Here is a 71,797-nt window from a genome sequence, read left to right as displayed (position 1 = left end):
CTTGGACGAACATGTTAACAACAGATTTAACGTGAGACATCTGCGAATAAACGAGTTTTGTCAGTTTCCAAGCAGAAAGAAGAATATTCGTTACTGGCGTCGAGCTTCTCATTTTTTTCTATTATCCATCAAACAGATTCCTTTTTCTATAGTAATATCGTAGCACTTATTATTTTGAGATAGAAATAAAAGTTCGACGCCGGTTTAAAAATGCGTGTCATGTTGATAGTGCGAAGCTCACAAAATGCGTATCACCGGAAACCACATGTTGAAAGAAGATTGCCACAATGCTCGTTCTTCTTCGTACATTTTTCTCATGGTGTATGTGTGTGTGTGAATAAGTAATACTATTAATTCTCCGTGAAAGGGAAAAACCAGAGTCCGTTTTTGAGGAACAAATAACTCGTTTTAAACTCCTGTAAGGTCTTCTTCCTTTAACTTACTTGCGTACGAAAACGACGTAGTTTTCTTTGCGAGTTCGTTCTAGTCGACAGTCTTTCTCTCTTTCTCTTTCTCTTTCTCTTTCTTTCTTTCTTTGGGTGTTGGTGGGTACAGTTAGACAAAGCAAATACTCGGAGCGAACGAGAAATGCTTTACGTAATAATCTCTACGTCCCCTTATTCGTCCGTGTAACGTAAGAATCTCAAGCGACAAGTCAAATTCTTTCCCTAAGAACTTAATTATTTTTTCCTCTTTAAATAAATTCTTTTTTCTCTTCTTGTCTCGTTTATTTTTCTTTTCTTTTGCGAATTTAAATATAACTTTATTTTCAATTATTTTCCTTTTCCTTTTCCTTTTCCTTTCTCCGTTCTTATAAATTATTATTATCTTTTTCATTATACTTCATTCTTATCGCTTAATCTTCTTTTTTTTTTTGATAAATTTAAATTGAATTATTTTTTTCTTTTCAATTATTATTCTTTTCCTTTTCCTTTCTTGTTCTTAGAGAATTTGTTATTATATTTTTCTTTATATTCCATTCATCGTTCGTCAAGTCCAGTTTCATTTTATTATATTCCTTACTATCCCATTTCTCGGGTTCTTGTGGATTAAAGATCAAACGGAACGATGAGAATATTTTACGTCCGGTTCCTCTTTCTCATTTCCGGTTGCACCGGAATTTCTCGATCGGAAACAAGGGAGTACGAGAAGACTAGGAGTTTTCTAAGAGAGAAGAGGCATCTCCTCTTTCCCGATCCGAAGGACAGCGAAACTAAAGTACAGGTTCGTCATCATTTTCAATCACTAGAAATATATTTTTTTTCTTTCTTCTTTTTTCTCTCTCCGTTACTTTAATTAACTTGCATTCGAATTATTTCGTAGAATTTTTACTTTATCAAAAAAAAAAAAAAAAAAAAACGTAGAGAAGGTTGAACGAGTTGAGAAAAAAAACTTCAAAAAAACAAATGTGGACATATTATCGGGTAATTTATTCGAACGATTTTATTTTCCTCGTACAAATAATTGTTGTTTTTTTTTTTTTACAATACGCGTCGGAGTTTTAATCGTTTCTTCTTTTTCCTTTCCTTTTTGGAAGGTGGGAGAGGGGGTATTTCGTAGTATACGTGCACGTGAACAGAAATTAAAGAACCTTTTTACTTGTCTTTCTTTATTTGCCTTGTGATTTGCAAGTCCGCTTGTTTGACTTCGGTCGTCGCCGAATTTATAATCGCTAAAGTAAAGAACGAGTATATATGGTGGCGGTAGCAGATGTGGAGACAAAAGTAATTAAAACTCGTACGAAAGCTGAGCGATTCTCTCTCTATCTCTTTTTATTTCACTGTTACCCTTTTCTTCGAACATTTAAAAGTGAAATTTAATATGAAAGTTAATGGATCGCATCGAGAATATTATTCGATTATTTGTCCGATTTTTTTCTGTTTTTCTTTTTTCTTTTTCTTTTAATAAATATTACCCGAAGACGATAATTAAATCAAGTTTTCGATCTAATTTCAATAAACTTTATAATAATAATAATAATAATAGTAATTAGTATATATATTATTATTATTATTATATTATTATTATAATAAATATCTTCGATACACAGAGTTACGTGAGCTTTAATAAGTTATTAGTAAAATATAAAAGAAAATAACATAAAGGAAATAAAAAAGAAGAGAGGAGAAAAATCCGAAACAACCAATGAACAAAAGAATTAAGTTCGATCGTTCGCTAATGGATTTCTGATTTTGGAAAAAGGTGCTTTTTGGTCTTGGTCTACCAATGGAGGAGGATATATCTATGACTCTTGGTTACGTGTTGAAGTGTAATTACGATCTACCATACAATTCGTCGGATTTCACAAGAGCTCACGCACGATTTAAAAAGTTCACCGACAACGTTCTACCGCAGGGTGAAAAACCGGAGCACCGAGGTAAAAAAAAAAGGGAGAGAGAGAGAAAGAAAGGGATGGGGGTGGGTGGGAGGTGTGGGGAACGAAAAAAAGTAACCACGAGCTCGAGCACTCATATATAAATCAGGCCACTTCGGTGAGATTATTCACCTTTTTAATTTTCCTTTCTTGTATTCTCCAAATATGGTATATGCATGTGGATGCACGTGTGAGGGCTTAAGGTATATATTCACATTTTGCAATTGATTTGTTTTTCTTAAATAAACAAAGAGAAGATATATAAATTTCAAATGAAAACAATTTCCCCTCCGCGTACATTCTCTCCCTCTCTCACACTTGTTGGCCAAGCTGTTTAGCTGCTTATTTGTATTTTTACATGTACATGTACGTTTCTTTTTCTCCCCCTTGTGGCAATATAGGTTTGAGTCGTTGGACCCTATACAGAATGTTGGAATCAGCTATGGAAAGGTTCGGATCCGGTAAGGCTTGTTTACTCCGGGCCGTTTGCGAATCAGCGTCGAATCCCTTCGAAAGAGGACACGGACTCCTCGGGGAACTTTTGCACGTCCTTCTTACACCTTCAACAACATTTGAAGAATACGAAATTTACTCGGATCGCGAATACTTCGCGGCAGAAGCTATCGGCCGAAATTCCAATGGGAAATGTGGATACTTTTATACCGAGTGCCAATACAATCCGTTAGATTATTTTACAACCATTGGCGAAATGTTCTTCGTACGTGAACGTCCCTGAATGCTAGAGTACAAACTTTTTGCATTCAACTGTCTCGACCCCAGCCTTTTTTTCTTTTTTTCCCCTATATTTTCTTACACTTTTACATCTGCTCTCTATGCGAATAATTCATATAACCTCGTTAGAACGTACATAATTTATATTTGTATGAGCCATTCGATACAATTTTCCTAATATTTGTCCATTGCAATTGGATTGTTTTAAATGATTATTGTCGAGAAAAATGAATATTTAGCAGTATTTAGGAATTTCCATCTCGTAAAAATTGGCTAAATATATAATTTAATGAATTGTTTAATATATTTTGTATATATATTCTGATATTTTGACGATACAATTTGACGCATAGTAAATCAATTAGAAGCGATCAGTTGGTGAGTTCATTGAAAGTCATTTAATCCTTCGTAGTGTCGACTAATATGCTTAATTAAGACTAATAATTCTATGTAACATAGTTCGAATATCGACGCTTTATCGAATGAACGTTACTACAAATTGAAAATAATGTTATTAAATAGGAAATGTATGGGTGAGTGTATACGTGAATATAACTTGTCCTTTACTTCAAATGGTTTAACAGGATGCAATAGATTATTTGATTCCAATTGGATCATGAAAACGATTGGCAGGCCAATAAAATACGAAAACAGAGAGAGAAAGAAAGAGAGAGAGAGAGAGAGAGAGAGAGAGAAAATGAAAGCTTTAAATTGTTGGTCACGAAATGTGAATTCAATATATTTGATTATTTGATCTACTCTCATATCAGCGAACGAGCGAATCTCTGAACAACGGTATACCGAGTTACCGTCCACTTGAATTTATAATTCCATTTCCTTTTGACAAATAATAGGGGGAAGGTGTATCCTCTTGTCCTACAAATTTTCCTTCCAATATTATCAACAGATTTGTAACGTTCATATATTATTTTATTCATGCATTTTCCTAATAATTATATATATATATATGAATATAATATAATATATTTTTCTGTAAGAAGCAAAAATGTAAAAAAGAAAATGAACATGGAGGAATCTCCAAGTCCATTATTTCCTTATTACATCGAACATTTTTGTCGTACGATCCTAAAACGATCCGTTTTATGTTATTTCCTGACTTTTTTCTCTAACGATGTAGACGTACATTTTATTAACGATGAAAAATAAAGATATCGAAAGACATAGCATTCGTTCATTGAACTTACCTCTTGGGGCGGATTTTAGGAACTTGTAGAAAGACGTATTATTTCATTCTCTTTCTTTATCTATCTTTATTCCACATAGAATCGAAATATAGAAAGAAAAAGGAAATAAGTGAAAAAGTAAGAGACATACTCGGTGATCTGCGAAGCGTAGAGATAGGGTAACGACAAGACGCGTTTACCAAAAGGTGATTACGGAAAAAGCGGAACTTCTTTTCCCTATGGGATCTCTACAAATACGTTAGAAAAAGGAGAAGAAGAAAACGAAAAGGAGTTGCGAGTCAGATCGTTTCGAGTTCGCGATAGGAGAAATACGATTTACTTGCGAGATTCCAAGTGTTCAACACTCGACTAGCGTAGGATCGTTTTACGATGTAATCGTTTACTTTTATTCCGAGTTCAAGGAAATGGACAAAAAAAAAAAAAGAACGAGAAATATATATCTTAAGATAATATTTTTGTTTTTTTTTTTTTTTCCATTTTATTTTATATTAAAGTATAGTTCATTCGTGTTAACTTAAATACCTAAAGTTGTTTCAGCAAGGTGTCACATCGTCGCAAGATATTTTCAACAACAACAACAACAAAATATTATCCCAATCCCTCTCTCTCTCTCTCTTTTTTATTTTACTCATAAATTAACGCTATGTCACGATGAATTATGTATGTACATTATACTTACAGGTACTTCATAAAGTAATTCTTATTTACAAAATACTTGGTCAGATTTAAAGTTAAAAAGAGAGAGAGAGAGAGGGAGATAGTTTCTTTTGTGTTGAACGATTCATCCCATAGAAATGCGTTAAAGGCAGACTACTAAAAGGGAAGGGGAATGGGCGAGTAAAGAAGGTTCAGAAAAAATATCAGCTTTAACAAGACGATCCGAAGAGAGAAGGAAGTTTCGGAGATTGCGAAACGAACAGGTGGAAGACGAAGCACCGCGTTTGCATACTTGGCAATTTCTCTGTACCATCTTTTACAAAGTTTTACTTATAAATTATGCAGAAGGGGCTCTCGCGTTTTACGAGAAGTCCCTTCTTTTCCTGTTCGATGTTAGCGCGATAGGTACCACCAAGTTTTCTCTTCTTCTTCTTCTTCGACTTGTGGTCGGTAGAAAGAAAAAAGAGAGAGAGAGAGAGAGAGAGAAAGAAAGATCGAAGGATTTTACATCGTCTTCTTTTTTTTTTCTTCCATCAACAAATCTTTTCTTCTGACACTAATATAATAAAAAATCGTTATTTATTATTTATTAAATAGTACTTGAGCTTGATCGTATATCTACGCTCGATGATGTTAAATGCCAAATAATATTTTGTCCAAAAAACACGCGAGAAATATTAAACGAATAGTCCGTATGTGCTTGCCGAAAACTAGAATCTGTCTATCCTCATCCAAGTTTGGTGAAGTAGAATTTAGGTCAACGATGCGCGACAAGCCGCACGATTCAATTATCCGAATGCAGATATTATTCTATTGAGGTTTCTGCATCGGCAAAATTTTCGTACCAATCCGTAATGCAAACATGGATCTATCACCCGACAGGACATCGCTCTTAGTCTCTTGTCTCTTGATATTGCATAGCATATATTGCATAGGATGGTATCCGCCATTCTAATATTTTCTTTCTCTTTTTTTTTTTTTTTTCTTTTTTTTATTTTTTAATTTTACGAACGTGTCGAAAAGGAAAATCATCCGAGAGAAACAAATTTTATCGTTCGGTTCTATCGACCTAATCGTATACTCGTTGATATTATCAGAGTAGAGATCGAAAAAGTTTTGAGCTTTCAACAAAGAAAAACTATTATCTTTTCGATTTAAATAATAAATAATTAAACCGAGTAAAATGGTGATTTTCTACGCCAGGCTCAAGACTTTTCAACCCGCTTATTTATATATTATTTTTCGTATAATAATATTCATTTTTATTTCATTTTCGAAAAGAAAAAAAAAAAAGGAATTTCAAGAAATATAGATAAAGTATTAAAAGATGACCTAGCGAGAGTAAAATAAGAAATAATAGTATTCTTTGTGCAGGAATGAAAAAAACACGGAAGAATGAAAGAGAGGGGGGGAGAGAGAGAGAGAGAGAGTGAGAGATCGATCGATAATGGTGATATTCATTGTTCAAAAAACCGTGAAATTGTTTATCGCGTAAATATTTTTTTTTATTATTATTATTATAATATTTTTTTTCCCGTATTTATTTATTTTTTGTTCAAGTGTTACGAAGTAGTATCGCAGAGATGAGGGATGCTCGTATAGGATAGGATTAATGGCGAGAACGTCGAGGCAAAACAGTTTTTTATGGGTGTTCGTCGTCGGCTGGTTTGGTGAATTTATGTAGGTCGGACCAGCTCGTTCATAAAGAATGCGCAGCTTGAATATGGGCCATTGAACTCAGAGACAGCTTTTTGCTGCAGGTTTCTACCTAAACGTGGTCCAGGTATTATCCAAGATATTATATAGGTCAGAGAACGTCATTGTCAATATCCTCTTATATTCAATACGATTTACATAGATAAATAAATAGATAGATAGACACGCTTTAGATGCACAATATCGTTGTCGTGTGTATAAATTCGATAAAATATAATTCACATTTTGAATAGCCTTGAATATTCATGAAACATAATACGCGATCTCTAACATGTTAGTAATGTATATTAATCGTTTAGAAGTTTATCTCCTTCGAATAGGTGAGTCAATAATTTATATTCTGGATTTGAAGATACTTTAGAGTAACGTTTCTAAGGATCAAAATAAGTGAACGAGGATGGATCGTTTAATATTAATCTTGGTTGTTTAAATTGGATATAAATAGATTGCAAAAATAACACCAATATAAATCTAAGCATAAACAAAACGTAAATCTATTTGAATTATATCACATATTTTAAGAGTACATTAAATGAATAAAAGAAAAATATAATATTAAGTGAAATAATTAAAGTATAAAGAAATTTTGACAAATTTTCTTTTAAACGAGTTACACGTAATACGCGTTTTATCTAATACACGCATACACATATGCGAACAATCAAATCAAATGATATAGGAAATTATACGTGCTCGTTTATATGGGCAATAAGAATAAAATTCATTTGCATGGCAATGTGCAAGCACATTTGCTTGCTTGCTTGCTTGCTTGCGTCGGTTATTATTAATGACGTTTTACGTGACACGTCGTCAGTGGCCGATTAGGTATCGAATCGATTTTAATACCAGTTCACATAACTTTAATGTCATTTGATATCGATATCGACGAGCTGCCAGTTCACTGTTATATGTACATTCATACATAACGTCGTACACATACACATACATAGATACAATAATCGATAGAGAGACTCGAGAACAGTGGTGGTTTATCCTATCGGTTGCTCGTTGAACGATCTCGTCTCTCGACAAAGACGGTTCATTAGCCGTTTAACCCCCACGGTCGCTGGACTAAATGCCGTTATTAGCGAGTACAATTCTAGGAGGATAACTTAAAGCTTTTCTTATTATTTTCTTCAGTCTCATCGACGCGTTCAAACCGACTGAGAAAATGCGTTCTTTATATCAACCATTTTCTTTCACGACAGTTCTATTTATTTTTCATACCCCGATGATTTTCTATCATCCTTCCAATTGTCAACGAGACAAAAGATCTTTAGTTTATCCACCACCTGGTTCCAACGCACCGACTAAAGTTCAGGTAATATTTTATATATCATTTTAGTTTAATCTTATTAATCAAAAGTTTATTAATTTATTCTACGTCGGAATTTATCGGAATAAATTCAATCGGAATAAATTCAATCGGTTTTCAATCAACTCATCTAATTATAATTGTTCAGATAGTTCGAATTAAGTTCTTTTATTCTTTTACATTTGTCACATGTTATTTTTTTTTTTATCATAAAACAAGGCTTCTTCTTCCAGCCGTCTAGCAAACTCGAACACGAACGTGATAAACGATCGATGACACCTGCTCATGTTTGAAAACCGTTTCAGCTAATCCTCGGGCTCGGTTTACCCATGGAGGTCGACGTCAGCATGATTATCGGATATGTGATGAAATTTAATTACGTCCTGCCCTATAACGCCTCCTACTTGACGGATCCATTCGTACGATATGACAGATCGATCGACCATGACGATTCCGTCAAGGAGAAGAACAATGAATTTGTCAGATCAACGTCGAATATTCTTCGTAAGTTTACATCTAATTCTTATATTTCTTCTCAAGTCGTTTTTCTAATTATTTCTATAATTTATTTATCATTTTCAAAATAAATTATAGAAATAATCTAATACAATGAGATGACTGTAATTGAATTCGATAATCTCAAAGTTTCGAATGCAAATTATTCGGATCATTTAAATGAGGAATTAATTTATAAACGATTTAAATTTATAATCTGTTATTACACTGATGGTTGATAATTTCTTAAAATTAAAGTACCTACTCGGGTGATTGAAATATTATAAATAGTCATTGATTAATAATAATTTTGATTATAAAACAAAAGTACTATCACGAATATTTGATTCCTCGTATTCCTTCGAATATTTCTAACTAATGTAAGATATATTCTCTATATTCATGGTATATCAAAAAGGATCTATACTATATCTATATATATTTTATCGATCGAATCGAGTTGGACTTCTTACGTATCATGCATTATTTATTAAAGCTAAGAACATTGCGGTAATAGAGATTGCCGTTTCGCTTTGGAAATTTTACTTACTTTAATCCCTGTCCCCGCTTTGAAATCCGACCGGTATCCGAGAGGATCGGGATGGGAAAGTGAAAGAAAGAGAACAAATCTTACGGATATAGTTTATATGTGTGTATACGTGTATAAATGTGTACGGATGTGTGTGGATGAGAGAGAGAGAGAGAGAGAGTGTGTGTGTGAGAGAGAGAATAAGAGATAAATAGAAAGAGAAGACTTAGTGCTCGAGGGATAAGACGAAGATTCTCTTCCTTTACATATTAATAAGGCCACTTTTGTTGCATATACCTTACCCCTCGTAACGTATCAGGCTCGTATCACAATGGACGAAAGCCTTTCCTCCTCATCCTCGACTTCTTCTTCCACTTCTTTTTCCTCTTTTTATGAAAGAATACGCTTCCTTTAGAATCCTATTTTTCCGGCTCCTTTTCTTTTTCTAACTCTCTTTTCCGACCCTTCTCTATTTCATTGTTATCCATCTTCCATTCGGTTAGAGTCAACGGGTACTACAACATCCAGGTGGGAACTCTACGAGATCCTACAATCGATCTTACAAAATTCCAGTTATGGCAAGGCCTGTCTATTGAGAATGATTTGCGATGTTGCTGATGTACCATTTAATCAAATTCACGGATTAGCTGGACAACTTTTTCATTTACTTCTAACGTGAGTATTATTTCGATTGATTTTCTTTTCTTTTCTTTTTTTTTTCATTGTCATTTAATGCAGCGATTGTCGACCACTTTGTTACCTTTTTATTATTTATCCTCATTTTCGGGATTTCAAAATCTGGTATCAAGTATCATTATCATCATCGTCGTCGTCATCGTCGTCATCATCGTCATTTCGTTTTCCGATCGAAATGAATTGGATTATTTCTAACAGTAGAGACTCGTAACGACATTGATGACGTTGATGTTGTTCGTTGGATTAATTTCACAATGCGTTTCGTATGTGACAAATCATTGCAGGTGTTCATTGCTTGAAAATATTCGTAGAGAGAGAAAGAGATAAAGAGAGAGAGAATGTGTATTGCATAAATGAAACATTATGCGGTTCTTTGTTTGTCAAAATAAACGAAACGAGCATCGGTGTAGAGTATTGTGTCAAAGATAATTATCTCTTTGGTTTACTTTCGATCGATTAGTCTCTTGATACTCGTATTTCATCGTTTTACTCGTTGTCTCGAGTTCAAATCGTTCATTTATTTATTTATTTATTTATTTCAACACTATCTATCTAATCTTATATTTATTATTATATTAAATAAGATTAATCGTTAATTAGGATATGTTAAAGAATTTTCAGTCATATTTTATTAGAACGTAGGAATGAATTCGGTGCATGAAAATTGGTATCCTTTCTCTCTTTTCTTTATTTTGTTGGAGAATTTGGCAATTGCCAGAGCGTTTGATAAAATGTTCGTAAATATTGTAGAATAAAGAGGGGCGGGCGGGGGATATTCTCTTTTGTATTTTGTTGCAGACCCTCAACAACGTCGGATACGTTTAGATCGTACGCCGATCAGGAATATCACGGTGCGGAATTGGCAGGTCGACAAAATCCCGGCCGGTGTCAGAGTATATTTCCCGAATGTCCGGAAAGTCTGCTCGAATACTTTACCGAGATTCGAGAATAATTTATCGCTTAAACGTTGTCGTTTCGAAGTACGCATCGCTAGTATATAGTATTTGCGTCGCACGTACGTACGTTTCGGATCACGATTAATAAAGTTAACTCGAATCTCGTCGAATTTACGAATTTTCGTCAAAAGAATGTTTCAATTTGTAACTAGTTACTAAATGAAGAAATTAATTCAACCGTAATCAATTATTTCGATCAATTATTTGTATATTTAATCTCATCGATTTGAAGAAAAAAAATCCAAAAATTGTTATTATTGAATGCGGTCAATTTGTATCATATACAATAAAGAATATTACGAAGTCGATAAATTTCGAGTAATTTCTGGCCGTTCCAGTATTGTCAAGTGAAATGAAAGTTTCAAGAAAAGATGGCGGCGACATGGTGCTTGGTCTAGTATTACTACTAGTATACCTTTTTATTATTACTACTACTACTACTATTGCTACAGGTGTTCCTTGTCTATTACATTGGTGTGTAAGCTTGCTTGCAACATGTGAAAATGCGCACGGCTGTGAACCGAAACCGAAATATAATTTATGAGTTTCGTTGCTGCGATATCGTCTCTCCACCACCGCCGCCACTGATATTAGAAATATAAAGGTGGAAAAGGGGGATTTCTAGAAGGAGACGATGAAAATAGAAGAGGTGAATAACGTTCAAAGAGAAAGAAGAAAGTGTTATAAAATAGGAGAAGAGAATCGGAAGAGGAAAAAGAAAGAATAACAAGATGAGAGGGATGAAAGGGTAGGAAAAAAAAGGGAAGAGGGGTTATAACGGGCGTTCGAAACAGAACGTGAAGCAGTTATCGGCACGTTATTGGCAGTTCTTTCTTTCGATAACAGGTGCGCGTAAAGAGAAAATACTCCTTGTTGAAATGAATAAGGGAATAGAACGAGTAGAACGGGTAGAACGAGAGAGAAGAAGAGATGAAGTTGGTAAGAGGGGAGTTACAGGGGGAAGGGTTACCAGGATGACCGAGGACCAGTTTCTAGGACAAACCTATTCACGGTAATTAACAGCGGACGACAATATACGATTTTACTTCGTTACATCGGTTCGTTACATCCTTGTCGATGTAGAAACCTTTGAACTTTGTTAACGTATCATCCTATCTCTTGTTCTTTTTTTATTTTTTATCTATATTAATATACGGCGATGTGACAAATTGCCGCTTTCGAGACGATATCAGGTTTCACCGTTATCTTTTTTTCTTATCTTCAATTTTTATATTAATATTCTATAGAACGTATAGTACGTAAAGTTATTAGAATATCTTTTTTCTTTTTTCTTTTCTTTCTAGAAACTAATACGAACAACAAAGGTTTTATATTAAAAAAGATAAAGAAACATCAATTTGGCGAAATGAAATTCGTAGATTTTGAAGCGCGATAAATAGCAACATTTAGCTTATATATTTTGTGTTATTGGTAATTTCTTTGGAATAATAAAAATCGAGTTCGAAAAGAAAGACGATTTGTGGCTCGTCAACGTTGATATCGCTTATTTCGTACTGACGAATGAAAAGAGCCCACGATGCCTAATGGTTTTTCGTTACGTTTTCGACATGCAATCGATCGTTTCTCGACGTCCGTCGATTTTACTCGTCTATGTTCGACAACCTCAATCATGACGGCAATCACTTCGCGACAATCGAAAACTTCACTTTAGTAGTTGTCCATCCTACGACTACTATTTCCAATTGCTGAAACTAACTCGAGGAAAATTGAGTTGCTTTCATTTTATTCCTTTTCTTTTTTCTTGCCATTTTCTTTTTCATCCCATTTGTATTTTCTTTTTCATTTTCTTCTTCTCGTAACGATTCGGTCGTTCTTGACATCCTAAATGAACAAATTATTTCTTTTTTATTTTATTCATAACGCGAATGTGTGTTTATCGTGTATTGAACGAAAGAAAATTAAAAAAAAAAAATTCAATTGACAAAATGATATCCCTTGGAATAGAAAAATTCGATATTTACGAAAAAATGTTAGTTTCTCACGACCCAGACAAAATATTAATATTAAAGCAATGGAATAAATGGCCCGTCCAACGATAACCTGACGTGTACTCTATATGTCTGGAAAATTGCAAATCGATCGGTTAAGTAGTTACTGAGAAAAATTCACGCTCGCTTTGAAAAATGTTGTTTTGGGATAAACGCGTTTAAAGTTTCTCGTGCAGTCGTAGTTTATAAGGGATCGCGTCCGGTAAACCTTCCTATCTCATTTATTTTAATGAATTTCACTTTGAAATGTCCAGAAATCATTTTTATAACCCCAAACTGAACGTGTAAAACAAAGGATTGTCTTTCTTTTACTGATTATTTTTTTAACGAAATAAATTTTATCGTATTCTCGTAGTTTTTACGAATAGACGCTTTCGTTTATGGAGGATCGATAAGTCGTGCTTGGGTGTCGTAAAACTGTAGAGGAAAAAATATACGAGTGAATCCCACGAATGTCATAGTACTAGCAGGGTTGTTGTACTTTAAGTTAGAGTACGCGCGTGTGTGTGTGTAAAAGAGAGAGGGAGGACGATTCTAGAGGGTGGAATTTTATTAGGTCGTTCGAAGGTTGTAATTCAATTCCATGGCGAAATCACATTCCACGCATCAGGATATACACGTGAACTGAGCTTACGATCTTCGATGTCCACCCAGTTCATATCTCTTCTTGCTCCTACTACACTACCACTACTACTAGTACTGCTACTACTACTATTACTCGTATCCTTAAATCCTTGAGACCTTGGACTCTACGAGATGTCGTCCTCTCTTCAACAGATCTTTCTGGGCATCCTACCTCTTTCCATGCTTTTACGACTAGCTCTTTTACTATCGTCTACTTCGAGATTCTACGATTAATGTGGTTTCGACTTTCCTTGCTCTACGTTATAATCTAATAGTAAGAAGATCTATTATTTACCTTGGTTAGATAAATAGATCAAATCTTATAATTAGTTTAAGTCTATCTTGGATACATAATCGTTCGAACATGTTAAATTAAATAACGAGAATGACGAATGATAATAAGCAAAACTTCGTTAAGTAAATATTCTCGTTAATTTATTCTTAAAACTTATTATAAAAACGTAGCAACGAGAAATATTCTAACTACTTCGTTCTAGAATCGTATGTTTTTAGTTATTGACGGGAAATCCGGTTTACGTGTCTTGAAAGAGGAAGAGTCATCTTGGAGAATTCACAGGGTAATGCTTCAGGCTGTTTTTACTGTTCAGCGTTGTCAGAAACAAGTGGAATTTAAGAGAGAGAGAGAGAGAGAGAGAGAGAGAGAGAGAGAGAGAGAGAGAGAGAAAGAGGTTTGAAACTTCATATTGTGTAGGAATACACTTTTTGGTTTGTTCAAACTAGAACGTGTTAACCTGCATCATGGAGAAGGAAACGCTTGCCGCCGAAGGGCTGTCGAGTTTTCTCGAGATTCCTCGGAAAAATGGTCCACCTTTTAGATTCATCTCGTATTAAGTCTTATATCTAAGTTTCGTTTATCTTTTCAAATATAATATTACTTGAGAACAATATTCAAGAGAAATAAAATAAATTCGTTTGATTAAATTTATACAAAAATCGTTGTTTGATCGATTGATCGATGATTTGAGTAAACATATGATTAGATATGTTTTTGTTTGTAATTGAAAATGATCGTTTAGTCATCATGGTCGATTGCAAATTTCTTACAAGTCCTTTACTCCAAATCCAGATATAATATATTTTCAAGAAATAAATCTTCTAATTGAATTGATCCATTCGTTATAGTTTGAAACAGTCCTTAATGTTTTCCTTCCAATTGTTTCAAAACCAGTAATACCAATGTACATATATATATTATTATTATTATTATATCTATATGTAGGTATACTCGTATTTCTGTTTCCTTAATACCATAGAATCCCACACGTAATCTCTCTTAACTACTTCTGAAAATCCGATTGTAGATAATTCCTCTTATTATCGTAGATATCTCTTGGTAATAATAATAAACAGTTATAATTTAGATTGAGATATACCAAGACGAGTAGGAAGATACCACTTATGTAACTATTTAATCTTTAACAATTTATTCTGAAAAATATAAAAAAATAAATTGAAAGAAATAGGGAAGAGAAGTTATAATTGGTCAAGCGTACTCATACATTCATTGTATATTCAGTTCACAGTATTTTGGTTTTCATTAAAACGTAGTTTCACAAAACGCTGTGGTAGGTTACATCGGTCTTTTAAGTTGAACTTTGACGAGTAGACCATTCGGAGAACTCAGAACGCGAGTAACAGTCTCTCCTAGCTCGTGTTTTCCTTTCCGCTTTCAATGTGCCACAATTTCGGGGTATTTCGAGAGAACGTTTCGCGATATTTAGAAACGTGTCTGGAAACGAAACGATATTATTTCGCTTATACGTATACCGAAACCGAGAAAAACTTCAACTTTTACAGTCGTCGAACGTACGTTATTTGAACGAGCAGTTTGTTCAAAGGGTTTATTATAAATGCTCGAGTTGACAATTTCACGGATATTTCGGATTCTTCTTTATTGGGGGTACGATTTAAAACAAAACTATTTCTACCTAATCATAAAATAATAAGATTTATTTATAAGTCCTTTTAAAGTTATTTCTAATCAAGAAAAACATTTCCTACGCGTATTCCTCGTAATAAGAAAATTCAGTGTTTTCGTAGGAATTTATATAGAGGAAAGAAATGTCGTAACAATCTTTCAACGTAACGAAGAAGATTTTCTAGGTAGTAAACGAATGCGTGGTTCTAGCGGTTTTCGTAATTCGAAGACATTCTGGAATTTCAGTGAAGTAACAGGACGCCTTATTCTAGCATTAAATTGAATTACAAGTTCTCCTTCTTCTATCCACGAACGAGCTCATAAAAGTAACCCATTTTGTATAAGGGTGGATGGAAGCTTTATATGGATAGTAGTCGGTAGCTACAGCAAAATTTTATTCATCTTTCTTACCACGATTGTTCATTAAAATATATCAACAACAAAAAGTATAAAATTAAATAAGAGAATACACATGAAGAAGAAGAAGAAGAAGAAGAAGAAGAAGAAGACGACGAGAATAGAACGATGTTCTAATTGGCCGAATAAACGAAGCTCTACAGGAAACCAGGAACTAAACGAATCCGTATTAGTACAATTATCAGGTTTAAACCTGAATAAAATACAACAATTTGTTTAACTCCTAATTCTCGAGTACATCATTATCACTGCATTTAGTAAAATATCTCGTAAATGCGTTCAACGATGCACGAACGTTTCACAAAATTAACATTATCTCGTGGATTTAGCTTGAAGAATGAAGAAGGATAGAAAATAACGAACACACGTGATTAAAACTGGATATCTTAGATTCTTTTTCTTTCTTTTTTTTTTTTTAAAAAAAAGAGGAATTAGACTCGCGAACGAAGTATGCGGAATATGTAAGTGAATAAATAAGCGTACTTCTGAAGGTTTTCATTTAATTTACTCGACAAAGTAGTTTAGGTAAGGTGGGTAGAGTTTCTTTGACTGATCATTGAGGTTTGTAAGAGGATGTAAACAGCGGCCGACAGCGAGGGAACTTAACAGATGTCTGAAAGGAATCAGCAGTTCGAGTACGCTCTTCTTCTTCCGCTTCTTTTGTTCGTTTTCTTTTCCTCTACCTTTCTTTTTTTCCCCTTCTCGTTTTCTTCTTCTTCTTCTTCTTATCCAATTCGTCAGTTGATTTCTCATAAAACTCATCATTATTCGATCAGAAAACTAGATTGGTAAGAAGAACGGATCCTAAAGTCTAGGATGACAACTACGAAGAGGATCGTGCTGTTTTTACTATTACTTTTGCAATCTGAAAATTCCTATCAACGAGTCAACGATTTGAAGGACGTGATCGGTCTTCGAATAGCTCCAGCAGAAGCAAAAGCATCAGCTAGGGTCAACGACACGACCATCTCATCGAGGGAAAGGAGAGCCCTGGTTTTTCCTGATGCATCGATACCCGCGACCCTTCTGGTACGTTCTCATTTCATCGAAGAAGCTTTGCTTCCTTTCATACTTTCTCTCTCTCTCTCTCTCTCTCCCTCTCCCTCTCCCTCTCCCTCTCTCTTTTTCATTTTCTTCTATCGCTATTTTCGATAATAGAACGAGATTTAGAAAATGATCGAACGAAAATACGATCTCACGTGAGAATCATTAATTTATCGTATATATTAAACGAAAAAAAGGAAAAAAAGGAAGGAAGAAAATAATTTAGAAGCAAATACGAATTTTTCCCCGATTCTGTTTTTTTTTTTACCGAAGGATACAAAAATTCGTGATAAAAATCGAGCGAGTTTCTTGTCGTCGGGTATTCGATGCATAAGCATATTCGGGACACTTTTTAAAAGTAAGACCGTAGAAGAGAAACTGTAATTAGCCTGTTTCGAGGCGTCCCGTGGTGGACTTTCTCTCTTAAAAATAGAGTCGTGGAACATTAACGGTGACGTTGACGGTAGTTAAGGAAGCTTAAAAGCATCGCAAGAAACGTGCTCACTAATAACGTCGAGTTCTATCGTCGTTTTCGTATTATAGTAGCTCGTAGTATGTCATTTCGTAATTGCGTATGTTGTGCATTATCGTTATTATTCATAATTTTATTAATATGCATCGTAATTATCTAACATGTGTGAAAAATTCACACATCGTATTGGCAAATACGAATTTTAATAATCAAATATACGAACGATTTATTCTGCGTAACAATTCTGTTATAAGAAAATCGAATAAACGTAACAAAATTACACGGAGCAACTTGTTAGTTACGATAATGAATTTGTTGTTAAGGTTTCTTTACGAAAGATAGCGATTTTTTCTTAAACAAGGTTTATCGTATCGCAAAATGTAAACCGGAAAAGGATTGCGAATGAAATACGACTAAGTTCGATTTGCGTCTAATTATCGGGAATCCAATCACGTGCATAATTACATCGTTCAATTAGAGAGGATAGACATTGATGATTACACCAAGCTTATCGTTTAATTCTATTCTATTCAATACCGTGTGATATAGGGAAACTGTAATCAAGCGTTGACAAGGAAGTTTGGTAGTAAGAGATAATGCTCGTAAACAATAAAGGAACAAGTACTATCGGTAAATGTCTAATTATCCATTTAATTGTGCAATTGTCGTTGCATACTCGATCAAAACATGCTCACCTTGTTCTCTACGTTCAAAATTTATCAAATTCATTCGAATTTGGACCATTTGAATTATTTTCGATTATAATTGTTTTTCTTTTATTTCAATTCTTTCTATCAATTATAAAGTATGATTAAAAAGATTTAGAGAATAAAAAATGAATGTTCGTTAATGTGTTATATAACAGGTGAATATATTAAACATATGATACTTATTGATGAGAATGTATTGGAAATAGACTAGGTAGGCATGTTATCTTTCATTCCTATGAATTTTCGATAAAATCGGTAGGAATTTTCACGGGAGAATCATGTTCGTATCTGGTTAGGACAGTTTAACGAGATTCGCGGAAAGCTTTTGTACACGAGACTTGTGAAAAGCGTTTTTACGTTGGTCTAGTCGGTCGTTTCAACGCAAAATCGATATAGTCTATTTCTTCTACCTACAACTACGACGAATGAAAACTAAGAAAAGAAAGAAATAGGGAGAGAAAGAAATAGACAACAAATATTTCGATCGTTTCTATTTGCTATAAATGTATTACTCTTATTTTTCTTACTAGAAGAATGCACGATGAATTATACAAAAATAATTTCGAACTAGGAATAATAATTAAGTTAGAATGTTTAAATAATTAAAAATATTAGTAGAGAACAATACTAAGTATTCGATATACCTTAAATAATTATTAATCAATCGAAGAAAGTGCGTACTGTTGTTAAAAAGCATGGAATATGCGTCCTATGCATCGTTCTCCTCGAAATCCATCGTTAAACTGAGTCATTGTCCTCTGTTAAAGTTCTTTTGTTAAATGTTGTTTACATGAGACTTTCCTTATATGGTACATATGCTTAACAAAAATAATCTGCACAATAAATAGAATTTCCATTTACGGAAAGTCTCATTTAAACAACATTCAATAAAAGAACTTTCATAGAGGACAACGTGCCAGTCTAACGGTGGATTTCGATGAGGACGGTACGTAGATCTTATATTACGTGCTTTTAAACAACAATACACATTTCCTTTGATTAATTAACAATTACTTTAATACTCTAATGTATTCTACTTATATTACAGACAAATTTTACCCTCGAAGTCATCGCTGCGTTAGAGCGTTAAAATAATTACATAAAAATAAAAAAACTGCTAAAATCAGAACGTTATAATCTTAAATTCTATTTATTAGGTATATCATTCCCGTTATACACATGCGCAATTTTCGGAAGGTCATATAAACAACATTTAATAAAAGAATTATTAATTATCTTATCTATCTATAATATATTATATATTATTATAATTACACAATAAAATATACGATTTTAAGGGACACTCACTACATGTATAAATTAATTTATTATTTTTCATAGAATAATACGAGTTTCATTTCTATCACGCGTCGAGATAACGCAAATTCTCTTTTTTTTTTAATAATAATATTTTTGTTTTTGTAAGTATTTAGGTATATATATCCAAGATAGGAGGGATTTAATAGATAAAAAAAAGTTAGATATAAAATAAAATGATATCGTTAGATTAGAGTATCACGATCACGATATAATCCTTGGGAATCCTAATCGAATCGTAAATAATAACTCCGATCTTCTTTCGAGTACACGCATAGACCGTGACAATCGTCGTCGAACATCGACGATTTTGTAGACGATCGTTTGTAGTTCGTCCAATTTCCGTAGGAGGCTCGTTTCTGTTACTATAGTATGTGCCTTCGTCCGTGTATGAATTTCCGATAAAACCGCGAATTTCCGCATTGGATCGTTCAGGGAGTATCTGGACGGTGGTTGCTTTCCTCCGGATTGGTCAGAGAAAATACAACCGAAACTCCGATACACCGATACTTTATTTTCGTCGGTGAAATAATAAATTCTTATATTGCATATTACCTCGAATTGCCGACACGTACACACACACACACACACACACATAGATTTTTCGTCATTTGTTTAATATTTGTATTATGTTAAATAAATATTTCTCATTTGTATGATTCATAATTCTCTTCTATTTACAGTTAATCTTTGGCCTTGGAACACCATTGCAATTGGATCGAGAGAGCGTAATCGTCGGTGTTTTTATCAAAATAATTTATAAATTACCGACAAATAGTACAGACTTTACCGAGCCTGGAGTTTACTACACCAGAAATACCAGAAGTAGATGGAGCATTTATAAAATTCTTCAAAAAGTTGCGGCCATTTATGGTTACGGTGGAAAAGCTTGTTTGTTGAGGGCAATTTGCGAAGCCTCGCGGGTACCTTTTGACACGCATCACGGATTATTCGGTCAATTGATGGAAATATTTTTTAAGTAAGTCACCAATTAAATTCATTTTATTTTCATTTATATTATTTTATTTCTATCCTCTCTACGATCACGTAGAGGAAAGTAATTTTATTCTTTTTTTTCTTTTCTTACTAATTCAAAGAATAATTGAACAAACAGACAACGCACGGTTGGTTAGCGCAAAGTAATGGACATTTTATTTATTTTTACATTAAAATAGAGAAATAGTACAATTAGAATGACCGTGCAATTTCGTTTCGTTTCGTTTAGCAAACTGTCGTAGCATTAACCATCGAGCTAGTGTCCCACTTCTAAATCATCCCTTTGCGGTACAATTATGTTAGAAGTATACTTGAGAAAATCTCTAATGCCAACGGTCCGCCCGGAGAAGTTAATAACATTAGCATACACGATGAATTCGTGAAATTTATACATACGTGTAAATGTACATATATATATATATAAATGTATATAAGTATTACATATTTACGTCGTTTAGTATCGTAGTATTCGGTCGGTTTTCTCCGCACGGTCAAAAATCAAATTTTCGCGATAAGATTGGGATAATCTTATTATTGCATCGACAATCCGAAGAACGTATTATATACGCTGAACACAAAGTTTAAATTCGAACATTATATTCTACATGTATATATTTACCTAAATACATTTCTGGTACGGCCCATGGCAGAAACTATTTTATCATTATTATCAGAGTAAATTTAACGCACTCACAGAGCTTCTACATAAATTTTCATTTATTAAATACTTAGATATATGCATGTATATATATATATTATCATCGTCAAAAGAATAACGCATGGATATGAGATAGGTATACAAAATATATAATATTAAAATAACAATATTGGATGATTGTGTGTGTGTGAATGGAAAGGAGGAAAGAATGAATGAATAAGATAGCTCGAAGCTATTGTTACAAAATTTCAAACCTAGTCCTATTCGTGATTGTGCATAAAGACCTTATTATTATAATTATTATATTAAAAATAAGTCCCCAAATATAAAAAGTAATAGTAATTTTGTAGGAAAATTGAATTATGATTGATTTCGGATTGATATAAAAAAATAGTTTAAATTTTTGATTAACGAAAGGAAAAAATAAAGAAATAAAAAAAAGAAAAGACATTGTCGAAGAAAGATGAAACGTTAACGTGGGCGTATAGTTTTAAGATATATATATATATATATATTAAGCTCGGGAAAGCAGCGACCTTACTTATCGATCGAGCAGTCTAGCCGTGCTACAGATTTTCGAAAATTCAAGAAAACTCCCTGAGTGTGGAATGAAAGGGAGACAAAAAGAGGAATTCGAGAGAAAAGGGGGAAAAAAGGAAGAGGGAATAGGAAAAGAGGAGTAGGAGGAGAAGAGCGAGGTGGAAATGAATCGAAAAAAGAGAACGACGTCCATCCTATCCTTTTGCTTTCCTCCTTTTGTCCGTAGATGGGGGAGTATGGGACATGTAATGGTGGTAGTAATACTAGTAATAGTAGTATAGTAATAGTAGTGGTAATGGTAGTAGTGGTGGTTGTGACATGCGTTGGCTTTCATAATGTTTTCAAAGAAAGAACGTCGTTGTTGGACGGTGAAGAATTTTTCTGGATTTTGCAGGCCGTCGAGTACCGAGGAAGAGTACGATGAGTACGGGGATCGAGAGTACAGGGCAGCCGAGCAGCTGGGCAAGCAGGTAGCGGCTGAAAACTGCCACGCCCTTTATCCGGAATGCCGCAGGAGTGTGCTAGACATATTTTCAACGGTCCTACGTGTCTGAATCTTTAAACCCTTTACTTTTTTTCCCCGATCTAATAGTTTTTATTTAATATACATTTCAATCGATTTTCAATGAAAATTGACAAATACGATATATTTTATTTCGGTTTTTACAATGAAATTAAAGGTTTAGATTAGTTAGACAAACTATTGAAATTCGGAATATCGGATTTTCGAGAAGTTAATATGCGTTAGGATTTGTAATCTCATTGTCGGAGTGCTCGATAAGCGACACCCATCGTGAAAAAGTTCTGAACGCGGGAGCTCAAGAAAGCACGGTTCGTTCATCCACGTTATTACTCGCTCGGGTGCTGTTGTTTATAACTTTTAAAACATTCCCCGAGATTTAGGAGAATTCTACCCTCTTAAGGAGGGGAGATTCGTTTACTTTAGTTCGCGTCGTTCAGTGAATTTTTGCGAGCGTCAGAATGGAAATGAAGTATTTAACGCGAGATTCAATTGTTGGTATATCAAAGTTTTGATTAGAAACTGGAATAAATAGTTTAAGATGGGTGGGTGGTTGGGTTTTCAACACATATGTCATTTTCTTTCATTTTATATGAACTCATGCGAACGCGCGAAAGAAAAACATAATCGGATAGATAGCAAATTAAATCTATTATGCATATACGTATATTGTTATAATAATTAATATAATAATAATAATAATAATGTATGTAACAACAACGTATACATTTTTATCATCGTTTTCTCTTTGTTTTGGCGGATTACGTTACGAAAAATATTTGATCGATTTGTTGTTCTTCTCGTTTCTTCGACAAATTCCCTTTTTCGCTTTGACACCGAAAGTGTCTTCTCTTATCCTTTCTCCGTTCATCAATATGCGCACTTTTACGATCCTTCTGCAACGTCACTAGAAAATCGAGTGAGCAAGTGGGTTGGCAAGTGGGCAGGCAAGTGGGCGAGCAAAGGCACCCAGCCACCTTTTCAAACTTCTCCTATTTTCTGTTCTTCATATTCCTTTTCTTCCTTACACTTTTTCTGACATTCATTTGCCTAAAAGTACGATCGAAAATCATCCCTCCTCTCTTTCTATATATATTGACATATATTTCTCTCTCTCTCTCTCTCTCTTTCACACTCACTTAAAACAAGGAATGTCAGAATTCTAGGGTATTAAAGAATCTCTGGCGTTTCTGCCGCTCGTTCGACCAATCCTTTTCTTCGAGTTTTTTTTTGTTCTTTGCGATTTTATCTTCATGGAATTCGCGAATCTTTCTTTCAAAATTTTTTCCTGACTTATTTTATTCGCCAATGGGAGATTAAAAAATATCGAAAGAAAATTTTATTAATTTGATTTATTGTACATATTATTTAAAGTTTCTTCTTTTTAATTTATCCATATTAATAATAAATGATAAAAGTATATATAAGTAGATAGATAGACAGATAAATATAGAAAAATACAGAAAAATGTAGAAAAATATATATATGAATACTTGGATATCCTACAGATAGATAGATAGATGGATAGATAGATAGATGAATGGGGAGAGATTTTCCGCTTATTTCTACTTTTGTATTCCCATTTTCCTACCCCCTTCTTCTCTTCCTCCTTCTCCTCTTATAGTCATCATCAATAAATCGATAGCACCGGCAAACCGAATTGAACACGTTACTCTATTTCTCTAAATGTATTCGATTTTCGATAAATTTCGATCAATATTACGATTGCACGGATTACGAGACAATTTATCGAACGTATGAGCTTTCATTAAGACATTTACAAATAAAATTTTGTTTTTAATGCATAAATCTAACGCAGCATTATATGCTTATTTTCTTAAAGAAGTGTATTTACCTATGAAAAAGGTTTCGGACTAACAGTCTGGCAGAGAAAGAGATTCTTTTAAAAAGGGATAATTAGTTTTCTCGATGATAAAGATAGATGGTTAAAATAAAGTTCGTTTAAGCAGGATATCGCGTTAGCTCCGGTATTCATAGGTCAGATAAATGAAAATGAATCTTTATCTCTTAATTGAAGGAAAAGAAATGCAAGAAGAGTCTAAGGTTCGTTGTTTTTACCAATTGGAACGTTTCATCCAAATCGAGAGGTTTCTTTCTCTTCTTTTCTTCTTTTCTTCTTCTTTTCTCTCTCTCTCTCTCTCTCTCTCTCTCTTTTTCTTTCCGAATCTCTCGAAAAAGTTTAAAATTTCTTTCTTTATTATTTGATTTATATAGTAATAATACAGTAATATAAAAATTCGCGATAGGTGAATTGTTAAAGTATAAAATTGAAATTTGATCCGATAACATAAATTTGTCAAAGTACAGGAAGAGATAAGAACAAATAATTGCGAGTATTGTTGTAGAAAAAAAAAGCAAACCTCTAAGGCAAATTCGATTGTAATTTCATACTTTAATTACTTGCCTCATCGATAATTTATATTTTATCTAGCTATTTCAAAACATTTAGTTTAAATCTATGATTAACGATTTTGTTCATATACATGTTTTTTTTTCAAAACGCCTAATTATTTCGTGTAAGACATAGGTTTTTCATGAATTAACTGGATTATACATTTTAACGATAACATATATATATATATATATATATATGTACATGTAGCAGGACGTAAAACTACTAGGTAAGAATTTGCACTAGTGGACGATAGAAACTGGTTGCAAAACGATAATGGTAGTGTATTATAGTACTTTAAAAAGCGTAGCCCATTATCGTGCGGTAGAGCCAAGTACGTGGCGTGCTTAAAAGCTTGAGAAAAGAAGGAAAGAAAGAAAGAGAGATGAGAAAACGTGCAGCGTGTTAACGCGAGGATAAAAGTCTAACTCTCATGATCGTTCCGTTAATTATTTAAAAAAGAAAAGAAGGAGTGAGGAGGCAAAGAAAAAACGAGAAAAAAGAAATGTGACGAACCGTCGAAGGAGTCACAGTTAAACGTCTGATAAAATATGAGTATGAATATTCATTGAAAATCATTCTCTATCGGTACTCGCGTGTATTATCTCTCTCTCTCTCTCTCTTTCTCTTTCACTCTCTTTATTCATGGTTAAGCCTCTTTTTAAAGGATTCATCGAATTGAAAATTTTCGTGATAACGCATAGAAAATCTCTATTAACATAATTTTATTCATACTTATTTTCGACAAATTCTTATTGTTCGTCTTTACAGAGAAAATCTGATTTTTGATTTTTTCCTTTTTTACAAAAATCTAATACTATAATCGAATGACAAAAAGAATGTGCAAATTTCATTCGCATTTGAAGGGGAAAAAAAATTGTACTTTTTCTTCTTTCTTAAAAACACTTTCTCTCTCTCTCTCTCTCTCTCTCTTTCTTTCTTTTTCTTTAGAGATATAAGTAAGTAAGTACCTACTTACTTATACTTTTGCCCCTTATTTTCTTTTCATAGCACCTTATACTCTCGTAGCATAGTTATCGAGAGCTTTAACGAGATAAAAAGAAGCAACGTAAGTCTTCTGCCGATCGAATAAATAAGAACTCGTGCAAAGAAGCAAAGGTAATCGTAGATTTAAAGAATGCTATAAACGTCTAAGGAACAAGAGAAATGAGAGAAGAAAGTCGAACTGAGTGAGTAAAAAGGGGGCCAGAGGTAGAGGTGATGATGGGAATGGTGGTACTGGGGGTTGGGAGGTGATAGCTTTTCCTTCTTACCAAGCACTTAGAATGTCTCTTCTGCCTTTTCCAGAGATTGTCGATCGAAGGAATGAGAGAGATGAAGAAAATATTGCATGGTGGAAAGGGAGAGGGAGGGATTAGGTTTACGTGTATTATATCATATAGGTGATCCCGAACAACATGGAATTATCGAGGAGTGGGGATAAGTTTGTATATTGGATTCATGGATGTATTGGTTTAAACCTTTCCCTATTACCTTTCCGAACCCACCTTCCTCTTCTTCGGGTTCCTTCTCTTCCTCCTATATCTTCTGAACGATAGCGATAGCGTTGTAAATCCAATAATTGCCCCGTCCCAGCCGGTCGTTTAAGCACCTTTAATTAATTCCGTTTTCGTCCGAGAGAGATTAACGACCGAAGTTGAATTAAAATCTCATCGAGATCACGGATTAGGCACAACCACCATCTTTCAGTTAAACTTATCATACACAATTGCTTGTCTATCCATTTTTTTTTTTTACCTTCTTTTTTATCTCTTTAAATTTGATTCGACCTGTAACGAATTTATAAAAAAAAATCTTTTTAATTATTCGCGCATGTACACCTAGTAACGAGAAAATAACAACAATGTTATTAATTTCGTTTCAATTAACGAGCGAAAAACTCGTATAATGAGAATGTTTCTTTCTTTTATTTAATAAAAAGAAGAAAAAGAAAAAACAAAAAAGAAGAAAATGCAAAATGTGTCACTAACTAACGCGGCTAGGTTGACTCTCGAAAGTAACAAGTTATCTTGGAATTTTAAATGCGACTCGGTGTGTTTTCCCTATGTGTGTGTGTGTGTGTGTGTGTGTTGGTTTATTGTACCGTTATTTTTTGTGTTCAAAAAAAGGTCACCGTAGTTGGGATACTTTTATCAAAGGTCTGCTGGAAAATAGGAATAAGAAAATATCTCAAATTTATTCTACTTGATAATTTAAACAACGACAATATTGTTACAACAATACTATTACTTTTGTTTTAAATGCAATTTCGGTAATTCAAAGTTAAACAAAAATCTATAAAACGTGTTTAGTTTTTATAAGAGAAGTGTAATACTTTTTCGACCGATTTCACGTTAAAATGGGAGATAGGGGAGGGAAAAAGCAATAATCAAGGTTCCGTTCTTAGGACAAATTTGAAGTTTCTTTCTTGTTCGATATGAAGTTATTGTCTTGGTGCTTTCTTTCCCATAGTCGTAAATAAGCTCGAAAGAAGTTTTTTATTCTTTACTTAACAATTTTAAGCTCTTTCGTTTATACGCGTACATTGTAAGAGTAGTATGCAGTTATGTATGTGTGTATGTAAGTACTTCGAGAGCTATTGTTACATGTAATACCGAGGAACGTGCTGTTAGAAAAGTTCCTTTTTCTCGTTCTAAGAGATTTCCAAGAGAACGACAATCGGACATCTTTACGGTCTATCTCGATACTCGTATCTCGAAAGAAAACTTGCTAAACTTCAACTTTGTCCGTTTCTCTTTGTCTTTCTGTTCTAATATACTTTTTTTTTGCAATTTTTAAGCTCGTAACATATAGTATGTACTATCTTCTCGTTATTCAAAATTTGTTGAAACAAATTATAATATCGCTACAAAAAATAGAAACAAGTATCATATCTTAAAGTCAATGAAACATTTAAATTATTAACCCTACGAAGACTGAATACTCTTAGCCGAAGTGCTTTTTTACAGACGGAATACTTTATTGCTAGTGTTAGATTAATTTTATTAACGGCATCATATATTTGATTTTAAAAACCATGTTCATCTTTTACGATCACTAACATGAAAAATTCACAATAAGTCTGACACGAGACGTAATAATCGAAAAAGTAAATAAAATATCGAACCAGTTCGAAATAGTTTACTTTAACATTTAACAAATATACGGAGAAGCAGACGCATACCCGTTTCAACATTTGTTTTACTTCAAACTCTAGTATTATTTGAAGGGGAAAAAAATAACCACTGGTGGAAGTAAATTTCAACGGAATGTTCATTTCTTCTTTTTGTTTAGAGAGTGGAAGAGGCTTTACAGTTTATGAGATCATTTAAATGGAATGCAAATATTGGTTAGTTCCTTGTGACTTATCGAGAAATATCCGCACCAATGATTATCGTGTATTCGTGAAATCGTAAAAAATTCGACCAATGCAATAAGAGGCCGTACACGGTTCATTGACCAGTGGACCAATATGTCGGCTCAGTTCCAATTACTCGTCCTGAGAGGTAGTGGTGGAGAGGTGGTGGTGCTGGTTGAGGGCTGGCTGAGGGAAAAGGAAAGAAGTCACGATTGCTTCCGATATTCTCCGACCGAACGAACCAACGACTATGGCAATGATAGTCGTCGAGATTATAACGCATCGTGGAAAACAGTTTTAGTGCTGGCACCAGCCATCGTTATCGTTTCCTCGATGCAACTTACATCATTTTTACCAACGACCATTCTCATACACTACGGACTTTTCTTATTCTCATTTTCTTCGTGGACCAAAGCCATTCTTCTCTATCCCTCCGGTTCCGTTTTTCAGGTAAATATTGTCATATTATTTTATAGACAATTCATTCATTAGACTTATAGATTATTTAATAATACGTTGTTAATTAGTTCAATTCTTTATTGAATATATTGGATTGGCAACTAAGTGATCACGGATTTTATCGATAGACAAATCACATTTAATTCCGTTTTTTGATAGCAAAGATCAGAAATTTTATGAACGTGGAATTATGATTCTGCCTGAACGATGACAAAAGATCATCGAAAAAAACGGACAGTACCCCTAATTGAATAAAGTTATATTTTTCAGCAATAATTTGGAATTTTCCTTCTTATTTCAAATCCATAATCACTTAGTTGCTAACCTAATATTTAGATATGATTTATATTAGATCATTATACAGGGTGTCCCATATAACTCTAGTCACGATTTTTTAAGTACTTGCGATAACCTGACAAAAAAATACTTTAAACAAAAGTTGATCTGTTTTTGATTGACTATACATTGCGATAAAAGAAAGTTCAAAAAATGTTGTTTTTAATGTTTTTTAAGGCTATCTTTAGTTTTTTAAATAGCACTTATTATTTTTGACTTTACAGTATTATAGCCCATATATATACGAATTCAACGATATAGTATACTATGACCTTTGGATGATCTTGAAAGCAAAGACATGATAATTTTAACAAAAAATTATTTTACTTGTCGCCGGCGAACAAAGGCGACACAAACAACTTACTTATGTGTGTAATTTATTGTTATTTAAACAAAACACAAACAATACCACAGTGCTGTCTGTTTCAGACCTTTTTGTGAAATTTTTTCGCTTTATACAGGTGCCTTTCTGGGTACTTTGCAGCATACAGATTTGCTGCTTCACGTGTATTCCTTTTACATTCGCAAAGTATTAGCAACATACCAACCTTTTCACTGTTAGTATACATTTTCTACAAGTTAATATTAAACTGCGATTTGTGCTCCCGTGGCAAATCAAGATTAAACAGAAGAACTGAATATATATAGAATGTATGAAATTTCCTATTATTTCTATTAGTTTTTACTTCGAAATCACACAACCCGTATTTGATTATTTAATGCATAGGAGTTGTGGGTGATGTGTAGAATATACAAAAATATTTCCAAATAAAATATGGAAAAAACAAAAGTATAAAATTTGAAATGAAATTTATCAAATCAGATATTATTAAAGAGAAATGAAAAAAAGAAAAAGAAAGAAAAGAAAAAGGCCTCGTAACCCAATTTCCACGTTCCTGCATGAATTACTAAGGTTAAAGAACTTTAAAATAGATAGAAAGAGAACTCATTCTCTTTCTATTCTGTGGGTTAGGGGTGTCGAATACGAAGAATCGTAAGAGTGGTTGCCTCAAGTAAAGGGATAAAAGGGACCATTGTACCATCGGTCGGAAGATAAATCGTGCAATAGGAAAAATTGTTCCCTGGTGTATCGCGCTTTTCCGAGGGACTATTTGCAATAATAAAGGTGAATCTTTCAAATAAAAAAAAAAGTTTTTTACCTAATTAATTAATAGACTTAATTTGTACGAATCTGTTACGATGTTTTTTTTTCTTACCGTTCAAATTCGTTCGAAGAGCGAAACTAAATAAAACCAAACCAAACCAAACTAAATAAAACTAAATCAAACGAAACGAGAAGCGAGGACTAATTCGAGAAGACATGTCCGTGTTTTCATGTGAAACGTAATTGATGGTGGATATACGGACATAATAGTAAAGTGATAAAGATACCGGTCAATGAAAAAAAGGAGAAAAAGAAACAAGAAGGTAGTAGGTACCTATATACCATTTTGTAAGAAAGACAACGTTTTTCAAGAACTTTCTCGAACGAGGGAACTTCGAAAGTATAAACTGAGATTCGGTGCTCAGCGAATCACGAGAAAGTATCATTCTCCTTTTCCCCCGTTCTACCTCCTCGACCCCCTTTCTCACTATCTCATCTTCCTCATTTTCTTTTTCTTTTTTTATTTTGTATTCTTCTCTTTTCTACCCCTATTCCTTCTTCCTTTTCATCTCTGTTCCTCCTGTCACCATAATTAAGAACGATATCGACTGAATAAAACGGAGCGTTTTTAAGGAAATGGTTTCCTTCCTTCTTTTTCCTTTTTTCTTCTCTCTCTCTCTCTTCCTTTTTTTTCCTTTTTTTTTTTTTTCCTTTTTTTACCCGTTTCTTTACAAATGCCTCCGTGGAGTTTTTAATTAGTAAAGACTTTACTCTCTCGCAGGGGAGTTGCACGAATGATTACACCGACCTCTTTACACGGGCTTCGGATCGTTTGTTCTACGTTGCTAAAGGTGAGAGAGAAAGAGATAAAGAGATAGAAATATGACGATGCCGAAGGGTCAACCACCCCTTCGTTTTACCGCAAGTAGAGAATAAAATAACCTGCCAGGCTTAACAAGATGATTTTTCTCATCATTTTCAATTGAGAAAGACGCGCGTACTCGTTAAAACACCCTTACCACACGTATTTTCATTATTTCGTGAAACTTTCTTTGATTTCTTTTCAACGATCAATCAACTTCCTTCAAGAGTTTACATCGTACACGAGTAACAACGCGTCATTAGAAAACATTTCTATATTTTTTTAATTATTATTATTACTTAGAAAATATACAAGGTGTCCCAGTTTTTTTTTCTGCCAAACATTATCTCTGTCTATCTCTCTCTTTTTCCCTCTTACAATGAGGCGTGCGTTTTGATATCCAATGAAAATAAACGTATTTCTTTTTTTCGAGATATATCAGAATTTTGTTTCGAATAATGTCGAATGATTGAACGAACACGAAGCCTTCGTTTGCCTGTACTTTTCTTCTATTGCGTTTATTATGAAGTCAATTTTTCGAGAGAATGAGAGAAATGTAAAACCAGAAAGAGGTGAGAACAAGAGAAAAAGAGATAGGTTGAATTGAATTAAAACAAAGCGCATTCTCTTGTAGTTGGTGGATATGAAGCACATTAAATCCCGTTCACACGATTACTCGATTTCTGAGTCACTGGAGGATAAAAGACAAAGACAAAGACAAAAACAGAGAGACAGAGAGAGAGAGAGAGAGAGAGAGAGAGAGAGAGAAGCCCAGGGAATTTGAAAAGAACGATTTTAGTTTCGGAAGTCGAACTTTACCATTTCTACTACTTCGATCTCTCTTCCACTTCCTTTTCTTTAATTTTTCAACGAATATTGCAAATTCTTGAAAAAGTTTGAACTTTTTCGTTGAACCATTTTTATATTTCTCGGGTAGATTTATAAATTATTATTTAACGTTTTTATTATCGAATAAGAGTAAGAAAAACGTAAGATTGAGAAATGAAGAAAGGAAAGAAAAAAGAATAAAAATAAGAAGAAAGCTTCCAAATGAATATACGAGTAAAATTGATGCTCGAACGTTAAAAGAACAATTTATTTTTGATATTTTTCCTTCTCGTTTGTTGTTGTTTTTTTTTTCCAAAATACGAAATACGAAAGGAAAGCGAGAAAAAGATCTTTTTTCGCACAGATGCTCGCAAATATTCGCGAGACAGTTATTGCGAATTGTGTCTTGGGTTCTCTACGAAAAGTCTTAAATTCAATTTTCTAAGTTAAAGATTGTTCAGTGAAAAATTGACGTTTCAATTTTCAAGTTTTCATCGAATTTTGCGAAAAGTAAAGTTAGAGGAGAAAGACAGGGAGTCACTTTTGAAGTTTGATTTTTATTCGTTCGAGTATATGCATATCCAACAAATTTACACACGCATATATTTTTTATATACTTATAAATAAACATAACAATATTGTTAACATTTTCACAATACACGATTACGAAATACTATGTGTGTATAAAAGTAATATAATTTTTGATTGAATTAATATTTATTGTTTGTTTATTTTGTTCTTTCTTTGTGTAGATCACGTTAGGTGCATCGATACCTGTGAGATCGAATAAAAGAGGAAGCATCGTATTTTCTTCCGGATTTCAATACAACTATTATTTACCATCCAACGTGTCAGATTTTGAATCAACGATCGTCCTTTCAAGACACATTAGAGATCTCGATCTTCGTGATACCTACACGAGGATTGAACATTTTTTAGAAGAGTAAGTTTCAATTTATACCATACTTTTTATTTGTACATTTTATTGAAAAAGATGACAATTTAATGTTTCTTTCCGAAACTTTGTTCCTTTTTTTCTTCTTCTTCCATTTAACGTAGGATTAGCGATAGATCAATTAGTATAAACAAAATGCAAAGCACAGAGACGAAAAAGAGGGACAGGGAAAGGTGGATTTGGATTTCGGAAGCGGAAGAACAAACGCAGCGCTAATTACCGTTCGAAATTGTCCAATGAATCAGTAAACATAGCTAAAGTGAACGAATAAATTTCTAATTAACTTAACTTTGGCATCGACCATGTTACCACATCAACGTTTATTGAGATTCTATTTTTGATTGATTGACTATTTCAACGTATCAAATGAAAATAGATATCTAGATTTTCTGAAGAACGCGTTAGTTCGTTTTCGTTGGTTGGTAAATTAATAAATCATTCGAATTATTATTTTGATAATAATGTAAAGAAAAATCAAGGCGTATCGTAAATCTAAAATATATATATTTGGAGGTTAAGTTTAGGATAGAAAGGAAAGCAGACAAGATGGTTCGGTTTGCTTTCGATGTTCTGACGAAGCTAGTTTTGCTAGCAAGTATCGGCTCTTGGAAGGATCAAAGGAGTTAGAGAAGCAAGGTAAGGAGGAGAGAATTCTAAAGGTAAATTAATTGGGACATAAGGCAATTACGTTAGCAGGAAGAGGAGATTCAAGTATGGCGTCTAGGATATGCAGGTAACAACGGCCATCATAGACGACAACGACAACGACGAAGACGTTTCTTTTCCATGATAAAGCTTTGAGAGTTAAGAAAGTGTCAGAAATGTTCGGTATTCTATCATCATGGTACATTCGTAGCGCAAAACGGTTTATCGAATTATTTTTCTTCCTGATTTTGCAGAACCATCTTCGAGAAATAAAAATAATATTATAATAATCTAATTATGCGACTTGGATAAAAATTATAGGCAAGATAAACAAAAATGTGATAGACATTTAATACCGAGAGTGGTATAATTTATAGCATAACTCGACGACGATATCGCGTAAAATTGAATCGAGATTAAGTGAGTTGGGATGAAAAGAAAAAATATTGAAAAAAATTGTATTTTCTTCGAAAGAAATATGTTCGCGAAAGACACCAAGGGGTAAGGTTACTACGTTCAGCAGTTTACAGTTTGTTAACGAAGGAGAATCAAGCTCGGTCAACGACAACGTCGTGGCCGGGCTAAAATATTAGCTAGGATAAAGCTTACCGGGAGAGTGCCTCTTCGTTGGAATAATTCCTCGAGCTCGTTTAATCCGCGTCAACGAGAACTTCCACCACCACCGTTTTCAACTTATATATATATTCCAACGTTTATTTATAATTCTTTAGTTTTCCTAAAGGGGAACTTTCAAACAAAGTAAAAAATATCTTAATGTTCTTTTCTTTGTTTTTCTCATTCGACTATTATTATTATAATTATATCATTATGATTATTATTATTATGAAATTAAATATTAAATGTCCAATAACTTCGATTATTTGCTATTCGAAATCTGACATTTCATATTTAATAGTCTAATAATAATAATATCATTATTATTTATTAAGTAATAATTAAGTAATATATTATTATTACGTAATTAAGTATTAAACGTTCGATTACTTCGATTATAGTTCAAAGTCTGATATTTTATACCTAATGGATTAATATTATTATTATTATTATTATTATTAACGTAGATAAATATTATCAATGCGAATGTTCGCAGATACGGTTGGGGAAATGGAAGAGAATGCCTTTTAAGGAGTATTTGCGAACTCGCTGAAGTTCCGCTTCTCAGGAAGGATGACGATATAATCGTCGAAGCGATACATTTCATATTAACGTAAGTCTCATTATTTTCATCTTCTCTTTTTCTAATATTTATCGATTTAAAAGAAAGAATGATAAATGAAAGGAAAGTATCGATAGATTGAGGTTCGAGTTTATTTGTAAAATCGTTAGCGATCTTATTCTCCTGCTTTTCTAGCCGATAAAAAAAAAAATCAGGAGAAAAAGTCTTAATTAATTTGTCGCGAAAAACTCACGACTTTTCTATCCTTTTCTATTTCATTTTCAGATACCAATGACGAACTCTTTCTTCTTCTTTTTTTTTAATTTTTTGTACCCTTCCATTTCTTTTCTTATCTTTTCTCTTTCCATCCCTTTTATTATCTTTTTCTTCTTCCTCTTGGCTTCTCGTGATATCGAAACGACATTCTTGTTTCATTCTCATCACGTTTCACAGTCGTTTCAGTACTCTCCTCTTTCACGGTTATTTTTCGAAATATCTTACACCAACCGGAAAGAAGCTCATTCCCCTTTTTCTTTTTATATCTCACGCACGAACTCTAGAACGATAATATCGCGAGGATGTATGAAATTAATTTATTTTCCTAAGAGACCGGAGCCCCATTTTGTTACTAACATTTTTATTATCACTCGTCTCTTACTTTTCCCTTTTTTTGTTGTCTATTTTTTTTATTTTAGGTATTCTATTTTCTTTCATTTATTTTCTTCGCCAACGACATTGAATTTGTTATTTCATTTAATTTTGAATATTAAAATACTATGGTTCCAAATTTTCATCGATAAATAAATGATGAAAAAATGTAAAGAAAATTGTGAAGACTTTTGTGACATGAAATTTTAGAGTAAAAAAATTGGAACGCAAGGCATTGGAAACATTTGATCGTTAGTGATAAATTTGTAATGTTAATTAAGAGAAGAGAAGAGAAGAGAAGAGAAGAGAAGAGAAATGGTTGGTTTCAGCAAGGAATGGGGAAACGATCGAATTTCGATTTTTGTCGGCAGGCCGTCGGAAGACTTGGCAACCTCGATTAATTCCACTCATCGGAACGTTGAGGAGTTGTACAGGGATGCTGAAAGATTGGGGAAATCTGGCGTTGACTGCACGTTAACGTATCCCGATTGCATCGAATCACCTCTGAAATCATTCACCGAGATCTTATTTCCTTAGGGAAACGAGGAAAAGGGTTTGGGGAATGGAAGGTCGCGAAACAGCACGTGCTTTCTTCTAGCCGTCTGTTTAAGATCGATCTCAAGTCTCGATTAGTCCACTCTTCAAAACACACTCATGTACGTAACCAACAGAAATAGCTATATCAACGAACCCCTACCATTCACCTGGATAAATTCGAAATTGCTCTTATACCTCTCGCGTTATTCCAAAACGATTAATCTATAGTCTAATTATTTCATATTTTTTATTCCTTTTTTTCTTTTCTTTAGTTAGTGCTTAATTAGTTTTATTGCAATAGTACGATTTAGAAAAGTTCATAGTTTTTCAAAAATATAGAATTTTATTCTAAATAAAATTGTAATAATAATAATAATAAGTATATATTATGAAATCAATATGCGGATAAACCGGGAGGTTTATTTTTAGTGCTTTTGCGAAGCCTAATGCGACTAGTGCCAGAAAATAAGTTCCTCTTTATCACTCTCTCTCTCTCTCTCTCTCTCTTTCCACGGATTACTTTTTATGCACTGCACAATGATCGTTTTATCGCGAAGTAAACTTGGCATGGACCTACTCGAAATCTTAATGATCGCAATTGCGGTATTCCGCTGCAACCAGGGCAACCTTTCGTGCCAGAATGCTTTTATCGTCGTGAGTAAGAAATTTCTTAAGGTCCCAATGTTTCCTTGGCTTAACCGATCACCTGTTCACACTATTTTCCCCTTTTTATATTTTCATTAATACACGGAAAACAAAGTACCAATTTTGATGGAATGAATTATCAAAGCACCGTATTCATTTCTACATTTAATATAATATAAAAATGAAAAGAGATAAAAATGATCTTATAATCGGACGATATTCCTCGATTCTTTCGTATTTTTATCGTTGGAAAAAGAAAGAAATATATATATATATATATATAAAGAGAAAGAAGAAGAAGAAGAGAAAAACAACAAGATGTTCTAGCATGAAAAGCGAAGGCGAGAGAAATGGGGAAAGTCCTAAGTAAATTTCCCTGTCGGGACTTGCCTTAAGATACCCGAGGAAAGCGATATACGGTGTGCTATTCTCTTCTTTCTATTTTTATTTTTCTCTTCTTCTTCTTCTTCTTCTTCTTCTTCTCCTTTTACTTTCTCTTATTTCATTTCATTTTCTTCCTCCTACTTCTATACGTTCTTATTTTTCTTCAACATCTTCGCTTCTTTTACTAGTTTATCTCGATTCGTAAATACGCCGATTTTCTTTCTCTTTTTTTATTTAACCCCCTTCTTTCTTTCTCTTTCTTTCTTTCTCTCTTTTTCACTCTCTCAATTATTTTTTTTTTCCCGGCATTGAAAGTTAGATACCTCGAAACCCATTCGGTTGAGATAAAAGAAAGCAAAGCTTAAAGTATCTCGGAAGCCATTTATTTTTTTTTTTTATTCCTTTCTCTCTATTACTTTTCTTTCTTATTGATGATTAAGTTTCGATGATCACGCACGATCGCATGTGTTGGTTTTGATAAAAGAGAGTGGTCAATAAGGGTAACGTACAACTTGACGTATGAATTAATTTCACATTGTTTTAATATTTATATTGAGAAAGAAAAAGTATTAAATATATATGATAATATAATTCATTTCTCATTAATTTATATTATTTTTATTAAATAGTCATAAAACTTGAATCGTTATATCTACAAGGGTTATTATATCGTTAACGTGAAAAAATGGTAAAGTTTTGAAGTATGGAGAAATTTTCTAAAGGTTTAGTAAAGGTATAAATACCTATTATCTATGCGCTTGATCATATCTCAGCCATGAAACTAAACGATAATCTTCCTCTATCTTTCTCTCTCTCTCTATCTCTCTCTGTCTTTCTTTCTTTTGATATAATAACTAGCATCGAATTTTCTATTAAATAATAAAAGCTACGTGTAAACTTTCGCTTGAGGAGAATGAAAAGAGGTTATTGAACTATCTTGAGACTAACGAACGATCCAGCCCATTCATCTTCTTCTAATATTTCTCCTCTTCCTTTTCTTCGTTCGTTCGTTCATCGTCGTAGGCTTTTTAAAGAACGCATATTGAAAATTTGAAAGTTGTGTGTTACTTTTATCCCATTCGAAAAGGTTGTTGTCGATCGTGATCAGAATTGATTTCACCAATCAATTAGAAATTGTTTGAAAATTCATGTTCAGTAGGTCCAACGGTAGAGAGAAACATCGACAGAATGTTTCAGAATCGTTTTCGATATTGATTTCCATGGATGCATTAATATTGGCATTTTTTGTTAGTAATAGCTAAGTTGAATCTTGAAAGATCAGTACAGTAGCGGTAAGGTTTTGGTAACAGACGTTAGAGAAGCACCGAAGCGCGTCTTGAAACTCTGCAGAACGTAGAGACCACAATTTATCGCAGGTGTCGAGTCGCTGACCGAGCGATTCCGGTTTTCCCCCCATAGCTGCTGCTGCTGCTGCTGCTTGCTCCGACGTTCACTTCTAATGGAAAACGAAGTCTGTCTCGTGTATCTAAAAAAAGATACTTTACTTTGGTCTTACCGACGTTCGACCGATCTTCGTTTATCAGCTTTCTACCTTGAAACCTACTATTACTGTAATTACTATACTGATCCATGGGATTTATCTCTGTCAGATTTGTTATTTTCAAAATAATCCAATTTTCTAAGATTATTACATGAATATATTCTAATTATAGATATGCTAATTAAATAAATATATATATTTTCCTTGGAACAATTTTTCGAACGAAATGAAAAAAAAACACAAGAATATTGATGAAAATGATGAGAAAAGGATTGGAGTTATTTATCGTCGTCCTATTTGAAAATCGTTTCAACCCTCTCCCAGTTCTCTTTCTCGAGAGGTTACACCGTAAGTCGAAAAGCACGAAAGGTTGCGCGATACTTATGCGAGTGGGTAAAGAGGTAGGGGACTATAAAAGCCCCTATAAATTGTAACCTTGATAAAGGTGTTCACCTATATTTAAAGATCCCGTGCGTTGGGTTGCCTTCAAAGATACTACACACAAACACACACACACCTGTACGCGAATTTTTGTTCTAGTTTATCTATTTTTTCTATTTTCATTCTTCTTCTCTCCTTTTATTTTCTTTCCGAAGTAAAATAAGAAAAGCATCGTTTTCCGCGTGATTTTCATAAAACGTTCACCTGGTATCCCCCTCCAAACGTTCCCCGTCCCCGCCCCTTCTTCCTTCCAACCCCCTGCTATCATCCCTGTTCTAACCATCCAAGTCTACTAAACTTTCACCGTTTCGTTCGAGAGAAAGAAAACTTTCAACGAGCGTGGCGAATCCTTCTCTTCACTCGAAAACTCTTTCTCCTCGATCGGAATATCTCCGATGTCTTTTCTTTTCTTCTTCTTATTCTTCTTCTTATTGTTCTTCCTCTCTCACAACCCCATTCTCCACCCTCTCTCATTCTCTTTCACTCGTTAAAGGAATTTTCGAAGAGTAGACAAACTTTGTTTATTCATCCGGTAGTTTTTATTCTATGCTCAGTTTCTGGCTCGAATATTGTTTTTTATAAAACATATATTGTTTTCTTTTTAAGCGATTTCATTCTACACTTATAATACGTATTTAAATATTTATTTTTAATAATTATTTCCAATCTTATAAAGATTTTCGATTACGTTAAGTCGCGTTGATTATCCTTGTGTTACGCACAAACAAAATTTTGATCGATCAATGGGCACAATCGAAGTCAACGATAATTATTCAATTTTTGTTGTTTAACAAACCATTCATTTTCTAATACAAGTATTAAGAAAAATTCAATAGGGTGTTGATTTAAGTAAACATTTGATTATTCCGTTAGATGGTCAAATCATTTTAACCGTTAGTGTATATATTTAAAAAAAAATATTTATTTGTTTGAACATCGATCTGACGTTTATCGAAATGGCGATACACACACCCTCGCTCCACGGATTCACAATTTCATTTTATCGCACAGGTTCGTCTAGGTTTTTATTACAGTTTCGCACGTGAAATAACTTGACGCATTTCATGAAACATTTGCCGTATCGTCGAACATAAACGGATATTATATATACATATACATCATATATAATATAGAGAGGTATATCGTCAAATGTTGTTATCATTGTTATTATTATTATTATTATTATTATTATTATTATTATTATTATTATTTTAGTTTAACGTTGCGAAATGGTCCTGCATATATGGCTCGTGACTAACGAATGTTATGGTTTTTTTTCTCTCTCCCTTTTTCTTCTTTCCCTACATTTTGTTTCGGTTTTTTTGATTTTATGTATGAACTTTATGTTTAGTGATCCGAGATGACCGGTGTTCGTTTCTTCCTCTTCTTCCTTTTGGCCAGTCTCTTCGAATTATCTCGAAGCCGAATCGATAGAGACCTCAGAGAAAAGAGAAACCTTTTATATTCACCCCCACTTCTTTATCCTTTCGGTGGTACGATTAAGGTACGTTTTTTCTTTTCTCTTTTTTTTTGTATATTTATTAATTTTTCTTTACGATCAAATATATTCGATTAAACGTTTTTAAATTCGTATTAATTCGATAAAGAAAGAAAATAAGAGAAGATAGGGAATCAAGATGATATATTCTTCTATTTCTCTGTCCTTCTCCTTTGACTCTCTTCGTTTTGTCTTTTCGAGCAACCTCTTTTTACGGCAAAGGTGAATTAGAAAAAGAGAACAAGCTGCTGGGAGAAGAGAGCAGATTTGAAATTTCATTTTCTCGTAGTTTTCCATATAAATATAATTCGATATTACGTCGTATAATCGAGTAAACTCCGTTTAAGTTCTTCGTTTCAAGTAAAGCACGGTTGATTTTATTTTCCTACGAATCCGATTATACGATTCTTCCATTCATTTTTACTTAATTTTTGTCTTCACTTTTAATTTGCTCAATTGACAATCAACAAAATCAAAATCTAATCGTATCGATGATTGTGATTACTTTAACGTTCACTTTTTTAATAAATAAAAAACCAAACCATCAAACAATATTTCTAATTTTCTAAGCCTTGTCAATATATTTTAAAACATCAGAAAACAACCAAAATATTATTATTATCTTCTTCTTATTCTTTTTATTAGGACTTGGTTCTATTATAATGGCTTTTTTTTTTTTTTTTATATATTGCTACTTCCGGGAGCGCTTTTTTATTTTTTTTTTTTTTTATATTTTTATTTTTTCGTATTATAATTTTCATTGAAAATATTCTTCAACGTTAAGATTAATCAAATTATAAGCTATTACCTATCGTGAATGTCCTCCTATTACGCTTTCTATTATCGTATTAGTGAGAAACATCGTGAAAATTAATGGCTGTGAAAATATAACGTTGATTCTCAAACTCCCTCGCGAGATTCTATCTCTCTCTCTCTCTCTCTATATATATATGTATATACATATATATTATATATATATATACATTTCTGCTTTCTATCTCACTCTCCCTTTCACGTCTATTTCAATTTGTTATGATGAAAGGACTCTTTTAGCAGTTCAAGGATCGCTCGTTTGAAAAACGCACTTTCGTTCGTTCGTTCGTTCGTTTTGTTTCTTTTATGGATTAGCACAGGATTTATTTCTTCTTTTTCCTTCCCTGTTTTCCTCCTTCCTTTCTTTTCCCTATTGTTTTATTTTATATTATTTTATTCTTTTTTTTTTCTATAGCAAAGAGATTAAAGGAGGAAGCACGAAAATGATATATCGGGTTTCCTAGTGCGTAGACTTTTCGTTTGATACGAGAAGATAAGGGACAAGGAAAAATAAAGAGGAAGAGAGAGAGAGAAAGAGAGAGAGAGAGAGTGTGAGAAAGATCCGTCATGAAATTTCCGCTTGATAGACCGTTTTCGTGTTACATAAAATATGATCGATGCTTTTCGTCTAAGGTTTTGTTTCTCTCTCTCTCTCTCTCTCTCTCTCTCTCTCTCTCTCTCTCTCTCTGWCTCTCTATTTCAATGTTTCCCTCTTATTTCACTCGTGCAATAGTAGCTTTATATTTAAAATAAGTTCCAAATGGTACTTCAATGTTTCATTGGGTAAACACCCGATCAATCATTTTACTAATATTCCAAGAGACTTGAATATAATGTACCTCAATAATAATAGGAAAGATGTATGGAACATTGGTTGGAGTACGTTTTTAAAACGAATAGATAAATTATACGAACGATTGCTATTTAAATTAAAAATAATCAAATGTATAACGACCTCTACGTGCGCCTATACACGTGTATGCACACGTGTTAATGGTTGGGAGGGTGTTTGTATGATAATGAAAATGTATTTTGTGATCTATACATGCCTTGTTAATTCTCTTTTTTTCTTTCTCTTTTATCAGTTTATTATTAGGTTGTTCGTAAAATAATTTCGTTTTTCGTAGTAATTTCGAAATAAAACGAAATTACTTTTCGAACAATTTCAAATATAATTCTATAAATAATTCACAATTTGATTCGAATTTGTAAAGTAAGTGGAACAAGATTGAGTTTAATGGAATATTTGATAAATTTTCTTTCTATATTAATTCCAAACGAACGGATAGAAATAACACGTTTCTCGTCCGTTCGTTCCGGGCTGTTACCTTAACGATAAACCTAAATACAAAGTAGGACGAGTGCTACTTTGAACGAGTTTCTTTCGCAAAAGAGAGAGAGAGAGAGAGAGAGAGAGAGAGAGTCTCGTTGAACAAGGGTTAAACTAGCTTGATCAGGTGTGATAATATTTCCGACACAAAGCGTGTTACGTATGTGTATATGTGTGTGTAACTAATTCTATCGATCTTTAGTTTTAACCGTGTAAACTTTGCACGTAGAAACAATTTATGTTAAATTATCACGAGGGTAGATAATATATCGTGTACAAATTCCATGTAACATCCACAAAACTACTTAACTTTGGATCAACGCTCATCTCTCTTTCTCTTTCTCTGTTTCGTTGTTGGTATCCGTTCTGATCGCGTGCAAAGCTCACCAAGTTCTACAGAGTACCGTCTAACGCTTTTCATTTTCCGTTTCGTATTTCAGCGAGTTAAGCGAATTGCCCGAAAACAATGAAACTATTTAGAAAAGATGAAGCAATCTATCGTAAAATACAATGAATACACACATTCGTGTAGGTTTTTATTGTATTAGGATTTTTTGTTATCATTCTATTATCAAATATCAAAGTATTCGGAAAATATTAACAAAGTAAAATTTGTTATCAAAGTAAATAACGAATAATTAGAAATCGATCAAAAGGGATAATAAATGGTAAATAAGTTAAAAGGAATACTTGATGAATAATATTAAATATTAATGAAGATCAAAATTTGTCTAATATCTTGTCTTTCTTGTCAAATGAAATATTATCCAAAGTTGATTCATTTTATTGCTAAAAGCAAGTTTCAAATGAACGTTCCATCGAATTACGAATGATCTCTTTGAACGAGACTATAAATACATTGCAGATTCAACTTGTAGAATATTTTATTTCATTTATATAAATAAAAATTGTCAAAGAAAAATGTTAGAATATTCGGAAAAGAAATGTTGAAGAGAGGATAAATATCAATGAAAATAAATAATCGAAAGATTTTCGACCGATCTCATTAACCTCGTTTCGTTGTGTAAGATCTTTTTGAAAATAAGAAGGTAAAAGAAGAAAAAGCGAAAAATTTAGGAAATAGTCGAAGCGAGGTGAAACTTTTCTAAAAGAGAAAGAAAGAAAGAAAGAAAGAAAAAAAAGAAAAGAAAAGAAAAGATGGAAAAGTCGAAGTTGTGCGCGTCGGCCGTTTACATTAGTTCGGGCTGCCTGATTGCTGCTTCCGGAAGTACGGTAAGAGAGCAAACACGATGTATATTCGGGTCAATGCGCGCGTGGCATGGAACGACAACGAGTGGAGTTTGCCAAGGTATAATAAAAAAAAAAAAGAAAAAAAAAAAGGAAAGAAATTGACATCGATTGTGTTTGCCTCGTAATTCGGTCGTGCGCGCAAACTCCTCGCACGAGTACCAATCCCTCCTCGCCCCGTCGCGTACTTACGGAGTATTACAAATATTTGAAAGTTTATCCCTCAATAATCCTGGCTAAACAGGGAGGAGACAAAAATAAGCGTAAATTCGGCCCGAGTATTTGTTTATATGCATATAACGTTAGTTTTATGTAGAAATAAAAGTCCTTTTCCCCCAACCCCGTATTTATATCTTTCGACAATTTTCCTTTGGAACTTTTATATCGGACGTTTAATATTTTCCCCGTTGCAAGCTAGGTCTTTGAAGGACAAATATTTTTACTTAGTTTCAAATGTCGATGGTTTGTTTTCGTTTAAATATCATTCCAACAAAATATAATAATTATTATTTATACGGGTTTGTTATAAAAAGTTATGAAATGAAAATTTGAATAACGAGAGATAGAATATTGGTAAATGAGAAAATGATCAAAACGGTGAATTTGAACATTGACCAAAGGTCAATTTGGGAAGGTGCGAGCATTGGTGTAAAAGCCAGTTTCCAAAGGTTTGTCTTACGATTCCTTGGAGAATACCACGCCTTCTACTGTAACCTCCATCTACTTTTGTACCTCCTACGCTTTAGGAAAATTTAAATTCCACACGGGTGCAAGTCTGTAGTCGAACGTAGCGAAAACGGTGCACGCTTAGCGATTTTCGCGAGGATATCTCCCGGAAGGCTTGAAAAGTGGGGAAATAGAAAGAGAAAGCTCCGAGAGAATGGTAAAAGGTATTATTGTATATAGTTCACTTCGAGCTGATTCGGAAAATCGATAGAGAGTGCTTTTACGTAATACCGATGAATAAAATCTTCGTAAAATCATTGATACTAACGAATATACTTATCTACACACACAAACGTTAATCAATTCATTATTATAATAAAAGCTTCATAAACTTCAAACATAAATAATCCATTGTACAAGGTATTTACATACTCATTTTTTGTTATATTATAATTCCTCGTTAAAAATAATTGAAATGTTTTAATACTTCTTATTTTAGATGATCAACTCGGTATATTCAATATTATGCAATTTAACTAAAGAAAATGAAAACAAGGTAAGACCTCGGAAGGAAAACGACAAAGAAAGAAAATGGAAAACGTAGAAGGGGTTAAAAAAGAAGAAAAGAAAAAAAAAGAAAGAGGGAGGGAAATTGAAAAGAAAAACAGAAGGAGGAAGCTTGGGGGTGGCTCGGCCGGTTGATACAGACGTGAAAGAAGGAAAAAGTTTCGAAACAACGTAATATCTTGGGAATCACGGGAACGAAATAGGGAGACGGGGAAGGAGTAGGTGGTTAAGCGATATTCTAAAAGTTCAAATACCAAAACCACGCCAGTGTCAAGAATGGTGAAATTTTTCACAGAATGGAAGAAAAAAGATAACCATTGGAGACAGCGTCATTTCACTTCTCTTTTCTCATTTATCAAACAACAAAATTTACAATAAAAATAGAAAAAGATAGTAAGAAACAAATAATTAGGCATCTCCTCCTTCTGAGAGAAGATAAAGTAACGTTACGAAAAAAAAGAATTTGATATTTCTTATCTATCCAATGTTTTTTTTGTCTCTCCATATTTATAACTCTCGTACTAAGAGAAAACTATATTGCCACTCATATATGTTGAATTGATTTGATCAGTATCTAGGATAATACAAATGTTTTACGAGCGAATGTACTCTCTAAGATGAATCCCAGACTTGTTTCTTATGTTAGATACAATCCCAAGCTGTTATTGATCAACTCGCATCTTTATCGCGGTACGTTACTCAGACCTTATGAAAATCTCTACTTTCTTTGACTTTATTTTGACTTTATTTCTCTTTATTTTTCTTTGAGAAAAAAATCTACTGTTTAATTATAAGAATTGTGTTCGATCGGAAGAAGCTTCAATCATTGAAATAATAAATGATAATTCATTTCTCTAGCGGGATATTTTATTATAAATACGAACATCGTAATGGTAAACATTTCGAGAAATATATTTCTTTCCTCCTTCCTCTTTTTTCTACTATTTTTGACTACTTCTACTACTTTATAAATGGTTGTGTTTCGCAATGTAGCTCGTGGTAGGATTCGCAGTACCGATCGAACTAGCTGGAAGGATTTTGGTTTACGGCCAAAACTTTCAATTCCAATATGCTCTGCCGCAAAACGCTACGTTCTTCAGTAATTTATCACAAAATCGCGTCTTTTCACGACGACGTAGAGATCTCGATAGGTACGGAAGGGTACTTCTCTTTAATACGTTGGAACAATATTTTCAAAGGTATAGTACACATTACCGATAATTACGACAATAGACTGAGCCAATGAAAAAATATATTATCTATATGATTTATTTCACATAATATCAAATGAAATTTGTCTATTATAAGAAATTTTTGTAACGTATTAATAGATTTTTCTTTCTTTCAGAAACGGATTAAACGGCCGAGAATGTATAAAAAAGAGCATTTGCGAGGCTGTTGTAGATCCTTTAATAAACGAAGGCCTTATCGGAGAACTTTTACATCTTTTATTAACGTATTGTCTCATTGAATACTTTGCAATTAAATATCGAACAATAGTTCATCGCTTATTATAAAATTTGAACGTTTTTGTTATAATCGATTTATTTCACACCGCAGACCGGAACACGCCGAGGATCCATCTTTTCCTGAAGATTTCCTCTTAGCAGCCAAAGTTGGTCAAAAATACGAGGATTGCTCAAGGATCTTTTCTTCTTGCCCGGCTGGTCAAGGATTTTTGGATCGAATTACTCGCCCCTTTTGATTCCTCTATACAATTTCTTAACTGACAATGAGATAAGACTTTATTTAAGATTTAGTTTATTCTTTCGCTAAGAAAAAAAGAACAAAAAGTAAGTTATTCTTATTAAAAAGTTGAAAAAAGTATAGAAGATTTTCTAGCTTACTAGTATTAAATGCGTGATCGATATAAAGAACGATGTTCATTTCTGAAGGCACACATAAAAACTAAATATGACATATACATTGTTATTTAAAATTCTATTACAAATGTAGCTTTAAATATTTGTGAAAATGCGCCCGTTTTTTAAATGATATTTCCTTTAAAATTAATATAAAATACTGTAGAAAAAAAGAAGAAAAAAAGAAAAGGAAATTTATCAAGCTCACTTCACAATAATGAAAAGAAGAAATTAGAAATAAAAAGAAAAACATACTTTTCCCTGTCGAGATAAGATATAACATTCATTATTATATATTATTACATTTTATTTACCAGTAATATCGATTTGTTGCAATTAAGTTTTATCGAGTATTATCACTGTCTTACTTTTTATATTAAAAACGATCTTTAAGTAAATCCTGTATAAATTGACTTTGATAAAATTCATGATACAATTTCAATCATTCGATATCACTAAATAAATTATATCTACTAGGTAAATTTAATAACCGTTTCATTTCATCGGTTACGAACTTTTTATCTAATAGATCTTAAAAATATTCAATTTAAAAATGCTTACTCTAAAGACATTAAAATTACCTCTGGTCACTAAGAAAAATGTATTATATAAATGGTTATACCATTTGGTGAAATTAACGTATAGATATGAGGTATTTATAACCAATACCGATTTTCGTTCTTAATACTTTATCACGAATTTAAAAAGTATGCTCAATTAATCGTACTAACATTTAGATATCGTTGCATTACTTTGGATTCGTTGCAATGAAGTTGCTCTAAAGTTGTGAAAAATGAAAGCTCTTTTTCCCTTTCTCTCTCTCTCTCTCTCTCTCTCTCTCTCTCTCTATCTCTCTTTTTATCTTTCTTTCTCTTGTCGTATCTATCCTGGCTATATTATCGATCTTCTTTCTTTATTTTTTATTTTTTCATGGTCGAGTAGCATTCCAACGTAACTCCACTTTAGGAGTCCTTTATCGTGTATTCGAGGATAGCTTCGTACAAGTATTTTCAAGAGAATTACTTTTTCACTGCACATTTTCTTCCTCTTTTTCTTTCTACCAGTTTGTAGAAACATTCAAGATTAAGGTATTTAAGTATATTAATAAGTAAAATTGATTATTATGTTGGATAAAAGTATAATAGTTTGTAGAAATTGTAAGATTATCTAAAAAGTATTAGGATGTGATTAGAAAATATCAGACAAATGTATAGCCTCTTTAAATTGATTTATTTAAATAAGTGCTCTATCCAGGAATATGGGAATCTTAATTTAGCAAAATTAAATTAATTAAAAAAATAAATATTGAATAGAAAATTTAGGATACTTATTAATTTAATGTCAAAATTGTGTTTCTTCCATATAAAAATAATAATTATAAATAAAACAAACTTAACATATAATAGAATTCATTAAAGAAGACATTTTCTTGTAACATCAGTCTGATTTCTCTTATTCTTTACTGTAGTAGGAAAAAGAAGAAAAAAGTAAAAAAAGAAAAGAATTTCCTTTTCGGTTCTTCAAATTCTCACGAGAATCCACGAGGAAGACAGTACGGGAAACGATAAGATACAGGAGTGAGTGAAGTTGGGTTAGGAAGGAGAAAAAAAAGAAAGTAAAAAATAAAAAATAAAAAAAGATGAGACCCGGAGTAAATTTGAGATCATAGAAAAAAAGTAAAAAAAAAAAAAATAAGAAAGAAAGAAAGAAAGAAAGTAGCGAAGGGAGGGAAATGACGTTGCCCTCGAAGGGTGCGGCTTTACGGTGGGACGTGGGGAGGAGAGTTAAGATTGGGGTTGAGGTTCAGGGGTTCAGGATGCAGTAAAAGAGAAGATCTACCAATGGACGGACACGTTCCCCATTTGAAATTCTCTTTCAGTAGATTCTTCTTAGATTCGTTCGGCTCGAATTTTCCTAGCACAGATCCCCTGATTTCTCTTCGGTTTCTACTCGATCCGTTTTCGACATTCGACTCGTCGTAGTTGGTCCTACGTCTTCTATCTTTTTTATTATTTTTTTCTTCCTACTTCTACCCTTTTCTTTCTTCTAAAATTCCCCTTCCTACACTCGCACACATCCCATAGTTCCCCTCGTTTAAATCGATCCCCATTGATGCACCCACCTACACTACCAACACTACAACCAACTACACAAGAGTCAAGGAAAAATAAGTAAAAATGAAGGAAAGAAGGAAGGAAGGAAGGAATTGAGAAAAGAGGGAGAGAAAATTTTTCATTTCATCGGTTCTTCTGTCACGCGAGACGGACCATACTATTACTTCTATTACTACTACTAGTATTACTACTACTACTACGTTGACGTTCTTCTTTTGATGTGACGGAAGAGAAAACGCAAGAATCATCTAGCTTCTATATTTCTTTTATTCTCGAGCTTTCTCTCCTTAGAAGATGAAATAGCGGAAAAATCGTGTGAGAGAGAAAAAGAAAAAGTATATGTAGTACCAACTATCGGTTCTCTTTCTCTCTCTCTCTCTCTCTCTCTCTTTTCCTCATTTTTCGTCTCCTTTTCATTTCTCTTTCTCTCTTGCTGAAAGATCTGCTACGGATCCAAACGTGTTCGAAAATGTCAGGAACGTTAAATCAAGAAATACCATGCTTTCAGATTTCATCCGATGCAATGTGAATCTTTTAAATTTGTTCAGAATTTGTATTTATATCATACATACGATGATAAGAAAAATTTGTCCAAATTTATAATATCTTTCGACTGGGGCAAATTTGTTGTTCTCAATATTTTTGTTTGAATATGCAGAAATGGGAGAACGCGTTGAACGCATCCCGTATTTCATAATATAGGAGACGCACTTTCTGGCAACTAACGTTGACTCCGTTGCACCCTTGCGTACGATCATCAACACATGTAGCAAACTACCTTAGAATTCACAAACGACTGATGCGTGCCACTATATAATGTCTGAATTATTTCTATACCTGTGAAAGCTACGAGATGACGTCATCTCGTTCACATAGTTTGCGGTTGAATTTTAGCTTATCCATATTACTCGGTAATTATTCGAAATATCTCGAATAATTTGTCGCGAAGTAATATCATAATTAATATAACTTTAATATTTGTAATTTTTAATTAAAGGAATAATTTGTTGAAAAAATGTAGTAGCTCTAGCAATAGGAAGCAGAGAAAGAATCCCAAGCTATCGATACGAAAAGTATCGACTTTAGAACCTGCAGTGGTACTATCCCAAGAAATTGCTTCTTTTCGATTAATTTTATTTCGTGAGACGCGTATTGCCTTCTCTCGAAAGAAGTAAAGTAAGAGAGGGAGAGAGAGAGAGAGAGAAAGAAAAAGAGAGAAAGAGAAAGAGAGGAAGAGAGATAGAAAAGAGTCCTTCCGATTGCCCCGATGTCTTTTTTTGCTGCCTTAGGTGATATCGTCGCTCGTTTTAAGTTTCGTCGAAACAGAACGAAACCTTCTCCCTTTTCCTTATATATATATATTTTTTTTTTACCTTTCTTTCTTTCTTCCTTCCTTTACATTTTTTCTTTTTCTTTTTCTTTTTTTATTCTTACCAGTAAATCCTTGGAAGAAGCTGTGCAATAACGACAGTAGTATCGGTCGATAGGAGGTTGACCTAAGTAAAAAGAAAAGAAGAAGTAGAAAAAAAAATATAACAACCGCAGTAGAGAAAACTCGAAAATATAGAAACAAGGAAAGGAAAAAACGAACATCGAAATAAACGAAGATACGTAGGAACAGAGGAAAAATATTCTCTTCTTTTCTTTTTCTCTAGGAATTATACTCGAACGTCCGTGCCGTTTCGATTCTCTGCACACGTCAGTATATACCAAGGTTACTTCTTATCGACAATTCCAACGTTTGAAAAATTAAGCTTCTGTTCGATCGAACGAAACGGAATTTGTTTCGACGTTTTTTCCTCCTTCTCTCTCTCTCTCTCTCTCTCTCTCTCTCCCTTTCTTCTTTACACTATCATTCTTTTATTTATCATCTTTTAAAGTTAACTCGACTTTGATCAGACTACTCGTTGGAAATTCTTTATAGAAACACGATTATGATTATTATCTTATAAAAATGAATGAACATTAACGCCGTATTGAAACGTAATAAGTATACATAAAAGAAGTATTGATTTAACGATTATTCGAAGCAAAAAAATATATTTATTCCATGGTTGAGAGTAATATTTAATACGTAAGATTTTCTAGACAATAATAACCGAAGTTTTTCGTATGGCATATTGTTATTATTTTTATTTATAAAATATAGGTGGTCAAAGTTTGTTGATAAAAATTAAGATATCCTGTATATATTTTTTTGTTATTCTTAATGTTTAGATTTTATAGTTTAGCGTAAATCACCATAATACGTTTTCTTAGCGTTAACTATCTCGTAAGAAATCGGAAACTAGTAAGAAAAGATTATCCCCTTAGAAGGTGCAAACTGTGGTCATTCTTTGTCGATAGGTGGATCGATAAATCGTTTTTCTTTTCTCTTCTTTTTCTCGGTTTTTCCTTTATTTTCTTCATCGTGTTCCTCTCTAAGAAACTTCCCATCGAATTTTCATCGAATAGCGCGTTTACGAACGGACGGACACTAGTCGAAGAAGTTGCGAAAGTAACTGGACTCAATCCGGAAGAAAGTTCAAGAGATGAAGTTTTAACCGCATAAAGGAGATTGGTATATTGGACTAACAATAAATTTAGATGTTAGATCGATCGTCGATGTTCTTGCAATGTATGTTTCTCTTTTAAATTATCCAATTAATACGCATTTATTTAATATATTAATCCTACGTTAATTATTTATATCATTGTAGAGTTTATAGATGTATACAAAAAGTAACGTTAATATATGATCGAGTTTATTTTTTATCCTAAGTGAATATTTAGATAAATTTCGATATTTAATTCGACGTACATAAAAAACAATATCCTGTAATAATACGTTAATTATCAATTAAAATCTTCTCTCTCTCTCTCCCCCTCCCTCTTTCTGTAATGCCTATGTCTTTTTAATCCAAGGATAGTAAGTAGAATTGTGGTTAACCGTGTAGGAATTAGATGGTGTCATGGAAAAGAGGGTTGTTATAAGCGGTCTACGCTACCACCACTAGCAGCAAGACTACTATCAGCAGTATTACCACCACCAGCAGCACCATCACCACGCCCGGCCTGCACCGCGAACTGGGGCGGTGCCACCACCGGCGTAGAATCGATATCTGTTCGGCTCTTACTGAATTTTAGTCACCATCGAAAAAAAATCACGCGTCTACGTCTCCGAAAAAAGATTAAAAGAGAGAGAAAGAGAGAGAGAGAGAGAGAGAGAGAGAGAGAGAGAGAGAGAGACAGTGACAGATAGAAATAAAGAAAGATGTTATTTTTTCCTTCGTATGAATTTGACAGCAAGTAAACAGATATGCGAAAATGAATTCTAAGAGATTAAAAGGAGAGATACAATCTTTTTAAAAAAAAAACCCTACACACTTGTCTATGTACGACCATGTTTTCTATTATTTATTATTCATTGAATTTGGTATTATTATTAATTGAGTGATTTTAATACGAATACAAAATTCTCCTTAAATTACGTTGATTTATAGTTTCTTCATTAATCAATGTGACAATTATCTCGGTCTAGGTAGATTTTTCATCGACTCAGCTGTTAGTCTATCGTCACGTTCCTATTTCAAAAGAAGCACGCTCGGCAAACATGAAATAACAATGAACAAGTCGAAAATCAATTTTCTCCTGCGACGACGAGTCTGTTCGTTTTTATATTTTTTCTTCCTTTTTCTTTTTTTATTCAATGAGTTAGAAAAAAAAAATCGAGAGACAGGAATGGCACAGGAGAGAGAGAGAGAGAGAGAGAGAGAGAGAGACAGAGAGAGAGAGAAGGCGGATGGTTATTCGTATTATGTGAAAAAATAAAACGCACATACACACGCGCGCACAAACACGGCAGACAGACGTTTCACGAAAAAGATCTCAATATAGAATCTCTTCATATCCATTGCTAGGGAAAAAGTTGAAAATCAAGACGAGTGATTTTTCATCCCTTATCGGGTTGACCGTAAGACGTTACGCAGTCAACGTAGAAACTGAAAAAGGGAAGAAAACGGGAGAATGAGAAGGGTGAAAAGAAGTAAGAACACCGACAAGGACCAAGTCTGCCTTTCCATTTCCCCCACCTCCCATCTTCACCCCTATCCCCACAAAAACCCACTCACTTTCTGCTTTTTCCTTTTCTTTGGATCCCTCCGAAGGAGACAACCCTCTTATTTAAGAAAAGATACGGATACCGGTGTCACTTACCGGGAGGGTAGAAAATTAATTCCGGCTTTTAAATTGCCATTGCTTAAGAAAATTTATTCCACAAAATTCATTATTATTTGAAGATTGTTGAAAGGAAAAAAAAAAGAGGGGAAAAAAACCACCGATTCATTTTCGAAAACGTATCTTTTTTTAGTATGTCTTTAGATATAAAAGAAAAAGAAAGGAATAAAATAAAATCTTCGAATCTGATTATTTGAAAGGAAGAAGAAATGGTTCGTTCTGTCATGAGATAAAATTTACTTCATGTTGTATCTTGTCCAATTCTCTTGAACGTCGTCGTGGTTGTCGTTGTCGTCGTCATCGGTGGCATAAGTTCCGGACGGTGCGACCGGAATTACCGGATGCGGTGGGTGGTAGAAGCTAGTAACGTCGGAATAGTCGGTAGACGGTGCGTTATATTTCCCTAGGGCCATGTCGATGAGAGAGAAACTGCATCCAGGGAACATGGCAACGCAGTCTTCGCCCTCGTGACCGGCTTTATGGGCATTGGTGTACGTGCGATGTTCCTCTGGTTCGAACGAGAGCACCTTTTTAAGAGGTAATCTGTAAACAAATGCAATATAAAAACGCCTATTCTAAACCTTTTTTTTTTATTATCTTTTTGTTTTTTTACAAATTTTCCTACATCACAGTCACCCGCGATCATGAAATGGTTCAGGCGGAATACTTTATTGCTAGTGTGTGAGTTTTGTTAATTGATTATACTCTAAGCACATAGTTAATAATAAATTATTAAATGAAACCAATCAGAAGTTTTATTTTGTCGTGCATAATTTCGATGCGAGGTAACTCGAAACAATTATTTGATACGCAAACCGACATTGCATTGTTTGTATTCATGTGGAGAAACGCATATGTGTGTACGTACAACTCAAATAATTATTTATTAATAATTATTAATATATTTAAGTGCAAATATCCTATCGTGCTTTCAAAGTTATCAATAATAGTCAATTTGAATTAGTTTGTTTATATTATGCGCTTCTTAATATCTTGCGCTATATTTCTTTTTTATAGAGGAAAAAGAAGTTAGATCATAAAGGATTGAACATAATCCTTGAAAAGAATTTGTTGTTTATAGATCTATTCAAGCTTTCGTTGTTTCATCGGTTAACCCAATTACGGTTAATCATGAATGTCTGATTATTGTTGTAAATAATTTGATTTAAAATACGCATTAGGAAGGATATTCAATTTCTCTTGGGGTACGATTTGCTTTAGAATAATAATATATTTTTCTTTAGTCAGGACATACGATATAAGGTATCGGAATAATTTAATAGGATAAGGTATATATTTTAGTTCGATTTCACGAGTTAAATATCCCCGATGGAACAGAACGATGGAACAGAACGGTGGAACGAACGGTGGAACGAACGGTCGATAGAGAAACTTAAAAGAAGGGACCAATCGGAGCGTTAAACCGGAATCGGAGAAGGAACGCGCTGGATCGCGTTATAAAGTAATGAATCTCTCGGAGGATCGAATTGAGAAGGAAAACAAACTTCGAACGGGGAAAAGGGAATCGTTATAACGTTATTTGCTTAAACCGATGCTTTTGAAGGAGTCGAACGGTTGATCTTCCCATCCCTTTTATCATAAATCAGATTATTTTTCAAATCCGATCGATCCTTTAATTTACTATTAGGATCAAATAGAAATAAGAGTAGAGAGGTAATATAAGAAGACACCGAAAGAAAGTAACAAAGAAAAAGGAAGAAAAAAAAAGGAGGAGAGCATTTGTTCAAATGTTTTTGAAGTTATATGGATTCCACTTAAACCCCCACCAGCGCTGCTACGTTGAAAATAGTTTCAACATTTCTTTTTCTTTTACTTTTCTAACTTATCCAGAATGAATCTTACGAGAAGGATATCCTCATCATTTCTTCCACCAGAGTGTTTCCCTTTGGCATTAGTCGTTGAGAGGCCTCGCAAAGAGCACGAAGAACGCAGGATCTACCGTCGAAACCCATTCTGAAAGGATAAAAACGATTGCTTTAGTTAATACCAGTAGGGTACCAATAATGCTACTAGTAATGCTAAGTTTTCTTATTATTTTCTATTTAGCAAATATATTTATTCATCGAATCAATATTGCAGCTTTTCAGTTCATAATCGAGATAACAAACAGTGGTCGGAAAATGAGGATCATGTTTATATCAAAAGTATTAAACGTTGAAACATTATATATTTAATGCACTCTATTTAACTATCACTATTTCTCTTTCTCCCTTTCTCTCTGTTTCTATATTGCGTTAAATTTTGCTACATTACTATACTATTAAATATTTATTGGATTTTATGGACATTTGGTGAATTTTAGTCGTTCGTCGGCAGTTTCTAATACGACTACTATCGTCCGAAACCGATCGAACGTGAATATTTCCCGTTTTGTGGCTTCTATGTACTCCTCCTTCTCTTTCTCTCTCTCTCTCTCTCCCTCTCTCCCTCTCTCTCTCTCTATCTATCTATCTATCTATTTCTCCTTTCTCTTTCTTTCTTTCTCATTCGTACTTCGTCCTTCTCTTTCCCCATAGAGGGAAAGCTAGCTAACTGCGAGAGGTGGTTTATGCCAGACGATATATAACCCGACGTCGCGTCACGATGCTTCGACATTCGATTCGGCTGCAATATTGGATGTTGCAACGGCCGATGCGACGTGGATCTACTCTTCCTCTACTCTTCCTCTACTCTTCCTCTACTCTTGTTCACACAGAGGAAGAAAATTCGCGTTGGTTGCTTGTGTGCCATTTTGTACGAGTTTGGACGTTACGACTTGATACCAGGATTCCCTACATTTTCTATTGATTAACGATCTTTCAGTTAGATTTTCGTTTAATTGTAAAATCAAATATGCACGCATAGGACTAGAAAGAACATAAACAACAAAAAATGCACATACTATAATCAAACGTATAGTTGAAACCAACTACAGTTATAATTAAGTCAATGAACGCGAATAATCACGTTTAATAAATACGAATTTCTCATAATGATTTATATACCTTTTAAAACGTTAAAACGTCTTTTTATATGCGAATATTTCGAACGATTACGTTATCAAATAGCGGGGCCGAATCGAGACCCTCGACAAAGGGCTTCAATTTTAGGGCGTGGTTAGCGAAAACTAGGAGGGTGACTTTAAAACGTTATTCGCAGATGCTGGATCATCCTTTAACCTTTTAACTATTCCGATGCAGTTATCTACTTTGCTATAGTTATTCCACGTAATTAAAATTACATTTACAGTGTAATCTTAGAGAAAATTAATTTAAATTATTATTATATATATATATATAATATAAGAGATGTTCGATACTCTTACCATCTGGTCAGGAAAGTCAAATGTAGGGAAAAGAAAAAGAAATACGGTCCAAGCCTTAAACGTGAAAGTTATATAAAGACGGGTCGTGCTTGTCGAAGGCTTGGGAAAGCTTGAATGACTCTTGCGTGGACGAGAACGGTTTACAAGATGGCTTACAGAGGGTTTTCGTGTCTCTGATAGTGTTCGTGGGTGGTCACCGGTGATCGTAGAACGGCTTAAGGGTGGCATGAATCAGAGGGTGGCGCCTCGGCAGCCGCGAGTAGAAATTCTCTCAACGCTTCTACCATGGTTGTTCGTTTCTGAACGAGCATACCAGACCATTTATCCGTTTTTCAACCGAATGGTTACGAAGATGCACTTTCTTTCTTTTCTTTTTTCTTTTTATCCCTTTCTTTGTTTCTCCTCTTTTTCTTTCTTCTTCTTCTTTTTCCTTTCCTATTTCATTTTCCACATTCATTCGCTTATAATCAAATTTATAACTGTCATTTACCAATATCATACCATAACCTAATCTCAAACATTCGATTATTTTTCCTTTGAAGTTACGGATGAATGACCCGTAGAAGAGCCCTTGAATCTCATGATAAACTTTATTTCCTCTCTATACTTTTATCATCTCATTTACTATTCGGTTGTGTACTATTCATACGATGAGAGGTAAGATAGAGAAAATTTGTAAATTGATACGAGGAATGATGCGTAAAATTGTTACTTTCGATTTTCATTATAAAAGATAAATACTTGTTCGTTTTTATTATCTAATGATGATTCAGTTTCTAACGAGAAGTACATCGTTGAATAATGATTTTTTTTTCAATTAAAATTGCAACCGATTCGTAAAATTCTCTTTTCACGTTAAATTTTATTAACAAGAAATTTATGAGGTAATTTAATTCAAAATTAAATCACGCGTAGATATCTGTAAACGTATTTTCTACATTTAACAATTGAGATATTGATGAGGATTCGATAGTAATTGATACATTAAACAATAAAATGAAAGTTAATCATCTGTTATGAATGTAATTTAAATGTTTGGAGGAATATCAAATCAGTTTTGAATAATAAAGCGTAATGTTATGAATGTAATGTAAATGTACGTAGGAATTTCATATCAATCGAATTTGTGTGTTTATTTTTATTTCATTTTATTTGATGTTTTATACAAATTAACACTGTTTAAATACTTTAGCATAGTTCATATTCAAATATCTAACGTAGTTTTATAACTCTACCGTATAACTTTTTCCCGTCCAAACTGTTTAATTTATAATTTGTAAATGCGTGCATATATACTCATACGGTATTACATCATATTAAATTAATAAATTTGTGATAAGAACTTTTGTAAAATAAGATGAAACAAAATGGATTTTGCTTTGTGTATTTTTCTCGTTTTATTTTATAGATTTATTAAAGAACACTTTCACTATTTTACATAAGAATAAAATTCAGGTAATATTTTTATTTTGAAATGTCGTTAACAAGATGAAATCTTATGAAAGATTTTTATGACCTAAAATGGAAGTTTTTAGCGAGAAACAAGGATAAGATAAAATATGTATTCTCTTTCTCCCTCTCTCTCTATATATATATATATACAGCTATATACACTGTATATCGGGTCTTTGCATTAGGTAACTCGATCGAAAGGAAGGTACGTAGGACATTGACGATAAAAAGAACGGAGACAGGTCGATGGGGCCGATTCTTCGTAAAGAGAAACGAGCCTCGATCGGCTCGAAACCACTAAACGTCGCCGTAACATTTTATTATCGAGCTTGTCGCCTCATCTGTGCTACACTTTACGAAAATTTATCCTTGCTAAACTAATATATACTAAATAAACTAACTAAAATAGAAAAATATTTCGATCGTTTCTATTTTTTTTTTTCTACAAATTTATTATTTTTATTTTTCTTACTGGAAGAATGCACGATTAATTATAAACTTCTTGTTGTTAGTTGTAGGTCGCATTACAGCATATTCAACAGCTGTTTTAATTATTTATTGTTTATTATTTTTATTATTTATTATATATATATATATATTATTTAGTATTTATTATTTTTAATAATTAGGGATTTACTAATTAAGAATTTATTAACGTATTAATTTTATTAATCATTATTTATATATATGATATCTATTATTTGCCTTTTTTACTTGATCTTTTTTGTTAAATTTATGTAAACATGGATTCATCCCGTAAATAAATAAATAAATAAAAAATAATTTCGAATTCGAAGTAATAACTAAGTTAGATTCTGACCAATGATTAATTTCAGTTGAAGATTTTTATCTAATAAAATATCTGCATATTATTAGATATGTCATATTTAAACAAATGTACTTCGTATTATTCTTACTTTCATGGGTATTAAGATGATTCTAATATTAAAAACATTTAAGATAACAGTAAAAATAATGGATTATTAATGGCATTAATTGTTAGACAAGTCAAAAGACACAATAAATAATGAAAATTTGAGAAAGAGACTCACGAATTCATGATGACCTCGAGTTTATTGTAAAGATCTCGACGATGTCTTCTTTGTAGATAATAATAATCGGCTTTGTAACCCTTCCTCTTCTTTCCAGACGACGACGAAAATTGTACATACTTGCCAGGCACGTTCCAACCAGTATATTCAAAAGCATTCTTATTCCCCGATTGTAAGCCGTTCTTGAGTGATCCGTATTTGTTGGCGATCTTGACTCTATCGTTTCTGAGTTGAAGAAATGGTTCGAGTGCTGGTTTGCTCTCGTTCGGTAGATCATAAGAGATACCCCAATTTACTCCCTCCGTGAAGATGTTGTCTGGGGTTAGTGTGTGTACCGTCATGCATAATGCAATCTGAACAAAAAAGACAGACAAAAATAATGCAATATATAGAAAACATTATATTTCCTTTTATTTTTCTGTTATTGGAAAACTAAATGGAAAACAGTAATAAAACATTGTTCAATTTAATTTAATTTAATTTATAATAACCTACAATTGTGAGATCCCGTTTTTTTTTTTTTTCTTTTTAAATCCCAACTTTATTTTTTCTCTTTTTTTTTTTTTTCTTTTCTTTTACTTTTTTTTTTTTCAATTTAACAAAAGATTTACCAGACAATTTCTTTCTCAGTTGGTCCTCTTGAAATAAAATGAAAGAATAAATAAAATAGAACGTTAGGATTTGTTGGATATAAGAAGAAGAAGAAGCAAAAAAAAAGTAAAGGAATAAAGAATATACATGTATGTATATGTGTGTGTGTGTGTGTCTGTATGCATGCGTGTCTGAAAGTAAATGTGTCCGTGTATACATTTCATCCTTTCTTAATATTCCAACGTCTCGTGGGTTTTGGTAGATCCGGTAGGTTTGTAAAGAAGAATGTAGTACGTGCCTCTTGATACTCACGGAAAAACTCGAACCTTCCGGAAAGACGACGTAACGTTTCCGTCTCGAGTGCGGACTATCACGATCACTGTCCGCTTTGTGCTCATACACCAGACCGCAAAGTATCGTCAGAATAAGCATCCAACGGCCGACAAAACGATCCATATCTTTAAAATGAAATATACATTCAACTAAAGAAGAAGGGACTTACTTTCATTCATTCATATCTTTCTACCGTATACTTAAACTTATCGATTACCTGTAATCCGATATATCTAGCATTTTATTTATCTATATATCAGTGGTTCCTAAACTTTTTCGATTATCGATACCTTTGTTGAATCCCGACGGACGAGAGAGCTTTGATTTATATTAGGATAATAGGGCAACAACACAATTTATTCTTATTTTTAAATAATAATTAATTAAGAATGATTATCACACATTTTTCATATGATATTAAATAATAATTTTCTTATCTAAAATCGTGTGCGTTTGGTTAGGAAAATTCGTAGTGAAAAATCTTTGGGAAAGTATTTCGTAAGTTCGATTGGAATTTATATATATGTATATATGTATATATATATATATATTTGGTAGATGCAACGTTTGAGAGAGTATGCGAGAGTGGAAGGAGAGATTGGAATGTCGCGAGAAAATCGACGAAATAATCATAACGAACGACATTGCTTGAGGTGCTGATACGTAAACGACGTGAAATCCTCTTTACATTCTCTTTCACTTTCTCATCCGTATGGATATACTCATACACATACACATACGCGAAGACATTTCGATCTATCTAACGTAGAAGGAAATGTAAATGAGCTTTACCGAAAACGATGGGTAACTTCTAAGCGAGTGACAGCTCGATTAGCAATTTTTAGAATTCGTGGAAGAGTTAGCGAGGGAAAATGGTTGACTTTAACCGAGTCCTTGAGCTTAAAATAGGGTAACCCACACACCCTTTTCCCCCAATTTTGTGAATTTCAAGGAAAGGATGGTTACTTATATAAAGTGGAATACGCGAATGTTACAAACGTGAATATCTGCATAAGGATAATGTTTAGTATAAAATCAAATACTATTTTTGTTTAACTTTTATCCTAATCGTACGTAAAATAATCGTTTAAATGTAGATTTGTGTGGGCAAAAAAAAAAAAAACATCAGGGATACTACAAATTTTCCGTTTCAACTTTTTTCACCCCCGTTTCCGAAGCTTTCCTTGTTCATTCCGATATTTGCTTATCCGCCTCTTTATCTTCTTGTTTTTTTTTCTTCTTCGTAATTCCAATTGGAAGAAATTCGTTTCCCCCGCGTATTTCACCGTTCTATTCTACCGCACCGTGAGAAAAAAAGGATATTGTCACATTCCTTCTTCGTTTGAATAGACACGAGTATTTCACCAATACGCGTGTACGAATATCTCCACTTCCGGATTTTCTACCACTACTCACCAATCTAACCAAACCCAACCCCTAACTCCACAAGCCCCTTTCGCGATTCTTCTTCTTTCCACCCTTCTTAGTTTCTCTCCTCTCTGACTTTTACGATCTACCCGTTTTATCTTCCTAATCAGATTTTTCTTTTCGTATTTTTTTTTCCTCCCTTTCTTTTTATTCCTCTACTTTTCACTCCTTTTTTTTTCTTTTTAGTTTTATTTCTAACGAATAGTATTCGACAAAATTTGGTAATAATAAATGGGAAATGAAATGTGTAACGTTCCACGACAAACCTCGATATAATATAATTCATTCGCGTATACTAATATAATTCATAGTACTTCTTCTTATGTTAGTCGTTAACGCAGGCAGTATAGTCAGGAATATATTTCAACGAAAATGACGCCTAGGGTACACGAAAGGGGAGAAGTTTTTTCCTCCGATTGCCTTCTATAAGATGAAAATAGAAATCTTTTATCTCGATCGTTGTTTGAAATTACTTAGAGAAGAATGAGAAGAAGGTGGAGGGAATTTATTTCTTTTTTTTTTCTTCTCCTTCCTCGAGAAATAAAATATACTATTCACTTTGTAAATCACTCCTACTTTGATTACTTCCATAAGAAATGAAAAAATGGAAAAAAGAAAAAAATACACAAACGATTGAAGATTCGTGGTTATATGGTGTTGAGAAAATTGTTTGCAAATCAAAAAGATAAAGAAATAAATAAAGATAACGAAAGGAAAAAAAAAGCAAACTGTTAGAGTTTGGAGGGCATTCGAAGTACCCCCAAACGTGGACGAAAACTTTTCACCTTGAATTGTTGTCGAAAGATCGATTTCTCATTTCTACTAGAAATATCTCAAGATTCTCTTCTGCAAAGCTCTTTAGGAAACAGGAAGTTGTTAGCTCTCGGGGTGGAAAAACCTCGAAGAAGAGAGAAAATGATCGATAGATATTGGTATTGGTAAATACTACAAAACTTGATCGAGGTCTCTCGAATATTTTTCTCTCTAAGGAGACGACATCCCTTCCAAAATATTGCTATGCGGGAAGACTTTGTTTTCGATCCAAGATATTCTTTTTATTCTCGTACGAAACACGAGTCGTTATTGTTGTTCAAAATAATATTTAACGATTTCAAATGTTTAAGAAATCGAATATTCGACGTTGATTAATATAATTTAGGTACATTTGAATAATTCACACAATTCAACGACAAAGTTTTATTATAATAAACGTTGCAAACGTAAGATCAATTTTTGAGTCGCCCGGTATATCGATTAATAAATAATTATTCTTTCGTACAGTTCGCAAATCTTTTTTGAATTTTCTACTTGTCACCACAGGTGTGTGTTATTTCGATGAAAGAGGCTCCTCTTTCAACTGCTGGGGATAGCAAATATCGATGATGGGAAAATTCCTTTCGTCGAAAAAATTCTTCTAGGTGAGAATACGTCCCTACAGTTTAACGAGAACCGTATCATTTTCTTTTTTTTTTTTTTCTTTTTCCTTTTGTTTTTATCTTTTTCTTTTTCTTTTCTTCCAACAGTCCCCTTTACATTTTTCATTGTCTCGCATTCCGGCCGCATTCCAGACGAAGGAGAACGGAGCCAACCGAAGAAAAGTTCGCTGCTAGTAACAAACGAGTTTGCGGAATTGGAACGATTAAATACTTTGGATTTCCGTTTAATTAAAGAGCAGAATCAACAAAATTCACCAGTTCTTTTTTCCGATCGAACTTTAACGACGCGATAAATAGAAATTTCTTATTTTACATATACCCCGGACCCCCATCTATAGTACATGTAATTATTTAAAACAATCACTTTCTTTTCATATAAAATTATTTCTCTATTATTTCTCTTTTTTTATCGTACTCACTTGTATTAATTTCTCGAAGACAGAGAACGATTAGGAAAAGCTTTCTGCTTTCAAGGAAGAACAAGTACTTCTGGGTGATATGGTTTTTCGAACATTGCCACGCAACCGTTCGTTCGTTATCGTTTTTCTTTTTTTTCTTCTTTTTTTTTCTTCTTCTTCCCTCGGATATATATTTAACAAGCGATTAACGTAAACTCGAGGAACGCGTTGGGTCGAAGCACCGGTAGCCTTTCGGGTGTTAATCACCTCAACGATGTTAATACGATTAAAGTTTATCGTTGTACACGTGTATCCGTGTCTACCGGTATACATTAGGTGTTACGGATTTACTCACGCGAAAATACCTAAACTTATGTATAAACATAGTTTACATCATTGGACCTGGTCCAATCTCGTTCGCTCTTGGCCGATGTTAACATTTTTCGAATTCTTTCAATTTTAATAGGAAAAATCACAGAATTAACTAATAAAATCAAACGATTTTATTTATTTTTCATGCACGTGCATAAGTAATTGGTAATTGAGAACAATGAATGGAAGGAAGAAGAAATTTTGAAGAAAAAAAAATTAAAAAGATAAATGGAGAATGAAAATTTTGCAAAGTGTTTTTTGCAACGATGAAAGTATCTAAGAAGACTGGAGAAGAATATAAAGAAGAACAATGGCCCCGGACTTTGGGCCACGATTATAAGCATCGGAACAGCTCGATTGTCCGTAACAATCGCCTTTTGCATTTCACCGACTACGAAAGCACCGAGGCAACCTTTTCTTCATCGATAAACTTTCTTTCGCTTCGGGCTCTCGTGCAAAGTAATATCGGTTGTCACGTTGACGCTTTTCAAAGTTTCCAGGATAAAGCTGAGGAACGAACGAACGAACGAAAGAAAGAAAGAAAGAGGGACAGAAAATAGGAATAGACGAATCAATGACGTATAATACAAGTATACATTTATTATATATAATGTAAACAATAAACAAACCGTGATATTTATGTGTTCAATAATTAAAATTTTGATTTTATACATGAGAAACATACTAATATAATATTCATATGTTTTTTCACAATGATAGGTAAAGAAGTTTTGAAAAATATTTTATATAGAATTGATTTTTTTTATACATTTTCAAACTTTATCGCATGTTCTTTATAAAATATTCATCTTCTATGATGGTAACGATTGCAAGCTAACTTTATTTTCAAGATAATGATTTGTTCAAATCTAAATTCACGCGATTAAACGCATCGTAATAGAATTATAATTCTTATTAGAGGCAAAAATAATTTATTGATTCGTGTAACACTTGTCGTGTTGAAACAAATGAACGTTTAATTGAAAAGACGTTTTCCTTTTTATATGACAATTCCGGAGTACAAGCAATATAATAATAATTGTAGAAAAGAAAATGGACAAGGATACTCGAGATTACAACCAGTTCCTTTTCGGTAAGCCAAATCGTAATAATCGGTATCTTCAACGTCTTCGGAATTGCTGTAACGAGATTTTCATTAAAAACTAATCGAAATGAAACGAAGAAGCCAGATATAAAAAGCGTACCCGAGGATTACTTTCAACGCTTTTTCCACCAACGACAAGCCCGGTTGATTCAGAATCGTAGCAGCCTCGCAAATAGTTCTAAGAACGCATTGACGTCCAGGTAGATTTTGACTGAAAAGAGTTATTTATCCCTTTTCATGTGCTAACGCTTTTCATCCTTAATTTCGTTTTCTTTTCTTTTTATTCTTTACGAGTTTAAAACGTTCCCGAGAAGAGATTAAATTAAAATTGGATTATATAAATGAAAATAATACATTCTAAAGGGTCTTTCAGTTATATTGGTATATAAAAAATAGTACCTGTTCAATGCCATTTCAAAATTATTATAAATTTCACGTCTATGGCGTCGTTTTATCAGCCACGGTTTTCTATAGAAATTCTTTCGAAAATTTTCTTCGCTCGGTATCGGCCATATTACGTCAAACTCATAAATCAAATTCCAATTCGGTGGTTCTTTAACCATGATAGCTTTCAACATAGCCACAGTTGTCTGAAAATAAAAAAAAAAACAAAATATATAAATTATTCGAATAAAATGACAAAATAATGAATGACATTGTACGAATTCTCTTAAACTACCCAATCAAATTCTATCACATATTGATTCGAACTTCGTACCGATAGATCTGATAGGAAGACTTACCACGAATGCGCTACCCTTTGGAAATACGAGGGATGATCGTCTTCTTCTGACTAAGCTCTCCTCCGAACTTTGGCCTCTGACAGCAAAGTCAGTGTTATTACGGTGACACACGGATACCCCAAGAACAATGTTTGCTACCTCGATTAGAATCAAAATGAACAAGAAGGATGCCCTCATTTCTTCACCAAACGATTTCAACCCTTGTCTAGTTTCTTTTCTTCAATCACCAAATTGTTTCACCTCGAATTTCCTCCCTTACACTATTATTTTATATCGATTAGGATAACAATTAAATTATTTTACCGGCAAATTTGTATTTCCTTTTGTTGACTATATTCTTCAGTCTGGAAAAACAAAATGTTGTGGTAAAAACAGAAGTTCCGTTCTTTTTATATTTTGTTCTCAGATATTCTTCCTAGTTGAAATCCAGTCACCATGACAAGATTTAAAAACTCAAAGAATTCGAAACGGTATCGCTAGTTTTTCCCCACGTATCAGGAAGACACGCCACGTGTGTTTGATGTACGAGTTATCGTTCCGGACTGCTGGAACACGATCATCTCGGCTACATTCTCGCTTCTTTTTCGACTCGCTCAAGGCGAGCAAGAAACCTTGAAAAATGTGAAAAAATGGTGTGTCCTTGACTTTCCAATGATATCATCGTTACTCGTTATTTCTTTCTTTTTTCAACATTTATTTTTCTCTCCAAACTTATTCTTTTTATGCTTTTTTTTTTACCTTCGATTGCATCTCACGGATCGACATATGCATTATTATTACATAAGAACAACTTACTGGATTAAATATTGTATCTATATTTAATTAAGACTGAAAATACGTAGGCAGACAAAGTAATTAAAATCAAAGTTCATTATCGATCGATCTTGTTGTTAAAGTATTATATATGTATAGTTGAAATATTATTTAAAGTTCGTAGAGACGTAAATGAACATTCGAGCTTCTACTATTTCTTAACATTTATACCAAGTACGTGCGTAGATCCTCGTAAAACAGTCTACTTTGAGTTTCGAATTATCGCCAAACGATATACACACAAAATTATAGCCCAACTTTGTATACCTATACTTTACACGAGAATTCAACGTTTTTTTTAGAGCCTTCGCGAACGTCTTTTTATCTCATAAAAAGCTTTTGCAAGAACAAGGAGAAGCTAATTTTCCTCACTTTAATTGCAATCAATTCTAATTAATTTGCTCGTTCATTTTATAGTACATGTAATTACTGTAACAAGTAAATTTCTTTCTTTTTTTTCTTTCCTTCTTATTTTTAATTTTAATTACAAATTTAATCACATTAACAAGAACTCATTTAACTTTATTTCATCGTTGCTTTCTTTAAATATTTAATTACTATGGGGTATACGTTACGTTTTAATCTATAATACGTATTAACTATTATATTAAGCAAATAATATTTAATAATATTATTGGAAAAAAAGTATAATAAATTATTAAAGACATATTGGAAATGAAAATATTAGATATTGTTGTTGTATCAATTGAATGGTATTATAATAATAATTCATATTACTGGAATAATATACCATACATCTTCGCTGGATGTATAGCTTTCCGGAGTTTGTCATCGCGCACGTGTATTTTCATTGGATATGTTCGTACACGCAAACACACACACTCGCGTACACATGCACATATATATAATCGCATATTGGTACGCACATTTACATTATACGCATAGCGTGTAACCAGGAATGTGCGATACATTGACATAGACGCATTTGGTATAATACAATTCCAATTGCTAGAGATCGTCAATTGGGAATCAGGTTTGTATCGCACGTCATTAACAGAAGTACTTGTCAATTCCCAAATCGCGTTAGAATTTCCTTATTTAGATTTCATTAAAACACATTGAAAAACCCTATTTACAAAAATATTATATTATTATGTAAATCGTGGATAATTATATTTGTGTTGAAAAAAAAAAAGGAAAGAAAATAATCTAAGCTTTATTTAATTTAAAGTACATCAATTAGTAGAATTTTGCTAGAACGTATTCTAAAGAAATTTGTTGAACGTAAAACGTATAATGTAGGGAAGGGAAGGGAAGAGGGGGGGGGGTCAAACGATAAACGTATGGATAAGATATAGGAAATAGAGCATAGCTTTGGGCGAGAAAGTACACACATAACGTAGAGATACTCGAGCACTCAGACGATACGCAATAAAAAGTGCATTAAGCTCTGACAGCATGAATGTTTATTATACGGTTCAACGAGCACGTACCAGGTACACGTACTGGGAGTTCTATGTGTCTGCTATTCCGAATACTATATATTCTTATAGATAAAAGTATAGAAAGAAATATCTAAGTTATTAATCAATAAAATACTACTATTACTTTTTTTCTCATCATTTTAATCCTATTTAATCATGTTATCACTATAAATACAGCGCACATACCGCACATATATAATATTTGAAAATAATCGCGAATGAATGTCTTTTAGGTTGGTTAATTTCGTTAATTAGATGTCAAGTTTAGATGAAGTGGGGTAGGTGAAAGAGAGAAAGAGAAAGAGACAGAGAGAGAGAGAGAGAGAGAGAGAGAGAGAGAGAGAGATGTGGCATGTACTACCAAGCCGCACAAACGCAGCATTAACTAAAGCGGTTTCCAAGCTCTTCTAGGAAGTCCAACAGAGTTAATGCCCGAATGCCCCCTGGAAAGTGATTTTCCGGAAAGTAAACTTATCGATGTGTAGAGTATAGAGACCAAGTTAACAGGACTCATCCGTTTTGTTATCAAAAGACATCCGGACATTTAGCGACAAATTCGTCGCAATTTTTTTTATTGGTATAAACCTTTTCGTATTCTGTCATTGGATCGAGCTCGTAATATCCATCCGGTAATCTGTAATTAAATGAATTCGTTATTTATTTTTCATCATTTCATAATGATATTATTTGATTTAATATGATTTACCATTAATATTTAAATGATTATTATAAATTATTGCGGTTTATATTTCCCTTATAAAATACGAATATTATATTTATTTATATATTTTCCATACATATAGATATCTTTTACATTAAATATTTACATTAATATACATATATTTTTCGTTGAATGCTGAAGAACTTTATACGAACAAATTCGTGAAAGTTCAAGCAGATATTATTATTATTATTATTATTATTATTATTATTATTATTATTATTAGTATTAGTATTTTATTACTTTTATCATTTATATTATAAAGAAGAATTTTCCTTTTAATTTGAAAAGTAAATTAATGAACTTGTCGTTGTTACTAATAAAAAGGGGAAAAAAAAAACAAATAAATTAGAAAAATATAATAGCGTAACAATAAGTAAATAATTAGAGTAGTATTTTCGGTTGTTAAATATTTGAAGAAAGAAGAGAAATGAAAAATAAATTGGTTAGACGTGGTACGCCTACGTAGAAAGTTCTCCCACCTTCTGGGAAATCCAAAAAGAGATGGAACGTTAAGGAAACGTAAATACAAGCCAAGATTCTTGCCTACTTTAGATAAGGAAGCTAGAGAAGTCCTTGTCAGTGTCGAAATTGGTTCAGCGTGTTTAACACTTGAGATCTATCGTTTGAAGGAACGAATTACTCACGGGAATTATACTACCAACTTCGATAAGAAGTTTCTATTGAAAACGAGTCGAGCAGGCTCTCGTTAATCGATTCTCGGATTTCTCGAATAGACTAGAATATATATTATAATATTATATTTGAAATTACGAATCATACTAATACTGCTATATCTGAATTATTAAAATTTTTAAAAATAAGGAAATAAAAAAGTGTCTTCTCAAAAAGTGACCGGAATCAAGTTCGAACTATTGGATCTTGTGGCATTGTAAACTTTTTCAAATGTAACTTTCGTACATACAACTTCCGGTATCGATAACACTTATTGATATTTCCTTTTTCTATTTAATTTATCTTTTTCTTTCTTTCTTTCTATCTATCTTTCTATTGTTTTTTTATTTATTTATTGAAGCACAACTTCGAAGAACTTGGCTTTCAAAACTATGTTGAAAGTTACCAAGAGAAATTTTCGTTTTTGCGAAAAATATGAAAAAGAAAAAAATGTATAAAAGTATAAAATGGCCTTTGAATTTAGGAATAATTGTATATATATTATATAAGATTTAAGTAAAATAACTTTTCGTTTAGATATTAATTTCATTTGAATGACTTTAAAGTATCTGGGAAGTTGAATTTATCAAATTCGATCGTTAAGGATCATTTAAAAGGCCTCGGATTTTAAATATGAATAAAAATCGTGTTTTAATAAACCATTGAAAAAAAAAAAATACGTAATTACTTTCCGATCGACTCAATAAATTGGAGATTTCTTCTAAGTTTCTATATCCTCGAGCATTTTAATATTCTTTTGTGACGTGATTTACATTAACATTTTATTCATCGGTATATACGCGTCCTTTGAAACTCTTCAGATAAAAATAATTTCTAATTTATATTCTCGTAATATATGTATGGAAAAAATATTTAAATGAATATATATATATATATGATTATGCTAGTATACGTAAGTGTCATGTTTTTAAAATCTTTCCATTAGGATTCTCGAAATTTTTCTTTCGTTTAAAATTACATATGTCAAGGAGAAATAAATTTCATTTAGTCGTAATAGGATTAATTGTAAATTATTTGCTAGATCACAGAATTATTAAACATTATTAATGATATTATAGTTGAATAGATAAAAGAAAAAGGGAATATTTGATATCAATTGAACCATGAATACTTACGTGAATATAGTGTGTAAAATTTCTTCGAGGAATGTACCCTTGCCAATCAGTTTACTATCCCTTTTAGCAGCTTTGCAAATTGCTTTGAGAACACAAGCCTTGCCATCTTTACCTTGACTATAAACGAATAAACAAAAAAGAAGTTATGTTACTGTTCTAAATTATATACAGTTTATGTATAATAACCATGAAAATTATTGAACGAATTTATTTGACAGAAAAATTAACCAAAAAATATGACTAAACTTGTTTATTCTAACATGAAACTAGGTTACTTTATAAAGAGAACTACTTCTTAGGTAAACTTAGACGTTGTCATTTTCACGTGAGATGAAAGAAGAAAATCAAATAAGATTGCTTATATTCTCGAAGGTATTAAGGACGAAGGGAACTCGCTTCTCGTTAACCCCAAAAGGAAGGAAGGAAGGAAGGAAGGAAGGAAGAAAGGGGGTAGGGAGGAAGGGAGGAAGGAGTAGTCATACGACGTGACTTGCGATACACGTTAAATGGCACACAGAGTATATATATATATATATATATGTGTGTGTCTCTCTGTCCTCTCTCTATGTGTTGAGAGAGAAAAGGAGAGGAGTGGAGAGGAGAGGAGAGGGTACGAGACGGTGTCGTTTGTAACTATCATCCTCGTTATCGGCCGTCAGTTTCGCCAAGAGAGTCAACGGTCTATTCATTAACTTGGCGATAATGCTGGCTAGAACGTTGATACCAAAATTCACACACAAACACACACACACACACATAGTCTTTGTCTCACTTGGTAATGTCATTGCCACGAAATATTCTCTTTAAGATCCTTGCTACGTTTTATTCGAACGAATTCAGAATTCCAACCAATCACTAAAAACCTATATTCGACAATTAATATTACAACAATAGTACAATCAATCAATTGTTTCTCGTATCTATAAATAATTGTACGAGTTAAACGAATTGATTCGAAAATTAATCGTAAGATTACGTGTTATAGTAATCAACAGTGCAATTAATGATTTTCTTGACAAAAGACGTAATCTAGTTTTAAGATGATAAAAAAGAGAGAGAGAAAAGAAAAAGAAAAGAAATTTCATTTGGTGACCTTTAAACCTCTTGCACATACAAACTCTTAGCTCTAACAAATCCTTCTTCATATAAAGAGTACTCAAGTGCATTAATTGATCGATACGAGCATTCGAATAATGCCTCCTCCTAGCCATTGTCAAGGGTTCTTTTCATCCCTATCTTATTACTCTCCCTTTTCTCCCTGTAACCCTTTTGGTTCTTTACTTCTCCCTTTTCCAATACCTTCGATAATTTCGCCCAAAAAATATCTAGATTGATTGAGAAGAAATAAAGGTAGGATTTTCGTGAAAAAACAACAAAGTCGGGACTCTCGCGAGCTTTTTATACACCCCCAACGAATCCTCTTCCCCTTCTCTCCATTCTTTCTCATTTTATGCAGGCAGATCCTTGATAGTTCGCCCTCCCTCAGCAAAGCATCCTTGTTCGAGCTGGAAAAGCACAATAGCTCAGAGAAGTTGACCTTTTGCTTTTCGATTCACCTTTGCTTCGTTTCCTTCTCGTAGTGAAAGCTAAGAAGAAAAAGGAAGAGATGACACCTTTTGACGCTTGGCAAATCGTGACGTTGTTGAACTCACAAGAAAAAGAAAGTACCACAAAGGGGTTAAACAACAGGCAAACAAAAACCAAAACGCTGTCCCTTTCTTATTTTTTTTTAATCTCATTTCTTGTCCTTGTTTCTTCCCTTTTTTTAATTTTTATTCGCAAGTTCGACACTCGTTAAACTACGGTACCACGAACCCTTTCAGACTAACGTAGAGATCACGTGATTATTTTATTTCATTTTTTTTTATATATATATATTTGTTTTTCTTTTTTTTTTGTTTTATTTTAAGCAACATCGTCGTCTGAAGATTTCGATTTCATTGCAGAGTCTGTTCTCATCATTATAAGATCTCGTATAATACTCTGCTGATTTTAGCATCAATATCACCGTGGAATTATTTTCTTTTCGTCGACTCGTTTCTTTCCCAACTCACTCCTCCTCCCTTTTCACCGAGTTTATTGGAAAATTAGAAAGAGATAGACAATTTTGACGATTCAAGGATATCCTATTATTAATGTTCGATTATTATTAATTGATTGATTGACGAGGAAAATTTGAAGGGGGATTATTTTTACGAAAAAAAGAATAAAGAAAAAAGAAAAATAGGAATGTGAAATTCGACA

General features: G+C 33.1%; 8 protein-coding genes across 8 annotated transcripts in view; 4 read left to right on the top strand and 4 right to left on the bottom strand.

The window, feature by feature from the left end:
• LOC106787239 overlaps positions 1–309 on the bottom strand; it is a 4,659-nt gene extending 4,350 nt beyond the window's left edge. The window contains exons 1-2 of the mRNA XM_014749436.1: positions 242–309; positions 1–40 (exon numbers count right to left, since the gene is read on the bottom strand). The exon at positions 1–40 is cut by the window's left edge and continues 78 nt beyond it. Of these exons, the coding sequence (XP_014604922.1) occupies positions 1–40; positions 242–309 (108 nt within the window). The remainder of the gene's footprint in view (positions 41–241) is intronic.
• A 759-nt stretch (positions 310–1,068) lies between these two features.
• LOC106787238 lies at positions 1,069–3,126 on the top strand. The gene is made up of 3 exons (XM_014749435.1): positions 1,069–1,224; positions 2,203–2,377; positions 2,776–3,126. Exons 1-3 carry the CDS (start codon positions 1,069–1,071, stop codon positions 3,108–3,110), a joined length of 666 nt encoding a protein of 221 aa, XP_014604921.1. The 3' UTR covers positions 3,111–3,126.
• A 13,354-nt stretch (positions 3,127–16,480) lies between these two features.
• On the top strand, positions 16,481–21,955 carry LOC106787237. The gene is made up of 3 exons (XM_014749434.1): positions 16,481–16,693; positions 19,891–20,186; positions 21,796–21,955. The coding sequence occupies exons 1-3, from the start codon at positions 16,481–16,483 to the stop codon at positions 21,953–21,955; spliced, it is 669 nt and encodes a 222-aa protein (XP_014604920.1).
• Positions 21,956–23,967: 2,012 nt separating this feature from the next.
• Positions 23,968–35,244, top strand: LOC106787236. The gene is made up of 6 exons (XM_014749433.1): positions 23,968–23,985; positions 26,858–26,907; positions 28,097–28,142; positions 32,035–32,225; positions 33,994–34,110; positions 35,079–35,244. The coding sequence occupies exons 1-6, from the start codon at positions 23,968–23,970 to the stop codon at positions 35,242–35,244; spliced, it is 588 nt and encodes a 195-aa protein (XP_014604919.1).
• Positions 35,245–39,575: 4,331 nt separating this feature from the next.
• Positions 39,576–46,043, top strand: LOC106787235. The gene is made up of 4 exons (XM_014749432.1): positions 39,576–39,719; positions 45,331–45,536; positions 45,686–45,793; positions 45,898–46,043. The coding sequence occupies exons 1-4, from the start codon at positions 39,576–39,578 to the stop codon at positions 46,040–46,042; spliced, it is 603 nt and encodes a 200-aa protein (XP_014604918.1). The 3' UTR covers position 46,043.
• Positions 46,044–51,280: 5,237 nt separating this feature from the next.
• Positions 51,281–62,659, bottom strand: LOC106787234. Its single transcript, XM_014749430.1, has 7 exons — positions 62,633–62,659; positions 59,627–59,642; positions 59,261–59,376; positions 58,358–58,710; positions 54,392–54,502; positions 52,769–53,071; positions 51,281–51,428 (listed from the first exon to the last, which is right to left on the bottom strand). Exons 1-7 carry the CDS (start codon positions 62,657–62,659, stop codon positions 51,281–51,283), a joined length of 1,074 nt encoding a protein of 357 aa, XP_014604916.1.
• A 1,256-nt stretch (positions 62,660–63,915) lies between these two features.
• Positions 63,916–65,141, bottom strand: LOC106787233. Its single transcript, XM_014749429.1, has 4 exons — positions 64,764–65,141; positions 64,420–64,610; positions 64,121–64,231; positions 63,916–64,054 (listed from the first exon to the last, which is right to left on the bottom strand). The coding sequence occupies exons 1-4, from the start codon at positions 64,938–64,940 to the stop codon at positions 63,916–63,918; spliced, it is 618 nt and encodes a 205-aa protein (XP_014604915.1). The 5' UTR covers positions 64,941–65,141.
• Positions 65,142–67,546: 2,405 nt separating this feature from the next.
• Positions 67,547–71,797, bottom strand: part of LOC106787244 — a 7,583-nt gene continuing 3,332 nt past the window's right edge. The window contains exons 3-4 of the mRNA XM_014749441.1: positions 69,554–69,670; positions 67,547–67,655 (exon numbers count right to left, since the gene is read on the bottom strand). Of these exons, the coding sequence (XP_014604927.1) occupies positions 67,547–67,655; positions 69,554–69,670 (226 nt within the window). The remainder of the gene's footprint in view (positions 67,656–69,553; positions 69,671–71,797) is intronic.

This window comes from Polistes canadensis, unplaced genomic scaffold, assembly GCF_001313835.1.
Source record: "Polistes canadensis isolate GaletaPanama2010 unplaced genomic scaffold, ASM131383v1 scaffold_96, whole genome shotgun sequence".
In the NCBI taxonomy this organism is placed as follows: Eukaryota; Metazoa; Arthropoda; class Insecta; order Hymenoptera; family Vespidae; genus Polistes; species Polistes canadensis.
The sequence above is the reverse complement of the archived record's forward strand: the minus strand, read 5'-3'. Positions and strand labels throughout refer to the sequence as shown.

Excerpts from the sequence above, each read along its gene's own strand:
- LOC106787238 (XM_014749435.1), top strand. The coding sequence starts at position 1,069 with ATGAGAATATTTTACGTCCGGTTCCTCTTTCTCATTTCCGGTTGCACC. Across the intron at positions 1,225-2,202 it reads ACAGCGAAACTAAAGTACAG|GTGCTTTTTGGTCTTGGTCT; the intron begins GTTCGTCATCAT and ends TTTTGGAAAAAG. Across the intron at positions 2,378-2,775 it reads TGAAAAACCGGAGCACCGAG|GTTTGAGTCGTTGGACCCTA; the intron begins GTAAAAAAAAAA and ends GTGGCAATATAG.
- LOC106787237 (XM_014749434.1), top strand. The coding sequence starts at position 16,481 with ATGACAACTACGAAGAGGATCGTGCTGTTTTTACTATTACTTTTGCAA. Across the intron at positions 16,694-19,890 it reads CGATACCCGCGACCCTTCTG|TTAATCTTTGGCCTTGGAAC; the intron begins GTACGTTCTCAT and ends TTCTATTTACAG. Across the intron at positions 20,187-21,795 it reads TTGATGGAAATATTTTTTAA|GCCGTCGAGTACCGAGGAAG; the intron begins GTAAGTCACCAA and ends TGGATTTTGCAG.
- LOC106787236 (XM_014749433.1), top strand. Across the intron at positions 28,143-32,034 it reads CCTCCGGTTCCGTTTTTCAG|ATCACGTTAGGTGCATCGAT; the intron begins GTAAATATTGTC and ends TTCTTTGTGTAG. Across the intron at positions 32,226-33,993 it reads ATTGAACATTTTTTAGAAGA|ATACGGTTGGGGAAATGGAA; the intron begins GTAAGTTTCAAT and ends GAATGTTCGCAG.
- LOC106787235 (XM_014749432.1), top strand. The coding sequence starts at position 39,576 with ATGACCGGTGTTCGTTTCTTCCTCTTCTTCCTTTTGGCCAGTCTCTTC. Across the intron at positions 39,720-45,330 it reads CTTTCGGTGGTACGATTAAG|CTCGTGGTAGGATTCGCAGT; the intron begins GTACGTTTTTTC and ends TTCGCAATGTAG. Across the intron at positions 45,537-45,685 it reads TTGGAACAATATTTTCAAAG|AAACGGATTAAACGGCCGAG; the intron begins GTATAGTACACA and ends TCTTTCTTTCAG.
- LOC106787234 (XM_014749430.1), bottom strand. The coding sequence starts at position 62,659 with ATGTTCGAAAAACCATATCACCCAGAA. Across the intron at positions 54,503-58,357 it reads CTCGAGGTCATCATGAATTC|AATGGGTTTCGACGGTAGAT; the intron begins GTGAGTCTCTTT and ends TTATCCTTTCAG. Across the intron at positions 53,072-54,391 it reads ATGATGAGGATATCCTTCTC|ATTACCTCTTAAAAAGGTGC; the intron begins GTAAGATTCATT and ends ATTTGTTTACAG.
- LOC106787233 (XM_014749429.1), bottom strand. The coding sequence starts at position 64,940 with ATGAGGGCATCCTTCTTGTTCATTTTGATTCTAATCGAGGTAGCAAAC. Across the intron at positions 64,611-64,763 it reads CAAAGGGTAGCGCATTCGTG|ACAACTGTGGCTATGTTGAA; the intron begins GTAAGTCTTCCT and ends TTTTATTTTCAG. Across the intron at positions 64,055-64,120 it reads GCGTTGAAAGTAATCCTCGG|CAATTCCGAAGACGTTGAAG; the intron begins GTACGCTTTTTA and ends ATCTCGTTACAG.